The sequence below is a fragment of the Cryptomeria japonica genome, chromosome 5 (assembly GCF_030272615.1).
Source record: "Cryptomeria japonica chromosome 5, Sugi_1.0, whole genome shotgun sequence".
In the NCBI taxonomy this organism is placed as follows: domain Eukaryota; kingdom Viridiplantae; phylum Streptophyta; class Pinopsida; order Cupressales; family Cupressaceae; genus Cryptomeria; species Cryptomeria japonica.
In genome coordinates, this window is record NC_081409.1 from 424,852,714 (window position 1) to 424,924,802 (window position 72,089).

General features: G+C 37.1%; 1 protein-coding gene across 1 annotated transcript; it reads left to right on the top strand.

Moving 5' to 3' along the window:
* The first annotated feature begins 38,059 nt into the window (after positions 1-38,059).
* Positions 38,060-40,056, top strand: LOC131060403 (large ribosomal RNA subunit accumulation protein YCED homolog 1, chloroplastic). The gene is made up of 2 exons (XM_057993635.2): positions 38,060-38,714; positions 39,579-40,056. Exons 1-2 carry the CDS (start codon positions 38,191-38,193, stop codon positions 39,946-39,948), a joined length of 894 nt encoding a protein of 297 aa, XP_057849618.2. The 5' UTR covers positions 38,060-38,190; the 3' UTR covers positions 39,949-40,056.
* Positions 40,057-72,089: the final 32,033 nt, after the last annotated feature.

Sequence of the window (72,089 nt, forward strand, 5' to 3'; positions counted from 1 at the left end):
GGCCGTTAATGCCTTCAAAGTTAGCGGGGCTAAGAGTGAAGATGTGGTTATATTTGGGTATGTCAAGGTAATTATCGAGGTCATCGATGGCACTCTCCTCATCAGTCTCAATCACGAGCGAATCCAAATTATCCTCACTAGTAGCGCATTCTGGGATAGGTGTTCTCATCCTATGTGATTTCAACCTAGAACCTTGAGACAAGGACTGTGTAGACTCCTCATGGGTTGTTTCTTGACCAACTCTAAATTTGTTATAAAACTCCTCCTCTTCTGTGGGTTCACCTGGCTCTCTGAATGTTTCGATGAGCTCGTAGTCACTGGCATACTTGTCGGAACCCCATTCCCATTCGTTGGAATCTGTGGAATAGCAATTCTCTTGTTGAATTTTGGCAGCTTTGATTTGTAAGGCTTCTTCTGTCCTTTGGGTGTGGACCTTGGAAGTTAAGAAACCAAGTCCTTTCGAGCGTTCCTTCTTGAAAGTCAATTCAGGTTGTAAAGGTTCAATGATGCCTTCCTTTCGTAACCCTAGAGGGCTTTTTCCATCATACCCAATTTTTGTAGAATTTTGAAGCCTTTGCCATATTTCTCACATGGTAGATTGACATGATCTTGTGTTTCCTCTTCATTATCTCTTAAAAGCATTTGGTATAAACCTTCCTCTTCTAGTTCACCCCATCTTTGAAAGGTAGTAGGGTCCCATTTGAGCGTCATGATGGAGATTTTCTTGTTAGGATGTGGTCTTCCATATTCTTTTGGGGAACTCATGACTTGTCTTAAGTACATGGTCTGATTGAAAGTATATTCCCCCATGCCTTTGTCCTGAAACTTGCCTCTAAGCTCACCTTGTTTGGATGTCAAAGGTTTTAATGACTCAGGATCAATGTATGTCGATGAAGGAACAGCCTCCCAATTACTAGGAATGATGGTCTCAGTCTTTGATTTCAGGTTATTGCAATATATGAATGGATTAGGATCGCCATTAACTGTTACTTCCACTCCATTATGAGGAAACTTAATGCATTGGTGATATGTAGATGGGACTGCCCTCATTTCATGAATCCAAGGACGTCCTAGCAATATGTTATAAGTGAGATTTAAATCCAGGACTTGACAAACCACATCCTTTGTAACTGGCCCAACTCTGAGAGGTAAGATGACTGTACCCTTGGATGAACGCTCTTCATCATCATATGCCTTAATGGTGATCTTGTTTGTAGAATTCACAGCTTTATCAGAATATCCCAATTGTGTGATAGTGCTTAATGTGCAAATGTTTAGACCTGCTCCTCCATCTATCAGGACTCATTTTATTTGATGTTTGTGTATGAAGGCTTCAATGTGTAATGGTGCATTATGTGGCTGACTTACGGAGGCATCATCGGCTTCTGTGAATGTAAGGGAGTGTGGAATGGAAAGGTATCCCACCATGGCTTGAAATTGGTCCACGTTTAGATCAGTAGGAACAGCAGTATCTCTCAAGATTTTATCAAGAATGGCTTTATGTGTGGGAGATATGCGTAATAGTTCAAGGATTGAAATGAGTGCGGGTGTCTTCCCTAACTATTCTACAAGGTCATACTCAAGTTTGGTTGATGAAGAGGCGATGTTTTTAGCTGGAGCACCTTGCAAAGTAATTTTACCTTGATGGGTTGTAACATGACATTCAGAGGTAGGTTCGGAAGAAGATCCAACACCTTTTAGGACAATCTTGGGTCTCTGAGTAGAATTCTCAGATGCTTTGTCCTTGATGATAATAGTAGAGACATAATTGTCCATCGAGCTATTATTGATAGTTGAATCATAGTTGTAAGGTGCTCTAGTATAGTTTTCTTGGTCATCTGTGGCTTTAGCTTTTCCCTTGTCATGTTTTGGGAATGGTTCCTTAAACATCTCATGTTCTTGACTAGACGAATGTCCCTCAATCTCAATGTCACCTCTATCAATGAGATCTTGTATGATGTTCTTCAGTCGATGACAATTTCCTGTCTTATGACCCTTGCTCTTATGAAATTCACAATACTCATCATCATTCCACCAATTTGGTTTGACCTTTGGTTCATACGGAGGGAAATCTGGAACTGTGATTACTTTGTTTGCCACTAGCTTCTTGAAAACTGACTCAAGTGGTTCTCCCGATGGAGTGTACCTCCTTCGTGACCTGGAAGTTGTTTGAGTATTCACTTGATTGTTTGTAGAACTTGATCCTGAAAAGATGAATTTGGGTCACACTGTGTTGGCATCAACAACACCATCATTGACTGTGTTCTTGTTTTTATTCCAAAATCTTGGCTTGTCTTTTCCTTTAAAGTCATCTTTGTTTTCCTTAAATATCTTAATGATTCCTTGTTCAATTAGGACCTTTTCTGTTGCTAAGCCTTTTTTGATAACGTCCTTGAAGGTAGACAAACAAGCTTTCCTTAGATCATAGCCAATATCTTTGTTAACATTTTGGGTGAACATTTCTACCATTTGTTTTTGTGGAATTTCACAAGAGCATCTGCTGGCTAGATTTCTCCATCTTTGTAAAAATGATGCAAAAGATTCTCCCTCTTTTTGCTTAGTATTGCACAAAGTAGTGACTGATATGTCTGTCTCTATGTTGTAGGAGAAATATTGAATAAATGTCTCTGCTAAGTCACCCCATGACTTAATTCCAGGTTGAAGTTGGGAGAACCATTCCATAGCTTGATCGCCTAAGCTTTGTGGGAATAATCTCATCAAATATGTCTCTTCTGCTACTACCTCAATGCAAGCTATGAAAAACTATCTTATGTGTGCCTTAGGATCTCCTTTTCCTCTATACTTGTCAAATTTAGGCGTCACAAAGCATGTAGGAAAAGGAGGCATTGGAATGCTCTTGTCAAATGGATAAGGACATATGTCTCTCATTGTGTATGTTGGCTTCGGTGTATTTATGTCCTCCATTTTCTTTTGTAAGTCCCTGATTTGTTGCTCCAAATTGCTCTTAGGTGGAGATCGACTTCTTGGACCATACCCCATGCTTGAGGCACCAATTGGAGGAGGTGCATGTTGCATATATGGATGATATTGATCATACACATGTTCATATGGAGGAGGTCTATAGTGATGCTGCGTATATGGACCACTTGGTATAGATTCATGTTGAGGAACACCATATCTATTTTGTGCATGTATACCATACTCTACAGGCATGTCATGTTCTATTGTATTGCCCCCAAATTTGACATGAGGTTTCCTTGTGTCCAAATTTTGAGCATGCCTTGGAATATCCCATTGCTTTGGTGGTTGATCCTTAGCATTGATATGTGATTGAGCATATTTTTCTCCATAAGACTTCCATAATGGTCTGCGAAGGTGAGTATCATATGTTTGACCATGTGTATGTGGGACCTCTGGTTTTTGAGGCAAAGCTGATGGTGATTCAGGTACCATGTGTGGTCCTCTATTTCCTCCACTATTAGGTCTCCTTTGATCCATGTTGGAGTGAGGTTGTTGCAAAGGTCTATGTTCCATTATTTGAGACATGTCAAAATCATGAGGTATCTTGGCTCCACTTTGTGCCATCATGTGTAAGAAGTATTGTCTATCTCTCCTCATTATTTCTTCAACCAATCGATTGAAATGGGGATTCATAATGGATTCTTCCACATCTGTTGAATGTACTGAAAAGTTGTCCACATTGTCATTTTGTGTAGCATTGTTGTTCATAGTGTCCATGTTCTCAACATTTGGATTGTTTCTATAGGTATCCATGTCAGGTAATGTAGTATGATCAGAATTGAAAAAGATATCATTGTCATACTCATAAGAACTCATGTTTGCGGACTCTTGAGCCTCTTTAGTTTCTCTCCTAGATTTTTGAAGACGGGTTTCAACCATGAACTAGGTATTGACCAAGATGTGAGAGACTAGATGAAAATGTAAAAAGTATGGAAGACCAAGAATTGTATGGAGTGTAAATGAATCTGAGGTGTACTTGCAATACCCAAAGTGTAAGACCAAGTATGTATGTAGTAGAATAGGTGTGACTTCCAAAGAGAGGATAGTTTCTCTTGATGAGGTAAGCTGACCTTGACCCTAAGTAAGACCAAATGAGACCCAAAGGTAAGAAACCTTGATGAGGGACCACCTAGCAAAGTGTTGTTGTATGTAATGTGTTGACAAAGTATAGTGAGGACAAGCAAGTGACCTTTTGACTCAAGTTTAGACAATTGTGAATGTAATGAGAGATGTAAAGCAATGATGGACTTTGTGAGACCCAAGGACAGGTTGAATGCTAAATGAAACCTTAGAGAGATGACCTAGGAAGCTCAAGATTTCCGAAATTGACTGTATTTGCTTGCTGGACTGTAACAGTTTTTCAATTCCGGACACAGACGCGACTGTATACTTCACAGATGCGGTTTTCTGACACAGACGCTACTCTATTTAACACAGACGCGCTTCTGAGATTTTCTTGTTTATGTTTGCTAGACTGTAACAGTTTTTTCAATTTTGACACGCCTATATACTTCACAGACGCGGTTACCTGACACAGACGTGTTTATATTCAACACAAACGTTGTTATAAACACAGACGTTATTCTGCCCTTCACAGATGCGCCTAGATAACACAGACGCGGTTAAAACAGACACAGACGCATTTTTGTAAAATTTGTGCAATTTTTTCCAATCTGTGAAATCATTTTGTTGTGACTCAATCTGACTATTTGACTGATTTTCGTGACAAGAGGACACAGTGTTGATGAAGACCCAATGTTTGCAAGTGTCTAGACTCAAAATGACTCCAAGAAAAGTGTGTTGTTTGATGTAAAATTGTTTTGCATACACTTGAAGATACAAAAGACACAATGTTTTGTTGTTTGGTCTTGAATGTTTGAATGTTTAAAATAAGTCAAGCACAATTCTTATGGCTGGCCAAGACAATAGTTGTTGATCCCACATAGGGTTTTACCCCTGAGGCCTACGCTATTCAGAGCGGATACTTAGATGCTTGACCTCACTGGCTCCACCCTCGGCACTCACTTCTCGGGTCAGCCAAGCATCAGTCCCCATGAAAACTCCCCATGGCGAACTTTGTATCTCTGCTAAGAACCGTATGTGTGTGGGCCGCTACCAGAGGTCCGACCTCCTGCCCCAACAACTAGAAGGATTTGGGCTTCTAAAACAAAAGGTGCTAGTAAGGGCATCCGCTCGTGTGGCCATACATGCGACACTTTTAGCTCTGTAAATATAGAAGGCTCCCAGCCGGTAGGGATTACGCCCTACAACTGATCAAATAAATTTGATCAAACGGTTTTATGGGGAGACATAGTGTTGGTATGAACTAATCAGCACACGTTATTCATAGTTTTCACCATGAATACATTTATTTATAGTGGTTCCGAAGAAGATGGCTTTTCTTTTGCTACCGCTTGGGTCGTTCTCTTCTCACTAGTAGTCCTAATGACCACATGGGAAGACAGGCCCTCTAAAGAATTAAACAAAAAGAGCCTATTGCTCAAGACACAAAAGACAATGATTCAATTTTAGTGCACCAATGGAAGTGTTTGCTAGTCTATGAAAACAAGGCACATAATAAAAATAAAAATAAAAAACCTTGCCAAGGACCTGCAACAAAGAGTTGTTAGTAGTTTGGGTTGTTTGAAATGATCACCCCTTCTTGCAAGCACACAAGTTAGGTAAATTTTTAAAACCCAAAAGACTTTGTGAAAATAGGGGCCTTCAACCAAACAATTTTGCTTCCAAGACAAGATGCACCAATTTTGTTAGCTAGATCTAAAAATGTTAGCTCAAAATAAACCAAATCTGAAACCCGAAATGCAAAATCCGAAAACTGAATCAATAAAATTTCAAAATTTTGAAACAGGCCATACACAAACGCGATTACCCCCGACGCAGACGCGACTCTGCGACACAAACGCGGTTTTGTGAGACACAGACGTGAGTAAAAATCATAGATGCCCTTTCCAAACACAAACGCGGGTAAAAATGACACAGACGCGCTTCTGTAACACAAACGCGCTTCTGTAACACAGACGCGTCTCCCTGGAACCTGCAAAATGAAATATTGCCAAAACACAGACGCGGATCCAGTTGTCTCAGACGCGCCTGAAAATTAAAAACGCGATCCGAAAGTGCGCAGACGCGAAAATACCAAAAATGCTGCCGAAAATGTCCGATCTGCAACTTCAAAAACACAAGATCTGCAATAAGGAGGTTAAATGCAAAGGGACAAGAGTCCCACCGGGCGTGCCAAAATGTATATGGTGAAAATGGATAACAATAACAACAAGATTGAAAGGCTAAATGAATTCAACCACAAAACCCTAGCCTAACAACAACAAAGATCCACCATAACATATGAAGATTACCTAAGACAATGCAAATCACATGAAATCACAAAGATTATACCATCACATGTCCAATAGGGTTTTGATCTCCATTCTTCCTATCTCCATTGATCTTGCTTGATATATTTGCTCTCAGATTTTATATGCACAAGAGCTCAACAAACAACGAAATGTGGTTGCAAGTAGGATCGTAGTGTAGTCAATTGATCAAGTAGTTAGCTCATTAGGATGCTTGATTAGAATGCATAGAATGATTAGGGTTTGATAATGAAGGAAGCATCTTCTTATATAGAAGACACTATATGAAATGGAGGGATAAGATTGAGAGGTGTAAAAGGAGGTCGGCTATGATTAGAGGGTAGGTAAAAGAAATAATGAAAGGGGTAGGTAGTGTATGAATTAAGAGATGAATGACATGTGTCATTGGTAGAAAAGGCTAATGAATTAATTAAATAAATAAAGATTTATTTAATTAATAGAAGAAGTGGGATAATTAAATAAATAAATATTTATTTAATTTAGGAAAAGGATAATTTAAATAAATAAATGTATTTATTTAAATGAGAAATAAGGCTAGAAGAGGATAAATGAATTAATTAAATAAATAAAGATGTATTTAATTAATAGAAGAATTGGGCTAAAGTAATTAAATAAATAAAATACTTATTTAATTAGACATGACAATTTTGGGTGTCTACAAAAACAACCAGTCATTTTTCCTTTGTGTATATGTTGTGGATTACAACATCTTTCTGTAGGCAGTTGCTTGTGATATTATCTAAAAGGAGATAAGGTTACTTGTGTTCTTCCAATAAAACTCTATGTTTTATATTGTAGATTTGAATAAAAGATTTACTTGTGAATTGTAATTGTTCCTCATATTTCTTCCTTGGATGGTCTCTTAAGGTTAGAGTTAAATTCATTCAAGCGATTTACAACAAAGACATTGAAGTAGAGCTCATAAGAAACAGTAATTGATAGACTCATCGAGAGGGGGTGGGTTTAAAAACTGTCTCATAAGTTTACACAATAAGTCCTAAAGAAATATAAAGACTTTGTAGCCCAAACAACAAAGAAAGGCACTGGTCAGTTACAAAACACAACCCATCAATTCACATTTTCACTTTAAAATTAATAGGAGTAGCTGAGTAAGAAATATAGAGTAGACTAGCAATAGTGTATACATATAAATTTCAAACACAAAGATCGAATAGCTTCTACAACGACAATCTTGAACTCATCTGGTATATCTCCATCCTGGGAATTTATGCCATTCTGAGATAGGAGGAAATTAGATCGAGATACTTAATCTGCTATAAAAAGCATTAGTCATTAAAAACAACTAGTGAGTAGGTATACCCACCTAGGTTCTGTAGAGCCTAAAGTGAGAGAGTTAGTAACCAAATAGGTTCACTCTATAAGTTGGTCAAGTCAATTGGAAGGTTTGAGCATAGGAGTTGGCATTTCCTTAGAAAATATCCAATCAGTTGATTTGAGACCCAACAGATGGCTCACTACCAAAAATGGTCAATGTAGGAGGGCTTACTGCCCAGAAAGGCTCATTATCGGAGGGCTCACTTCCCAGAAAGGCTCACTATCAAAGAAAGAAAGATAGAAAAGAAAATCCACCACTGAAACACAGTCTGCACTATCAGAACTATTTCTAGTAACTATCCACAACGCTCTTCACAACAACAACTTGATTCTTTCAATCTCGCATATCTTCTACACAATTAGCCATTCACAAAAATGCCACACTAACTCATCCAGATCATAACACTAACTCATCCAGATCATACACATACATATATTGTCTATGAAAAAATATAATCTTCCAAGTTGGCCAAGATAGAGATCTAAAATAGGTTAATGCTAAACATTCTGGTGGTGGGAAGGACTGATAAGTAGACCAAATCGCAATGTTCCTCATTGAACATATCAACACGTTACATACATTGCCAATGTCAGACCCAGAACATTATCCACATGATACACAACAACCTCAACTTCTGGATCAATACCTCAACTTTTGGATCAAGACAAACCCAAAAATAGCACTGAGAAATATTAGCAACACATCTTTCGAGAAGCCAAATCTTCTGGGAAATCACCAAATGACTATCAACATCATATACATACCAAACTTCCACTTTTGCTCAATATATCACATCTGAAGCTACCCAGACCACAAGATTTGACATCATTGACAATATTTAACATAATGCTAACACAATTTGCAAGTGTGTGCATTCAGTGCAAATTGGACTTATAAGCCCGATTAGAACCTAAAACTAGTGAAAAAAGCAAAGAAGTGCATATCAGATTTATAAGTTTGATTTGCAGTTGAGGTAATTTTAAAAAAAATATTAAAGGAGTGCATATCGAGCTTATAAGTCCAATATGAACTTGAGGAAAACAAACAAAAATATAGGTGGATATCGGGGTTGTATCCCTAACTTGAACTTTGGAAGGTATCATGGTGTGAGTCAGGGATACAACCCCAACTAGCACCTGCCCAAAGCACTTAGCAAAGGCAACACATAGGAAAGGTTCAAGTTGGGACCATGGCCTGACATGCATCATGGAGCAAGGCTTCGGTGCATGGCGGGGTCATGATCCTGTCATACACCACTTGGGAAGGGCACTTAAAAACAAGTGATGTGAGTCGGGTGTAAACCTGACACACATCAAAGCTAGGCATCAATAGAAATAAAAACTAAGATGGATGGCGAGATGAAAATAATGATATACACCCAAAAATATTTTGGGTGTCGAGATATCATCCTAGCATCCACCGCTTGAGAAAACCATTGAAATTCAAACTAAAACACAAAAGCATGAAAGAAAGAGGAAAGAAATTGTTAGGACCCGGGAGACAACTGAGAGGGGGGGTGAATCAGTTGACTATAAATCTCAACCCAAATACAACTTAATCAAACTTGATGCATAATACCGGTAAACCAAACTTAATGCCAGTTAATAGATTAACAGTTAATATTAATACCGGTGAAACTTAATGCATAAAACAGAAAGAGAAACAACATCCACAACACATAACACATAGATTTGTACGTGGAAACCCTATAAGGGGAAAAACCATAGTGGGAAACCTTACCCACAATCAGATGATACTACTGCAGATAGTATGTGTATACAAATGGGGTATGCACATGCAGAAAGGCCAACCGCCTAGAGCTCACTGCTCAATCACAAAATAGGAGTCACACTGACTACAATTGGATGGTTAAATCCAATGATAATGTACTACTCAAAGTAGCATCTCCAATGTTGGATTCATTATCGGTTAAGCTTTGATAATCACCTTCAAACCTTCCTTGAACCTTCTCTATGGTCTGCTCATATGATCTTCAATATTCGCACATACCATGTGTAAAGCGGAAAAATCGAACCCTAGTCGTTCTCCCCTCCCCAACTCCAAGGAGATAGAAGGGAGATTCACTAGGGTTGATGGTTTTCACTTAGGAGGGACTTTACATTCAAAAGAGGGTTTGAAACCCACAAGATCCAATCCCATGCAATGCAAGATTGGATTCTATATGAGTTTCAAGGGTTGTGATAGCAAGGATACCCTCTTTTGTAAAGAATGTAGATAGAATGATTAAGCTAAGAAGGCATAGAAAAGTGAGAAAGATTCACTTATAAACTGAGATAGGGATATGATATGAAGCTGCGGACCTGGAATTAGCAGTAAAATGTTGAGACGGCGCTATCCTGCAAATTTGAGCAAAAGTTGACGGGACGATGGCGCCCGGCGTGCACACGGTCCTCCGAAAAATTCGCGAAACGAAGGGGGATCTGTTCGTCTCTGCATAGGGATTCCAGATCTTCAATTTCAGCTGCGTACCTGCAACCTACACATAGAAAAGCGAAGACGATTGGGGGGTTAGGGATTAGGGGTTTGCCCTTAGGTCAAACCCCAGTTTTGGAATTAACCAAGAAATGAGAAATGCTGTAAATGTAAATGATTGTAATGTAAAACAAGTACTAGTACCTTGTTGTAAGAATGTTTGTATTCTTACATGCGAAGGTGTAGATGTTTTTGAATGTTGTATGTTGTATGTTGTATGTGGTATGTGATATGTGATCTCCTCTTCAATGGTTGAATCCTTGTCTTGAATGCAACACTTAGCCTTGAATGGAGACTTAGAATGATCAATTGCTTGAAGGAATGCTTGAATGCTTGAATGCTTGAATATCGTTTCCACGTCTTGTACACATATGTCCTTCCTCCTTTTCATCTACCCCAAATGGGAGAGGAAAATGTAGTTTATATACTTGTCAATTAGGGCTGATAGACTGATTTTTCCGACCTTGGGCCGACCAGGAAGTGCTATTTTCCAAATTGCAAACATAAAGACCCGAAGCCCCATAGGAGACCGGGCCCAAAATAGGGCCAGGGACCAGGGCGCTGGGCGCCATGGTCCTGGGGGACCAGGGCACTGGGTGCTCTGGTCCCACCTCCCGGGACAGCAAGGTGTAAGGAGGGATCAGGCAGGGTGCTGAAAAATGCAGTTTTTGGTGTCATAAACAGGTTTCGGGGTCTCCATTCAGGTTCCGTGTTGCATCGCCATCGTGAAGACCCAAATGCAGTCAAAATTGCAAGTGTCGCAATTTTAAGACGCTACATTTAGCCCCCACTTTAGCGGGAGTATAAGCGTACGCTCATACTTCCGGTAAAGTACAAGGAAACAATATTGAAAGACTTTCACCACGTCAAGGAGGCAAGATACACCAAGCCCCAAGTGGACTAAGGATCTTACGACTTCAATTGACAAAGTAAAAGGGAAGATCACGAGGGAGAACCATGACTATCAGTAGTAAGGTTCCCTCACTATGAGTCATGCAAGAAAGATGTCAAAAATTTTCAAGACAAAGCTAAATTTGTCAAGAAATTTTCAAGTATCTTGAAAAGATATGAACGGGATGTATGCCCCCCTACGTTAAAGCGATCGCACATGCCTCACCGGGGGTGATTGCTTTAAGGTAGTGATACATATAAGAGATGAGAAAGGAGCACGTTATCGCAAGGATTTAGCCCCCAAGTGTGAGATAAGCCCAAGGATAATAGACACAAAACACAAAGCACAAGGTGACTTCGCTTTCCTCGGGGTCAGTATGCTGTATGATAATTCATGTATATCATATGTATGTATGCATAATTGTTCTTCATTCCCCAATCAAGGAAGGTCACCTAGAAGAAGGGAACACATGTGTCTTTTGAGTCAACATGAGAGAGACCAAAAGAGATCTCAATGTTTTGCATCGTCCTCAAGTAGACAACACTAAGGACAACAAATAGAAGAATGAGAATAACACATAGAAGAAGTAACAAAAGAGAGGAGGAGAGAATCTGCTATGCTAATGAAACTAGTCTAGCACGTCATCTACCCCCCGATCTTGCTGATCAATGTTTCGGGAAGGTAGGGAACACGCTAGAGGAGGAACATCCAACACAGCAGATGGAGCTATCACAAGATCCAAACAAGGACTATGTTCATGTTCCAAGCCACGTTGTTCTTGTCTAGGAGCTAGGATAAGTGCTTTAGAAAATTCGTTAGATAAATGGTTATCAACATCAACAAGTTCATATTCACTATCAAAAGCAAGAGAAGTAACATTTTCATCTATATCATCATCAAGATTTATAAAAATAGGATCTTTAACTCGCACGGGATCAAGACCATCATGCATCTTATGTTTAGGAGATTTCGGCTCAATCGTCGGCTGAGGAGAAAATGGAATAATATTAGTTGAAGGTGTTTTTGGGGATTACAAAGTTTGAGCTCTAAGACGATGCTTTCGCCGGCGTTCACGTGCAGAACGATTTCGTCTAGTCTTAGTAGGAAGTTGAGAAGATTGAGGAGGAGGAATGTTCTCATCCTTATCACTTGGGTGTTTAGGTTGTGGTCTCTTAGGCTGAAAAATAGGAGAAGAGGAAGGTCTCTTCTCTCCATAAGAGGAAGGAGGAGGAACTGCTCCATATAAAGGAGGAATATTTGGTTTAGGAAGGAGACCAAGTCCATCATGACGAGGAGGGATAGGTCTACTTTTAGGAAGTTTATTAGATATAGGCATAGTCACATCCATAGAGATGGGTTGGGAATCTTCTTGAGGAAAGACATTAGTTTTATCTTTCAAAGGAAGAACTTCCTTCTCAAGAATGATAGGAATGTCAAGTTTGGGTGTTCTAGGTTCACTTAGAGATAGGATCATATCTTTTTTCCACTTTTGATAAGATTTGAAAAGATGATCACTTCGCGGAGGAAGAGATTGGAATTGTTTAGGCCAAAAGTAATCAAGAGGAACGCTAGAGGTTCTTTCGGCTGGTTTAAAGAGACTATGATTGACAGTAACAACTTCACCATTATGGGGAAATTTCAAACACTTGTGAATAGGAGAAGCAATAGCTTTCATGGAAGATAGCCAAGGATAGCCTAGCTTCACACGAAATTGTTCAAATGAAGGAATAATGGCAAAGTCCACCTCAAGGGATTTGTTATGGACCTCAATAGGTAATGTAATAGAACCAATTGTAGAAGAAGAAAATGCATCAAATAATTTCACAATCACATCTGTTTTGTCATAGATCACTTGATTCAATTGCAAAGTAAAAAGAAATTCTTCAATAATGACATTAACCATGCAAGAAGGATCAATAAGCACTCCACGGCAAGGTGTATTTTTGAATTTTGCAACTATATATAAAGGACCATCAGGTGCCTTGATAGTTTCACTAGAATCAAAGGTGATGGAAGGTTCTTTAGGGATTTTCTGCTGCTCTACAAAGTTAATCACATTCGGAGTCATGGACACAAGATCATCAGGTGAGACAGAGGAATTATTAGTATCAATCGCATTAGAGGTATGAGAAGGCAATGGATCAGTAAAAATCTGAAGATTTTGGTTAGGAGGAGCTACAGATGTGTTGCCTTTATCATTCACTCCAAAAACAGAAATAGTATTATTATCAATCAAATCTTGAATTTTACCCTTTAAAGCAAAACATTTTTCAGTATCATGCCCAGGTTGACGATGAAATTGACAAAAAGATTTGTTATCAATATAGGGTTAATTAATCTTTGCGGGATCTATTTGCCTTATAGGAGGAAGAGTAAGCACATTTTGTTCCAATAACTTATTCATAATACTATGCAATGATTCATTCAAAGGAGTAAACTTTCTTTCCTTCTTAAAAAACTTAGAAATAGGAGGCACACCTGATGCTGCATTCACATTGTTGTTGATGATGTTTTCATTGAATTTAATGGACTCTCTATTCGGTTTAAACTTCTCAAATGGTTGTTGACTACTATCACCCTTATCACTCGGAGCCATAGGATGTGATTGTTCCATTTGACTCACAGTCAGTTGATAATGGTGAAGAGTTGCGCACAACTGTTGGAAAGAAGTAAACTCAGAAAATAGAAGTTTATCTCGAATATCTTTTTGTAAATTAGAAATAAAGATTCTTTGAATATCATTGTTAGGCACTGGAAAAGCAATTTGAGCATACAAATGCTTATATCTACCAATGAAATCAGTCACTTTTTCTTTAACACCTTGTTTACAATGCATTAAATCAATCAAAGTAACTTTAGGACTTATATTGTTTTGAAATTGTTGAATGAAAGCATTTGCAAGTTGTTCGAAAGAAGAAATAGAATAGGAAGGCAACGAGCAATACCATTGTAGGGCTTTGTCTCTTACTGTTCTAGTAAACAATTTTCCAAGCAACCTTTGGTCATAAGCAAAATCAGTACATATTGTTTGAAAGGTCTTAACATGTGTTAGAGGATCACCCTTACCATTATAAAGCTCCAAATGCGGAATTTCAACATGTTTAGGTGGAATAGCTCGAACAATGTCAAGAGAAAGTGGGCTCGCAACATCAAATGTGGGCACACCAAACTTAGATTGATTCATAGAGGCAATTTGTTGCTGTAAAGAAGAGACAATTTGTGCAAGATTGTTAATGGTCGCTTCAGTCGAAGAGTTCATATTAGATGTGTTAGATTGTGATGGAGGTGTTATGTTATTGAAAGAAGGTAGAGAGTAAGGTGGTGGGACACTATGATAGTTAGTCATAGGAGATGATTGGACAGGAGGAACACTACAAGGAGGAATGGAAAACGAATTGCCCCCTTGTGTCATGTTCATTTGTGGTGATATAATAGGAACACTTATTGAAGGAATGAATGAAGAAGTCGGATTGAATGAAGGAAGAGGGTTGATTGAAGAAGAGGGATTGCCCCCATGACTAGTGATCATAGGAGGAATGTCTTGTATTGAAGTAGTCATTATGTTTGATGTAAAAGTAGGTATACTAGCAATAGAAGTCGTCAAAGGAATAGAATGATTAACTTGAGTAGGAGGTTGTGTATAACCCAAAGTTTCAGCACAACTCTTCATAGGCATCACATTTGAATCCACAATGTGTGCAATACCACGCAAAATATCAATTCCATTCTTATCACTTTGAAGCATACGTTTTAGACCCTCAATTAAAGGAAGAGCTTGACTATCAGGGTATTCTTGAGACATCCATTGTCGAAAATCATCAAATTGGTTATCCAATTTTGAAAGTTGTTCTACAGAAACCTCATGGAGAGCTTCTTCATCATTAAGAGGATTAGAGGAATTACCCATGTCCTCATTAAAAAGGCCATTCAAATTAGGTTCCATCTCCTCGGTAATTACACCTTGGAAGGACTTAATTCTAAGGCTTCGTCTAACGGGAATAGTGTAAGTAGGGCTTATTGTTGTAAAACTCATGCACTAAAGAAAGAGAGAAGATTTTGAATTTTAGAGGTAGCAAATTTCAGTAAAATCAGCCAATCTTCTAGATTTAAGCTGTTAAATACAATCAGGACAATCTCCCGAAATTTCGGAAAAAATGTCCGGGACCGTGGCGCTCGGGGTGCACACGGTCCTCGCAACTTTTTTGAAATTTGCAGGGATAAAAGTTATGATGATTTTACAGCTAACCTGAAAAAATTGAGTGATTTTACGATCTGTAGATAGGCCAAATTAAAGTTGCAATCTCAAAATTGAACCCTACCCAGATTGTCGAAAAATGTAAAATTTGAATTTTGAAAAAGAGAGGGAAACTGAAACTTTGAATTTTATGATTTTAGAGGGAATGCTGAAAGCAATGCAAGTTTTGAAAATTAACAATTGACTCAATTTCACGCAATATTCAATTTTGAAAGGAGAAATCAAAGTTGTTGTAATTAAGCACTTAATTTCAAAAGTCACAAATTGCAAAAATTTGAATAAATCACTGAAATTTCGAATGAATGATAACACACTTTTCAGATTTAGGACTGTAAGAAACACAATTTTGACACAAATTTCAATTTCAACAATTTTTGAATGATTAGGAGCCTTAATCCAAGCAATCACAAGACCAACTTTGACTTCAATTTTGAAAGTGTTAGAATTGATGAAATCAGCCAAAATTCTGGATTTTAGCAGAAAAATATAGTAAGATCTAGCTCCCAAAATTTCGGAAAAAATGTCGGGGACGATGGCGCTCGGAGTGCACACGGTCCTTGCAACTTTTTTCCAAATTTTCAGGGATGAAAGATATTATGATTTTATTGCGGAATCCAAAGTTACAGCTGATTTGGAGATGTTTTGATCAGTGAAATTGTCGGACAAAGGTTGAATCAAGAGGGTTTCAAAAATTAGGGTTTTGACACTTAACCACTTAATTTTCAAAATTAAAGCACAAATATGAATTGATAATTTGTAATAGAAGGGCAGATCTGAAACAAGCATTAACAATTAAACATTTCACAAGTTTAATTACTTAAAAAGAAAATTTTAGGGTTTTTATGCAATCAACCTCTAAAATTTGCAAAAGATCAAACATGGAAATATAATTAGGAAAGCAAAATTTTCAGATCTAACCATGAATAATCAGAATGAGGATGTTCACGTCGGGTTCACCAAAATGTAAAGCGGAAAAATCGAACCCTAGTTGTTCTCCCCTCCCCAACTCCAAGGAGATAGAAGGGAGATTCACTAGGGTTGATGGTTTTCACTTAGGAGGGACTTTACATTCAAAAGAGAGGTTGAAACCCACAAGATCCAATCCCACGCAATGCAAGATTGGATTCTATATGAGTTTCAAGGGTTGTGATAGCAAGGATACCCTCTTTTGTAAAGAATGTAGATAGAATGATTAAGCTAAGAAGGCATAGAAAAGTGAGAAAGATTCACTTATAAACTGAGATAGGGATATGATATGAAGCTGCGGACCTGGAATTAGCAGTAAAATGTCGAGACGGCGCTGTCCTGCAAATTTGAGCAAAAGTTGATGGGACGATGGCGCCCAGCGTGCACACGGTCCTCCGAAAAATCCACGAAACGAAGGGGGATCTGTTCGTCTCTGCACAGGGATTCTAGATCTTCAATTTCAGCCGCGTACCTGCAACCTACACACAGAAAAGCGAAGACGATTGGGGGGTTAGGGATTAGGGGTTTGCCCTTAGGTCAAACCCCGGTTTTGGAATTAACCAAGAAATGAGAAATGTTGTAAATGTAAATGATTGTAATGTAAAACAAGTACTAGTACCTTGTTGTAAGAATGTTTGTATTCTTACATGCGAAGGTGTAGATGTTGTTGTATGTTGTATGTTGTATGTTGTATGTGGTATGTGATATGTGATCTCCTCTTCAATGGTTGAATCCTTGTCTTGAATGCAACACTTAGCCTTGAATGGAGACTTAGAATGATCAATTGCTTGAAGGAATGCTTGAATGCTTGAATGCTTGAATATCGTTTCCACGTCTTGTACACATATGTCCTTCCTCCTTTTCATCTACCCCAAATGGGAGAGGAAAATGTAGTTTATATACTTGTCAATTAGGGCTGATAGACTGATTTTTCCGACCTTGGGCCGACCAGGAAGTGCTATTTTCCAAATTGCAAACATAAAGACCCGAAGCCCCATAGGAGACCGGGCCCAAAATAGGGCCAGGGACCAGGGTGCTGGGCGCCATGGTCCTGGGGGACCAGGGCACTGGGCGCTCTGGTCCCACCTCCCGGGACAGCAAGGTGTAAGGAGGGATCAGGCAGGGTGCTGAAAAATGCAGTTTTTGGTGTCATAAACAGGTTTCGGGGTCTCCATTCAGGTTTCGTGTTGCATCGCCATCGTGAAGACCCAAATGCAGTCAAAATTGCAAGTGTCACAATTTTAGGACGCTACACCATGTTATAATACCATATACCATGTACCGTTACATTACCTCATATTATCTCTCAAATGAGATCTTACATATATACCAAAACCTAAGACCAAATGTGTAGGTCGCCTCATTAAGAATATTACAATTAAATCAATTACAAATAAGTCAAGATGTGATGCATCATGTCGGCTCAATACATTTACAACAATATCCAATCAATAAATCATCTCCATAATGTGTCATGCTGATCTGGAATAGATAATGCATACTGGTCCATAACCTAGACCAATTTGTCGGTAACAACAAATATGTCAACCCGATTAGACCAATAACCAAAACACCTAAACCAAGTATCCAAACCATATCTTTGACATAACCAAGTGATCTCTAGATGATAACAAGTCATCCTCAGTGTTGATGAATAATATAACCTGTCGGTGAACAATATACCGGTGACTGTGCATAAGTCACTGAACTTGTCAGTGAACATAATGTGCCTGTTCAACATAACCAAAGATCTCTAGAAGGATAAGTGTTGACATCAATGACAAAACTAATGCAACACATCCATAATACCAACAATCTCCCCCCTTGGCATTGATGGCAACACAAGATGGAAAAACATCTAAGTGCCAAAAATAGAATGCTAAAAACTAAAAACCAACAATCTCCGTAATAGATCAATACCAGAAAATAAAATACAAATGCAGAGAGTGTATATCTCTCCCCCAATGAATAATCTCTCCCTCTAAGATAATGTTTCCTGAATACAAAGATTTTCCAAAGATATCTCTCCCCCTTTGACATCAAATGCCAAAGCAATACAATTACCAGAACATACAACCAACTCATATAACCAATTATAATAACTAATTGTTATAACCAACTAGTCCCCCTGAGAAGTAGCTCTCTTCCATCAAAACTGGAAAAAGGTTTCTTTGTTAATTTATGTCGGTTTGATGCCATCCTCCAACTGTCTAAGTCTCTACCAGTGAGGGTATTACCCCAAGCTGCTCTCTGAGGTATTCAAAAGTTTTCTTAGGCAAAGGCTTAGTAAAGATATCTGCAATCTGCTCTTTAGTATTCACATAAACCAATCTCACTTCTTTTGCTTCAACATTCTCTTTCAGAAAATTATATCTGATAGAAATATATTTAGTCTTAGAGTGAAATACCAGATTATTTGATATGTCAATTGTTGTTGAAATACCACAATAAATGATTATAGGTTCTTTGCATTTTACCTTTGTGTCCTTCATCATTTGCTTAATCCATAATACCTGAGTACAATTAGTTGTTGCTACAACATATTCTGATTCTACTGTTGATAATGATGTACAACTCTATTTCTTGCTCAACCATGAAATCAGTCTACTACTAAGAAAGAATGCTCCGCCAATGGTGCTCTTTTTGTCATCTACATCTCCTGCCCAATTTGCATCGGTGTATGCACATAAATCAAAATTTTCATCTTTAGGATACCATAAACCAAGATTTGTTGTGCCTTGTAGATACCGAAAAATCCTTTTCACTGCTGATTCATGAGTTTCTTTAGGATTACTCTAAAATATTGAAACAATACATACTGCATTCATTATATTAGGTCTTGTTTGTGCAAATACAATAAACCTTCAATCATAGATTTTTATCTTGTCAGATTAACAAGAGCCGAATCATCCTTCAATGTTAATTTATCAATTGTAGTCATAGGAGTACTTACCAGTTTAGAGTTTTCCATACCAAATTTCTTTAGTAGTTCCTTCAAGTATTTTGTTTGACATATGAATATAACTTTATCGGTCTATGAAATCTGCAATCCTAAAAATAATTTCATCTCCCCAATCATAGACATTTCAAATTCTTCTGGCATCTTATTAGCAAAGTCTTTACACAATCCATCTTCTCCTCCAAAAATGATATCATCAACAAAAACTTCAATAACCAAGATGTCTTCATTAGTCACTTTGAAATATAAGTTGATGTCAGCATTACCTTTAGTGTAACCAAGTTTCAAAATATATTTGTCCAATCTAACATACCAAGCTCTAGGAGCTTGCTTCAATCCATACAAAGCTTTCCTTAATCTGCAAACCATATCTTCATTATTTGTCAATGAAAATCCATCAGGTTGGTCAATGTAAACTTCCTCTTCAAGATCACCATTCAGAAATGCACATTCTACATCCATTTGATATACTTTGTAGTTCTTATGTGCTACAAATGCAAGAAATAACCTGACTGTCTCAATTCTAGCTACTGGTGCAAAGGTTTCATTGTAATCAATTCCTTCTTTCTGTGAATATCCTTTACACACTAATCTTGCTTTGTTCTTGATTACCTTACCATATTCATTAAGTTTATTTATAAATACCCATTTAGTTCCAATTACATTTTTGTCTTTAGGTCGGGGAACTAATGTCCATGTATTATTCTTTTCAATTTGTTCTAATTCATATTCCATAGCTTTTATCCAAAATTTATCTTCACATGCCTCAATAACAGATGTTGGTTCAATTTGAGAAATTAAACATACCTCTTCATTTGCCAGTCTTCCTCTTGTCATAACTCCTTGATACTTATTCCCAATTATCTAACTTTCAGAGTGATTCAATCTTACATACCTAGGTGTGTTCACTTGTTGTTGTTCTTCAGTCACTGTGGAATTCTCTAATGATGCCGGTGTGACTGGATCCATATTTTGTACCGGTGCACTCTGTATTGGTTCATTTATGATCATCTCAACTGTCGGTTAAAACCTTGAATTTCCTCTAAATTGTTCATCTATCTTCACATTAGCAAACTCAATGATCTTCTGCAATCTTTTATTAAAACATCTATATGCCTTGCTCTTAGATGAATGACCAAGAAATATTACTTCATCACTTCTAGGATCAAATTTACCAACATACTCATATCTCCTAATATAACATTTGCTTCCAAATATTCTGAAATATTTAAGAGTAGGAGTATTACCAAACCATAGTTCATAAGGGGTCTTACCGGTTTCACCTTTGATGTGAACTCTGCTAAAAGTGTAAACCATTGTATTCACTGCTTCTCTCTAGTACACATGAGGTAGATTTGCTTCCAATATCATGCTTCTAGCTGCATCCAAAATAATTATGTTCTTCCTTTCCACAATTCCATTCTGTTGAGGTGTCTAAGGTGCTGATAGTTGTCTTTTGATTCCATTCACTTCACATAATGTATTAAACTCCTTAGATGTAAATTCACCTCCTTGATCTGATCTCAAACATTTGATTTTCTTACCGGTTTCATTCTCTACCATTGCCTTGAATAGCTTGAATTTTCCAAAAGCTTCTGATTTCTACCTGAGAAAAGTAACCCAACACATTCTAGAATAATCATCAATAATTAGCATAAAGTATTTATCTCCCTGTAGACTTCTTGTTCTTGCCGGACTACACAAGTCACTATGAATTAAATCAAGAACATTATTGGATTTCTCATAAATACTCTTAAAAGTTGTTCTAACTTGCTTTCCCATTTGACATTCCTTACATACCGGGTTATGAGGTTTCACAATCTTAGGTAAATCCCTTACTACCTTAGTTGAACTGATCTTTACAATGCAATCAAAATTCACATGACAAAGTCTCTTATGCCATAAACAAATTTCATCAATATGTGCAATCAAGCATGTATTTTCACTGTTATTCAAATGAAAGATATTACCTCTAGTCTAATTACCGATTGCAATCTCCAAACCAGTTCTATTCGTGATTTTGCATTTACCATTCTTGAACTGTAACTGAAATCCCTTTTCCACTAATTGACCAACACTCAAAAGATTATGCTTCAAACCTTCAACATAATAAACGTTATCAGTATTGTGCTTACCATCAAAAGATATAGTGCCTTTTCCTCTGATCAAACAAGCTGACCTCTATTGTATTCCTGAAAAGATAAGAATTTACTTTTATCACCAGTCATATGATGTGAACATACAGAATCTATAATCCATTCATCTTTTTCTTCAATTTTAGCTGTCAGGGCCTGCTCTACTGATGGAACAGTAGGTGTCGGTTGATCTTCTTTTATTGCAACAAAAGTCCATCCATTGTCTGTCGGTTCCTCATCAGAATCATCAGTAACTCCTTCATCAACATAGTAACATGATTTATCTCTATTCTTCTTAAATTTGTATCTCTGATATTCGGGGTTAGGCTTATATGTTCTTTTAGCTTCTTCTCTTAATCTTGCATGTCTATCAGGACATCTAGATGCCATATGACCAACTTTATTGTAGTTAAAACATTTAAATGGTGCTTTACCTTCATACGTACTTCTAATAGGACCTTTAGGCATTTTCCTTGCAAATAGTGCATCAAGTTCTTCCACTTCTTCATTTTCCCTCCTGATATCTTCAAGTTTTTTTGCATAAAGTGCTTTCCAATCAGATTTGTCAGATGATGATGATGATGCTCCAGATGATGATGCTTTGAAGGCTAAATCTGTCATAATCGTAGCAACATGACCAAATTCCTCGAGCTCAAATGCTGAAAGTTTTCCAACCAAGGTATCTCTAGATACTGATGTATTAGGCATTGTCCTCAACTCATTAATAGTAGATAACTTCATTTTTTATGTTGGTGGAAAAGCTCTTAAAAATCTAGAAACAATTTCATCTTCACTTAAGGATCCTCCACAACATTGTATTCCCAAAACAATTTCATCAACCCTTTCCATAAAAGCAAAAATTCTTTTATCTTCTTCCATTTTCAGATTTTCATACTTGACCCGGAAGCATTCCAGTTTTGCAATTTTGACAGTGGTATCTCCTTCATTCAATGTCTCCAATTTATCCCAAATAGCTTTATCAGTAGATTGGTCTGATAATCCCATGATTTGCTAATCTGACAATGCACTCAAAAGTGCTTCTCTTGCTTTGCAATCATTCTCTTGATCCCTACCCAATGTTGGTGGATTAGGTTGATTCGATGTAGGACCAACCAAGCCACTCTTTATAAATTCCCATATGTCTCTTCCAATGCAATTCAGATGAGTTTCCATTCTGATCTTCCATATACCATAGTTAGTTCCATCAAGTTTTAGACTGTCCTTCTTGAAAAAGTTTGTTGCCATAGAATCTCGTCAAGCTATTAGACTTCTGCAAAAAGAGGACTAGGCTCTGATACCAATTGTTAGGACCCAAGAGGCAACTAAGAGGGGGGGTGAATCAATTGACTATGAATTTCAACCCAAATACAACTTAATCAAACTTGATGCATAATACCGGTAAACCAAACTTAATGCCAATTAACAGATTAATAGTTAATATTAATACCGATGAAACTTAATGCATAAAACAAAAAGAGAAACTGTAGACACCTAAAAATGGTCAACGCTTGCGGAGTCATACTTTAACATTGGCGCATTGCCTCATCTTAGGTTTTTGCGTCGCACTAACATTTCTCCTATGTTACGCACTTGGATTTTATCATTTGCGAGCATCGAGTCATTCTTCTACACTCTTCATTTGTCTCACTTTTGAATTTGGTCTTGTCGACAACAATCTTCAGTCATGATTTTGGTCGATCTTTGTCCTTGTCAATCTTGTCATATTGCGATCGATTCGTCATCGATCCTTGTCCTTTTCAATCATGTCAATTTGGTCAATTTGTCATTGATTTTTGTCAACCAATCTCAATCAAATCATTTATCAATCCAAAATCATGATCGAATCGATATCAATTATCCTTTGTCAAGACCTAATTGTCGTCTTTGCATTTCTAATTCATCTTCCAAGGTTTTATGATTTATTCATTTAATCTTGTTTGGCATTTTTCCCTCTAGGTTAAATAATTTATTTATTTATCCTAAGTCTTCTCATTGCAATTAAATGTTCATTTAATTGGCTAATTATTCCTCTTTGTGAATTAATTAATAAATGACAAATTATTAATTAATTTACCTAATTTCCTATTTTCCTAATTCCTCATTTTCTAATTTCTTAATTTTCTAATTTCCTAATTTCAATTCTCTCCTATTTCTCTCCTAAATTCATGGAAATGACATGTCAATTTGTCATAAATTTGTCATAATTGACAATCAATCAATCCTTGCATAGAAATTTGTCATAAATTGTCATAAATTCTTGACATAGAAATCGTCATAAATTGTCATAAATCCTTGCATAGCAATTTGTCATAGACATGTCATAATTTTGCTATTCTTGATTTGAATTTCCATTCGAATCACTATCATGCTAATTTGATCTTTTTCTCCAATTTATCTATAAATTGGATGAATTTCTTCAATCAAATCCCTTGATTCTTGACCCCTAACCAGATTATCGAATTTCTAATCAATCACATTTCTAGTACTCTTGATCAAAAATCTTGTCTACTTGCTTTCAATTATGTGTATGCACTTGTAGGTGAGATCCACAACCAAACCATTTGAAGAGGAAAGAAGAACAATGGAGCCGCATGAAGGAGCATTCAAATCACATCTTTGGTTTGCATAATCTTTAGTTTTGAATGTTTTATTTCATGTCTCTATTGAGTGTTGTTTAGGATAGATCATTGCAATTTACTTTCGTGATTGGGCTATGATTAGTTTTTATAATGTTTGTGATGATTTCCTATTTCCTAACGTACATTAATTGGTGAACCTGATGTGAAAAACTAACCTTCTAACCTCTTTATGGTGTTTTGAGTGCTCTCAAGTTGATTTGCAGGCCAAAAAACCCAAAAACAGGGTCGTGTAGGGTTTTCTGGAGACTTCTGCGCCTGTGTCTTGCATCTTGCGCCTGTGTTGAGCATTCTGTGCCTGTGTAGAAGACATTCTGCGCTTGTGTCCTGCATTCTGCGCCTGTGTCATGGGTTCTGCGCCTGTGTAAAGTCCAGAACAGAGGTAAAAAAATGCAGTGTTTACTTGAAATTTGTTTTGTTTTTGCATTCTGTTTTCTGTGCTTTGGATTTTGGTACTAATTATCTGTGCAGAATCTTGGCATACGCATGGCAAAGACAATAAATCAAACTACTAACATGCTTTGTGCAGATTCAAAAGTTAAAGAATAAGCGTATCAAACTTCTAACTTGGGTTTTTTGCAGGTTGCCTTGGAGAAACAACCAAACTTTGTGTTTGTGATTTTTAATTAGGCACCTAGTAATTTCTAAATAGGTTGGAATGAATATTTGTTTGCTTTGATTGTTGAGTATGACATTGGAGTAGGAGAGTATGCTCTCATCCTTCTTAGGGTGATCAGAAATCCAGATCTTCGATACCATGCTTGTGTTGTTGATTGTGTGTCTCCTTTAGAGGGCCTGCCTTCCCGACCACTTTGCTTTTGCAAGCAAGTGATAATCGTGAGAAGGGAACAACCCAAAGTGAGTATGGCTAGAATTCCTTGGCATTCTAACTCACTATAAAAAAATACCTGATGAGCGAAAGCTTTGAAGGAAGTATTACGTGGGAATTGCAGTTACTTGGGAAGTGATGACCCTTGAACTCTTTCTCATATCAACATCTAAGTAGGGCCTCTTGGTCTAAATCGTGCTTGCGCGACTACATTTGTTTGGTATCTTGATGGGCTTAATGTCTCAATCACGCTTGCGTGACATCAAGGAGTAATGCTTAACAGAAATCCTTACTAAACACCTTGTTTTTAGAGGCCAAAAACCCTTCTAGTTGCTTGAGAAGGACAAATTCAGATACTTGGAAGAGATACTAAGTTTGCCATGGGGAGATTTCCATGGGGACTGATTCTTGGCTGCCCTGAGAAGTGAGTGCCATGGAGGGGAGTCTGTGGGGTCAAGCATCTATGTATTCTCCTTGAATCCCATAATGAGTCTACCTCTCAAGTACCTAATGTCCTTGCCTACCATAAGAAATGTGGAAATGAGCATGATTGTCTTGAGTCTAAGTTGCAATATCTTGTATTCTTTGCTTGTCAAAAGTTGAATTGCATCCCATTTCAAAGAGCAAAACAAATTGATCCAACATAAGATTAAACACAAGAGACATTCATCCAACAAAAGTTCAACAAAGTTCAAAAACTCATCTTCAAACATGGTTAGCAAACATTGTTCAAAATCTTGTCTCAACGTTCATGTCACTTAGATTTAGGTTCATCCTAGGTTTGCATTTTGCAAAGTCATTGTCAATATCCAAGGTTAGGTTTCACCTAAGTCATACTCCTTTGCATATCAATAAGGGTCATCCATTTGCATGTGTCCTCTTGCATTAAAGTCATACCATTGTCATACATTCATATTTGCATACCCAAGGTCTCTTCATTGAGATTAAGTCATTATCATATCATATTAGGGTCACTTGCAATAGTAATTGTCCCTTTGCATATAGTGTCAAAACTAGGTTTTGTCATACTTGAGTAATCCAAATCTTTGATAAACTCTAAGTCATTGTTAGGAGGTCTAGACCTTATCAAACCTTTTCTCTTTTTGTCATCAATGTCATTTGGTCAAACCTAGCTTAGTATCCAAGCATGTAGGGGAGACATTGTCATTTTGTCCTTTTGTCACTTGGTCCTTTTGTCCTTTGAGGTCTAGACGTCATTTCAATTTCCTAAGGGTCTCTTTTAGATTTGCATTCGAAAAAGTTTGTCAAAATCTTGAAAAACAACCAAAAACATAGATTGCATGCTCGTCTATCTAGTTTGCATTTAGTTTTATATCATACATTATCCTTGAAAAATTCCAAAAATATTGCATTGCATAGTGACATGTCTATTGAAACAAGGTTCCAAGCACCAATGATGCAACAAAGTTTGACATATCAACCGACAATGCAATCGAATTTTAATCCAAGGCAATCACAATTATATCGAAGCCAACAACAAGGCAATATCGATCAAACTCTTTATGATGAAATAAGTCTCCAAATACAAAAACTAGAGGAGAAACTAGCTCAAGAAGAGGAGATATTGGAACAAAGAGTGAAAAACATTGAGAAGAATAGATCGCAAATGTCCAAAATGTTTCAAAAATTTCCAGGTCAAAATCAAAAGATTGAGCCAATTGATGTAAGATCTCTTCTTGAACGATCAGACATACCAGCTCTCCTCTGCCAAATAGAGATGATGAAACAATTTCAAGAAAGGAGACAACATCAATTTCAACATTATGTGCCTTCACAACAAGAACAAGAAGGTGTTTACTATCAATCAGATTTTCAACCAATACAACCAATGGTTCAACCAATTGTTCAACATATACAACCAATACAATCAATGGTCCAATTTCAACAATATGTCCAACCAACTATACAATGTCAACAAATGGTTCAACCAATGGTGGAATATCAATGTCAACAACAATCACCAAACATTCAAAAACAAAGGTTGCAGCACACACCAAGCCAAGTTTCAAACATGTCAGAACAATTGAACCAAGTCCAATATCAAAACATGACATCAAACCAAGACCAACTCCTTTCCAAACAAGTTCAAATTCCAGATACAACCATGTCAAAACCTTGAAAGAAAGGTGGCTTTATTGCAATGCTCTTAAGGAAATTATCAAGTGAGTTCTTTGAGGAAGATCAAGATAATACACTTATGTCTAGCAATGCCTCATCCCCTCGCAAACAAATTGACTCTCCAGTGGCATCTATCCCTACACCTCTAGAAGTTTCACAAGAACCTTCCATATTGTCCTCATCAAACAATACACCCAAGGATGCAATTATCCAAGAGCTATCCATAATTGATTGCCAAGATAATCCAATTCATGATGCCCATCCTTGTCATGTTTCAGAAATACAAGACCCAATGCCACCATGCACTTTATTCCCATTACCTGTTTTAGAGGACCCCATTCGAAGTCCCTCTTCCTCATGTTCAAGCATTGATTCCTTGCCAAAATCCATCACAAATGTTCAAAGTGCATTTCCTTCATGCCAAAACATTGATCCCTTGTCAGAATCCCCCATGCATATCCAAAGTCCAACCTCATGTCAAGAGGATAATTTAGAGCATGAAGAAACTTGTCTTGAAATAGATCAAGATCAAGATCCTGAAACCTTATCATCCCATCCAATTGTTGACCAAAATCCCATGTTCCCAGACACTCACGACGATTCCCCTATTCTTGTCCATCCTATCCAAGATCCTATTGACACTCCATTCCCCAAGCAAGATCAAGATATCCTAGTCCATCCAATCCCAAATGATCCCCTTCCATTTCATGAACACAATGTCCTTTCAAATCCATTGACATTCCACTTCCTAAACAAGATCAAGATATTCCTCCCATCCTTTCCGATGATCCCATTAAAAGTCACGAGAAAAACACCTTTAAAGAGGATTCCAATGATCTTCCTCCTTGTCAAGATCAAATTATTCCTTCAGATCCTCCACAAGATCCACTTGTTCCTCCATCTCCTTGTCTTAATACTCCATATACACTCCAAGATCGTATTTCTTTTGATGATCCCATTATTTCTCCCATTCCATCTCTTGAAGAGCCTATCATTGAACTATGTCCACTACATGATCCTAATCGCCCTCATGATCCTAATCCCCTTCATGATTCTAACGTGTCAGTGCAAGATGTTCATGAACCCTCGACATGCATAATGGGTTCTTCCACTTTGGTGCAATCCGATCCACTTCAAGATCTCATTATTTCTCTCATATCATATCCACCTCATAATGGACTCATGTCTTCTTCTCAAAGAAAAGAGTATCCTACAAGTCAAGATATTCATAAAGGAAAAGGAGTAGACCTTCATGAGAAAGAACCCCTCCATATCAAAGAAAATATTAAGGGTCATGGCCTCAGTGAAATTCCTCAAGACGTTGGTATCCCTCCATCACAATCAAAACATACACCTTCCCCATCATCCCTTCCATCCATCTTAGGTCCTATATCCCTTCATCCTCTATGCAAGGTCAGCAAAGGCACACATCCTTGAGTAAATTTCATCCATCCAAAAGAAGTCCATTTCATTCATATCCATCCATGCATTCCTTTCCTCTTCCAAGCAATTTGGATGCCAAGCATAAAAGTCATAAGTCTAGAAATCCACATGTATTCAAGGATCAACATGTCCAATATAATCAACATGTCAAAACAAAGAACAATATGATCTATAAAGAAAAAGAAATATCTAAAAGGCCACAAAGGCCCACTGAGCAAAATAAATCAAAGTCAAAATATATATGGGTTCCTAAATCCCTTGTGCAAGCAATGCACTCCAAGGAACCACAAAAGCATGAAAAGTCAAAAACCATGTGGATCCCCAAGAAGCTCCTTGAAGCACAAAAAGAACAACCTAGATTGGCATCTAAAATTGTTATTCCTCCATCCAAACCTTCTAAGTCTATTCCTCCATCACCTTCTTCATCCATTTTGGGCCCTTATGTCCCAAAATCCCCAACTATTCCTCCATCCAAATCTCAATATCCAAAATACGTCTTTCCTCCATCAGTCCATCACCCCTCAAGGTGTGTGCCAATGTCGATCTTGCCTTCATTTCTATCCACTGAAGCCCAATTCTTCCAATACCCTATCCATTATCCAATGCATATTTTCCATCCTTCCATCCCTCTAGTCCAATCCTTTGCATAAATCCTTGCCTTAGTTTCATCTCATTTTCCATGTCCTTATCCTACCAACGTCTTTGAGCATACTTTTAAAGGTCATGGTCCATTTTTTTTTTCAAGGCTACTCTCCAAACAAAAAGACACTTGAGTCCTTCTTCCACCCCCTATCATGTGTCCATCTTCTATTGAAGAAGTCAAAAATACAAAAAAATCAAAAAACAAAGTGAAAAAAAAAAGACAAAAGAAAAGAAAAAAAAAAGTAAAGAAAAATAATTCGTCCACTGGTGAAAACCTGGCAAGCAGGCGCCTTGGGCAAGTACCGTGATGAAAACCTGGCAAACAGGCATCATGCGTAATTTATGAACCTCTTGCACACCACACTTGGGGGCAGGTTTCCTCCTTCATATCCTATTGCCCTTCATTATCCTATCGAACCCCTGTCATTACCCTTCATATCCTATTGTCCCTCATGTCCATTTCCCTTTCCACCTTTGATCTTGACAAGGCTGAGGATCTTCATGAGCATCATGTATCTTGTTTGCAGCTTTTAGTCTATCATAGCTTTTGGTCTTTATCCATTTGCTTATTATAACCTTTCATCCATATTCCCTGGCTTATTGCAACTTTCTACCACTATTCCTTAGCCAATCTCGACTTTCAGTCCATGTCCCTTATCCATTCTTGGTCTTGCTTATCCTATCCATATCTTATCACTATCCATACTCTTTTTCATTCCTTGATCTTGATCTGACATAAGGACGCAAAATTTAAACATGGTTTCAAAAGCCTCTCGACATGTCCCTCATGCCATGTCACTGATTTACATTGTCATATCTAGTCTCTTGTCCCATCGCGCAATAGCCCTTGAAAATTGCATCTGCATTGTCTCCATGATAAAAGGCCTTTGTCTTCCCTCTATCCACCATCATTTCAGAAAGCCTATTTATTCACTTGTCATATTCCTTGCCTTGCTAGACACTGGGGGCAAAAATAAATAAATAAAAGTTGAAAAATGTCCTTAAAAAAATCTCAAAAAAATTGAAAAATGTCTTGAAAAAATCTCTTAAAAATTGAAAATGTCCTGAAAAAATCTCAAAAACATTTAAAAATGTCCTGAAAAAATCTCAAAAAAATCGAATAATGTCCTGAAAAAAGTATCTAAAAATTAAAAAATGAAAATCCCTAAAAAAAATCATAAAACGTCCTGAAAAAATGCACACAAAAACATTTCAAAAACATTAAAATCCAAAAACACGCATTTTGAAATAAAGAATAACTCCTCTTGGTGCATAAGACAAATCACCGAGCATCCATCCAACGACACTCGCAATCATACATTGTGCTTTAATGAAATCATGCATGAACAGATGAACTTTTTCCATCAAACCAGACATTCAAACTGATCAAAATTGTCATATCAATCAACCTCAAAATTAATTCGTCCTTGTCTCTACTATCATGGGTCTTATACAGGGTGTGGTATACTCGAAACCAGACTGTGTCTTGTCTTAGACGGAGTACCGCATGTCCTGAAACCAGACAGCATGATCGTCCTATCATCACTTTCAACTTTTGACAATGAAGATCAAGATGTTTGTTTGATTTGTTGGAATTTGTGCATCTTATCTTTTTACTGATTTATTTTTTGTTTTGATCATGTTCCTATGTTGCTCAATGATGTCACTGAGTGATTTAGAGTGACCGGGATGGTTCATGGTCCCTTTCTTTTTTTGTTTTGATTGTTGTTTGTCTGTGATGTGTCTGTCTTTTGCAAAAAGGGTTGCATTTCAGCTCTGGCCTTCAATGCCATGATGCTACGCATCCCTTTTGCTACATTAAAATAAAGGTTCTCACCTACAAAGTGCATTACTGAAAGCAAGTTTTTCTTCGTCTCTAACTGTTTTCTATCTCATTTCTTCTTACTAACATTTCTTCCATCAGTCTTGGCAGTCCGTTTGATCCTATCATGTTCTATCATTCTTATCGATCAATTGGCCTCTTTTCTGGATGTTTTCGGCCAATTCCTCGAGGGGGCATGCATATGTCATTGTCATTGTCTGGGGCATTTTCATTATTGTTCTTTGAAACAACGCTTAAAATCGCATTGTCTCAAAGAGGGGCAAAATGTAGACACCTAAAAATGGTCAACGCTTGCGGAGTCATACTTTAACATTGGCGCATTGCCTCATCTTAGGTTTTTGCGTCGCATTAACATTTCTCCTATGTTACGCACTTGGATTTTATCATTTGCGAGCATCGAGTCATTCTTCTACACTCTTCATTTGTCTCACTTTCGAATTTGGTCTTGTCGACAACAATCTTCAGTCATGATTTTGGTCGATCTTTGTCCTTGTCAATCTTGTCATATTGCGATCGATTCGTCATCGATCCTTGTCCTTTTCAATCATGTCAATTTGGTCAATTTGTCATTGATTTTTGTCAACCAATCTCAATCAAATCATTGATCAATCCAAAATCATGATCAAATCGATATCAATTATCCTTTGTCAAGACCTAATTGTCGTCTTTGCATTTCTAATTCATCTTTCAAGGTTTTATGATTTATTCATTTAATCTTGTTTGACATTTTTCCCTCTAGGTTAAATAATTTATTTATTTATCCTAAGTCTTCTCATTGCAATTAAATGTTCATTTAATTGGCTAATTATTCCTCTTTGTGAATTAATTAATAAATGACAAATTATTAATTAATTTACCTAATTTCCTATTTTCCTAATTCCTCATTTTCTAATTTCTTAATTTTCTAATTTCCTAATTTCAATTCTCTCCTATTTCTCTCCTAAATTCATGGAAATGACATGTCAATTTGTCATAAATTTGTCATAATTGACAATCAATCAATCCTTGCATAGAAATTTGTCATAAATTGTCATAAATTCTTGACATAGAAATCGTCATAAATTGTCATAAATCCTTGTATAGCAATTTGTCATAGACATGTCATAATTTTTCTATTCTTGATTTGAATTTCCATTCGAATCACTATCATGCTAATTTGATCTTTTTCTCCAATTTATCTATAAATTGGATGAATTTCTTCAATCAAATCCCTTGATTCTTGACCCCTAATCAGATTATCGAATTTCTAATCAATCACATTTCTAGTACTCTTGATAAAAAATCTTGTCTACTTGCTTTCAATTATGTGTATGCACTTTTAGGTGAGATCCACAACCAAACCATTTGAAGAGGAAAGAAGAACAATGGAGCCGCATGAAGGAGCATTCAAATCACATCTTTGGTTTGCATAATCTTTAGTTTTGAATGTTTTATTTCATGTCTCTATTGAGTGTTGTTTAGGATAGATCATTGCAATTTGCTTTTGTGATTGGGCTATGATTAGTTTTTATAATGTTTGTGATGATTTCCTATTTCCTAACGTACAGAAACAACATCCACAACACATAACACAAAGATTTGTACATGGAAACCTTGTAAGGGGAAAAACCACGGTGAGAAATCTTACCCACAATCAGATGATACTACTGCAAATAGTATGTATATACAAATGGGGTCTGCACATGCATAAAGGACAACCGCCTAGAGCTCACTGCTCAATCACAAAATAGGAGACACGCTGACTACAATTGGATGGTTAAATCCAATGATAATGTACTGCTCAAAGTAGCATCTCCAATGCTGGATTCAGTACCGGTTAAGCTCTGATAATCACCTTCAAACCTTCCTTGAACCTTCTCTATGGTCTGCTCATATGATCTTCAATATTCACACATACCATGTTATAATACCATATACCATGTACTGTTACATCACCTCATATTATCTCTCAAATGAGATCTTACATATATACCAAAACCTAAGACCAAATGTGTAGGTCGGCTCACTAAGAATATTACAATTAAATCAATTAAAAATAAGTCAAGATGAGATGCATCATGTCGGCTCAATACATTACAACAATATCCAATCAATAAATCATCTCCATAACGTGTCATGCTGATCTGGAATAGATAATGCATACTGGTCCATAACCTAGATCAATTTGTCGATAACAACAAATATTTCAACCTGGTTAGACCAATAACCAAAACACCAAAACCAAGTATCCAAACCATGTCTTCGACATAACCAAGTGATATCAAGATGATAACAAGTCATCCTCAGTGTTGGTGAACAATATAACTTGCCGGTGGACAATATAACTTGTCGGTGAACAATATACCGGTGACTGTGCATAAGTCACTAAACTTGTCGGTGAACATAATGTGCATGTTCAACATAACCAAAGATCTCCAGAAGGATAAGTGTTGACATCAATGACAAAACTAAAGCAACACATCTATAATACCAATATAATCCATACCGAGTTGAAGATAATCTCGATTTCAACAAAATGAACTTCATACCTTGTGAATCACTCCAAGAAAGAAATGAAAGGAAAGAATGGACAAAATGAAAAAAAGAAGGGAAAGAACTTGAAAAAAAACCAAATACTTACAAACATTAAATGCAAATCGTGCTCCATTATGGTGTAATCCGGACTTGTAAGTGCGATTTGTACCATAAGACAAAAGAGGTGTAAGTCAGACTAACAAGTCCGAATTACACCAAGCATAGACAACCAAATGCACCATCAGGTTTTAGGTCTGACTTCACACCTAGAAAGCTTGAAATGGTGTCGAATTGGGTTTACAATTCAATTTTGCACCAAAAACACAAAAAACTTATTTTTAAGTTAATTTTTTTGAATTTTAACTAACAAAACAAGGTTTAAAATTGAATACTAAGTATTCAAAGACCAATGAGGTGACCAAAATACCTCAAAAAACTAACTCTCAGAGAAACAAGGATGAATTTAACAAAAATTCATAGGAGGTTACCTTGTTTTCACCTGAAATAAAAACAAGGATAATAGTTGGCTCTGACTAGGGAACATCTTCAAATCATTCATAAATAATAATTAGAAGGTGTAGAACCTCAGATCTCCAAGTGCCTTCCTCTGTTTCATTGGGCCATATAGTCAAGCGACTAAAATGCAAAATAAAAACAAGAAAGAAAAATAAATAAAAGCAAAATTGTACAAGGATTTACAATAGCTTAAAACTTCACTGAGTGAGAAATTCGAGATGTTTTCTACTATGAGGTAGTGAAAACAGAGTGTCATCCTAGTACACCAGTAGATAACTTGACTCTCCACACACTTGATGTATTGTAAAAGGACCAGTCCATAGGGAATCAAAATTTCCATGCATTCCTTTCGGCTCACATCTCTTATCCCAGAGAAGTATAAGATAACCAACTTTGAAATCACTTTTCCTTGTTTTCTTATCAATGAGAGTTTTAACTTGCTTTTCATATTCTACAAGACAATCCACTACCTATGCACGTTGTTCTTCCAATTGAGTAAGTCTCATCTTAAACAAACCTTGCCAATTTTAGACTAAGTCTAAAGTAATGGGGATTTCAACATCGAGCCCATATAGTAATTGAAAAGGAGACATACCAATTGCTCTCTTTGGAGTAATATGATCAACCCACAAATCATCAAACAAATCCCTATGACACAACCTTTGATTGTCATCAAGAAGCTTCTTGATGATATTCATTGGGTTCTTGTTACTGGATTCAGCCTGACCATTACATTAAGGATAGTAATTAGATGAATGTGCAAGAGTGATTCCATATTCAAAACAAAATTGAGTTACTTCATATGAAGAAAATAAAACCACATTGTCTACCACAATCTTGTGAGGAACACCAAACCTACAAATTATATTCTCCCTCAAGAACGAACATACCACTTCCAAAGTAGCATGCCTCACTAGAATGGCTTCAACCCACTTCAAAGAAATTATCTCACTCTGAGGACATAAGTATGTCCTACACTAGAAGATGGGTTAATAATGCCAATGAAATCAATTCCCCATTGCTTGAAAGGTTCATCAATTACAACTCACTTAAGAGGAAGAGCTGCTATCTTTTGTTTTCCAACAAACTATTGGCAAAGATCACATTTGTGTACCCATTTGTATGCATCTTGGAAAAGTGTAGGCCAATAGTATCTAGCCCTTGGAATATTACAGGTTGTCACAGGTGCAAAGATATGCCCACCACAAGCTAAGTTATGGAAAGATTCCAGTAACTTCACTTGTTGTTCTTTACCAACACACCTCAAAAAGGTGCCATCAATATTTTTCTTGTATAAACAGTTATCCCAAATGACAAATTTTTCAAATTTGAGTTTAAAATTTCTCTTTTCTTTGTAACTCAAATAAGAAGGACATTCACCACATGTAATAAAATGAGCAATATTAGAATACCACTCCTCCGTAGTGTTGACAAACAACACAATAGGCAAATTTTCTAGAATTTCATTAGTCTCCTTACCCGAATGAGTTAAATTATTTTCAGCCATTAGCTGACACAAACTTTTTCCACGAACAAGCTTCGTGGGTTTGATCTCAAGATCATATTCCTAAATCCCGACGATCCAATTTCCTCACTTGGTGCCAAACTCTTGCTAGTAAGAATTGACTGAACTACTGTATTAGGAACCAAGACAAGTGTGTGAGAATTCACAATGTATCATTAAACTTATTAAAGTTTTAAAAAATAAATTATTGACACTCTTTTCTAGTATTTTAGTTTCATTCCTTCGGGGTTTCCATCTCTATAAATGTATTTCGAACTTAACAAGGTTGTCCTTTCGTAAACTATTAGCCTATCTTTTAATGTATTTAAGCGTTCTTTAAGGTATCCTTGAATACATATGCTTCAAGGTGAACTCATGAGTTAAATTTCACCTCTTCATTGCCATCTTGCTTACATGACAAGCTATGCATATAAATTTTTCTATCTTTAGTAATATAAGTTTAGACAAATTTTTTTAATCGTTAAACTACAAAATTATGGGGCTGCTCCTTGATAGTAATTTAAAATGTGTTACATCTATATCAAGTTGATGCTGATATATCCACATAGTATTCAAAATGTACTCTCTACTTCCCTAATATCTAATTTATATCTATAGTCTACATGTTACCTGCCAAATCAAATACATATTATCTACATTCTTCTTGCCCTATGTTATACTGCATTTGTCCTATTGCATCAATCAAAATGTAGCATTGTCCAAAATTGGAGCAACCGTAGACTATATACCCTAATTCTAATTACAAAAAATCAAATTGTACTCGATCAACCAAAACAGACTATACCCGACCATAGGTTGCCTTCATTGGACATTTAGGTCCACATGTGCTATAGTCTGCCATTTCCACCTCCTTCGACAACGTCTCCCTAGGGATTGTGTCCATAACAACCATCGCAACTGATTCCTCATCCTCTTCTTAACTCACCAACCCCTCTGAAACTAGGTATTCATGCAATCACCCCTATGCCATTTTCCTTCATTAGGTCCACCATCTTCTTGAGAAATATAACATTTCTCGTCATCATCACCCTCTATTGTGCTGCCTTTGTTTCATCCACAGGAACCAAGTTTGGGTATTTCCTCCTCTTTCCCACGCCGACGAACCACAAAACAATTTCTTTCCCATGTTGACGAACCACAAAACAATCTTTGGGCATGGGAATCATCTTCCTTTCATCCAAATTTTTCAAGACTTCATTGAGCTCACCTAGATAACATTTCCTAACCAACTTCTTACACAGAGCACCCACGATCTCCTTCTCCTCATCCGCATCCAACAAGCTCACCATAAAACATCACAAAGTTATCTATGTTTACCATGTAGTGATGCTCCTATGTCAAGAAATTATCCCCCAATATCCTTTGAATAGAATGAATCACCATCTCATGCTCAAAATTGAAGACTTGCTTCAATCATTTCTTAAAAATATCACTTGGAAATAAATTTGCTATTTTCTGCACCTCAGTCTCGTTGGTGTATCCATGGTAGAAGTCCTAAATTTTCTCAAATGGTTGTGGAAAGAAATCCTTTTGGCCTCTATAAATCTCCTGTCCACATCTGATAATAATGTGGCCCATCATTCAATGAAAATGACACCACAATCCTTGTACCTTCCCATCCTTGATCAAAGATATGTAGTACTGTCATTGCACCATCACATAAGTGATGCTAGGAATATTCGCCTCCTTGCCTAATTGCCATAATCTCCAATCACCACCTCATCGCCCATCCTACCAGCATTGTTGTCATATTTTCTTTGCATGGTTCACCAAATTTTCTAAATAATGCCCCACTCATCACACCGAGCCCCAATCGAATAAAGTACCAAGCCAGCCTATGAATGAGATATAATTGCTCACCATTTGATGTCATCTATTTAACCTGGTTCGCCCCATCCTCTACCACATCAAACTATCCGAGCCCATCGTCCACCTCAATGGCAAGCTTTGCAAGCTTGTCCACATCTTGATTGCCCTCCCTATAAATGTGGGTAATTTTGAAGTCCTCAAACATATTTATGATTTCTTTGATCGGTCTCAACTATCTATCCAATTTCTAATTTGGAATGAAATTTTGTTTGATCACATTAACCATAAATAAGGAATCCTTTCTAAATGAATCTTCAATGCTCCTATTTCTCTCCCACATTTCAGGCCCATTAGTGTTGCTTTGAATTCTGCTTCATTGTTTGTTATCACCCCAAGTGTTCAGATCTCTCGCTAAAGAGACTGCTTTCATAATCCCCATCAACGCATCTTGCTCCACTAAGCCTTGGATTTTTTCTTGAAGCCTCATCAAAAATCATCTTAATCCATCCTCCTTCTGAGTTTTCCCATGTAACACTATCTTGAAAATTGGTAGAAAGATTAGCCTTCCTAACCCCATTAATGAAAAACAAGTTCAAACAATTTTACTTTTTATAATTCAAATTTAAATATTTACACTAACTATTCCCAACACAAATTAATAAGAAAATAGATATGAAAATTATTAAATAAAAATATTAATTATTAGTTATAGGTTTATTATTCAATTTTTGAGATACCATGCAGTCGTCTTCTTTTTTTTTTCTTAACTTCCCATCAATGCTGAATCTGCACCGGGTCGGGTTTTAGCGAAGATCAACATGAATTGTTGTTGTAAACTATACCGAACCATATCGGATTAAATCAGCACTAGAGAGGCAGGCAAAATGCAGGTTTCCAGAAGTAGGCAGTTGATTTGTGTTTCATCCGGAGCTTCTATGCCTTTTCTTCGCTCGGGGAAGTACAGCAGCCTTTCCCTTCATTGTGTGTCTGCAAATGGAAACGCTGCAAGTGAGCTGAGGCGAAAAAGAGGCACATTTGTTAGCTTTGCCACCAAATATAGAAGCGAGACTTATTATGTAGAGAAATGGGGGGGTAGAAAAGAGGAGGAGGAGGAGGAGGAGGAGGAGGTTGAGGAGGCATGGAAGGGCGCCATAATTGTGAAGAGGAGCGTGGGGCATATGGAATACAGCACCACTCTCGAGAGAGTGGGCCTGTCCAATTTATCCTCACACGTATCGAAGTCGACGGCAGAGTCAATGGGCCTGGCCATGGCCACCAGAGTATCCACAGATTATTCCCCTCCCACGGGAACGCCCCTCCTCGTCTCGCTTGATACCACTCGAAAAAAAACGGGAGATTTGCTCCTCCATGGACTTATTCGCACATTCATATCTTTACCCTGCAACAGGTACTTAAAACACGTTAATACATTACTATTTTGTACCGAGTTTTTATTTCTTTTTTATTCAATAAACAACCCGTTGCTGGGGGCAGAGTAATCGGACTTCATTTACGAAGCTTAAGGATTGAGGGTATTCACTTTGTCAAATTTGCTAAAACAAGATCCTGGCCTTACCTTTTATGCTAAGCATGCTGAAGGACAGTCACAGATAACACTAATGTTGGGATAGGATGGAAGGTTGGGGGAGCATTGTATTAGCCTTAAAAAAAATTCTTCATGTTTGTAGGACTGCATTTGCGCCTCTGAACTCTCAAAGCCGTAGCCTTTAGGTTGGGTACTGGTAACAAGTTTTCCCCGTCCCGATCCTATACACTTTTGAAATTTCCCGTAGAAGGGCCAAAAAGCTTTCAGGAGTGTTAACACCCAAAATATGCAAACATTTCTGGTGAATTTTAGCCGCGTAGCAGATTTCATTGGTGGAACTTAGCTTTTAGAAATGTACCAGATTTTCTAATACCCATTCCAAATATTTTGTGAGGTTTATTGACATTGATACCTGCCAAGTTTTTTGAGAAGCCTCAATCTTCTTTGTTTCTTAACTTGGCTGCCCCTGCTTCCTATTTCCAATGATTCAAGGTACAAATTTCCAATCCTTGAGGCAATATAGACTAGAGTTTCACACGTGTTGCAAGTCAGGCATGCTGTAGCTGGAATGGAAGTATGATGGACTGTTTGAAATTCCTTCTCTCTGTTGGCTAATGCTTTTACATATATCATAGATTCTGCAGTTTAATAGTTTGTCTTCTACGTACATATTCCTCCACTTTGCAATTTTTATTTCTCTTTGTTTTTCCAATGTTAATGTGCCAGGTGCGCAGAGCAAGCTGCCCACCGTGTATTCTCAAATTTCTGTTTGCTACTTCATGAAAAGCCTTTGAAAGAACCAGACCAAATGACAAAGGTAAATTCGGGTGATTTAGACAATGATGAGGACGAGGAAGAAGAGTTGGACCAAATGTATTTTCCATTAGAAGAGAAAGAAATAGATATCTCGAAATATATTCGTGATATTGTGCACCTTGAGGTTACTGTCGATTCTGTCTGTGATCATAATTGCAAAGGATTGTGTCTCAAGTGCGGAACTAATTTTAACAAGAGCACCTGCAAATGTAGAGCCCAAAAGAAAGCCATACTATATGAACCATCACAAATATTGAAGAAACAAATGCAGCAAAGGTGATGGTATACGGTATACCAATGTACAAAGAAGGTATATTTACGAAGAATATGTATTTCAAAGGATATTAAATAATAGATACCATAATATCATCATAAAAGTTGCATGATTTGGGCCGCTTTTCTCATGAGATATATCTTTTTGGTTGATTGTTTAGTCTATAACATTGCAGCTTCTTTTCTCTGTTTCATTACATCATATGCAAAGTGGAAAGATTATAAATTATTGGGAAACGAGACTCAAAGGTTATTGGAAATGCTTCAAATACTAATAATCGTAAAACACAGCTAATTAGAAACCTCTGAGATTCAACAGTTATCTGGAGATCCTTATCTAGTTTGTTCACAAATAAGATCTTAATGTAGTGGAATGCTTATGAGGATCTTTGGACTAAGGGCATAGAGGTGCCTTCTCTGCAGCTTGAGAGGTTCTAGTGGAACCATGAGGGAAAAGCAAAAGGGTGAGACTTCCTGTTGCCTTGGATTTCATTTGATATGTAGGTAAGTTCTCCAAGCTATGCGAGAGAGTGAACAGAATACTCCTTGAAGAGCTCAGATTGCTTAAAGAGTGCGATACAAACTGTGAGAAAGGTAACGTGACAATCTTTGTATCTAAAACCACCTGAATGCCTTTTTCAATAGACAGCGCAAGTAAATCAGATGCATCTTGTTGATTTGCAATGATCCAAATGTGTCCTTTGGAATTGGTGAACTGCTCTTGCAACATGGGATGATGGCAAATTCCAGCACTTTCCTGTTGAAAATTAGTTTCAAGAGACTTTGATATTGGCTACGGTGGCTGTAGCTGTAGCGTATTACCATGTCATTATGAAACATGGAGGAAAGTTGAGTACATCATTTTGAAGTTCATTATAGCCATTTGGGAGTTTTGTGAATAAGGGTAAGTAATGTTACAATGTGGGATGCTTCTATGCTACCTTCATTGACTTTTAAATCTTCAAAAACCAAAATTAAGAACTACAGGGAATAATGCTGTAAGCAGGAAGGGACAGTATAAAAATATCTAAAGAACAGATAAAAGCTAAAAAGATCGATAAGCAGGTAATTTTAAATTTTTTTTTGTACTTTGATCTCAATCTGATATCAATAGATGATATCAATTTAAATCTGAAGATCGATCTCTGCTTTAGTTTAATGTTTTAGATTTTTCTTCTTAATATGATCGATCTGCAGATGTTCTTAATTCTGATATCCTTAGTCACCACGTTCGAATTCGAATTCGAAGTTCGACAACTTTGAAATTTGAATGAAGTTCAATGAGGGAAAAATTTGAAATGTATAAAATTTGAATTAAATTTGCCATATGTAATATTTAAATTGTTTTAATAAATATATGTAATATATCTATAAAATTGCCTAAATAGTTTAACATTGATAAATAGATTTGAAATCGTTACAAAAAGATGACATATTAATAAAATATAAACCATAGGAAACATATGCTAGGGCACGAACGACAGGCAAAAATTGCAGGCGAACTACTCTTGCAGGCTGCGACTATCACGGGTCCGCGACTACTTCTCCTGCAGGCCGCGACTCACGACAGACTAAAGATGTGTTTAAATTAACAAAAGAAGAAAGCCAAAAATTTATTTAAAAAAAAATTAATTTTTTTTTTGAAGTTTGGCGAATTTCAACGAATTTTTTTTTTTTTTGAAGTTCGGCGAATTTCGAACTTCAAGGATGAAATTCGGCTGAACCTGGTGACTTAGCTGATATCAATACTGAATATATATTGTTTCGATTTTATCTTGATACTTTATTCAGCATCGATCTTATAACTCAAAATATACGTCTGAATAAATATCACTTGTGATGTTGATATTATTGTAGAGTATGCGTTTTATCTTGAAGTCTATCTAGATTGATAATGGTCTAAGTATATAGATCGAATATAGTATTATAACCGATCAGATCTAATGAATATGTATCACTTAATATATAATAATAAATGTAAGGTATTTCTTATCACCTTCCAAAGCCCGATCGATCTCTTAAGTAGAGATCGAAGTTCCTCAAGGGCTGCGACAATTCACCCGATCAATGTCTCTCCATGTGTGGACGCAATTTTTCATGATGATTATTGATCTTTAAGAAGGGCAAACTTAATGTTAATTAGTTTGAATACTAGTTGATCATAGATAAGCAAATGCAACAATTGTTTGATTAGTTAAGACTTTATCTTAACTTTAATGCATTTATTTCATGACCGATTCATGACCATAAATTATAATTATGAGGATCCGTTTTCATGGTGTTTTCATGGTGTATGCAGAGGAGTGAGTCCTCCCGACGCTTATCAACACTCCCTCTTAGCTAGGGAGGAATCCTTCTCAATCTCTACAAGTCACATCATCTCATCGCGATGACTAACACAATGACTACACTCATGTGAATGAAGGAAGCTTATCACCTCATCGTGTTGTTTGACCACTATGGCTACTCCCATATGTGGAAAGGAAAGATATCACCTCAAAGTGATGATAACCATCATGGCTTCTCCCATGGATGGTGAAAGAATAGATATCACCTCACCATGATATCAACCATTATTGTGAGATCGTCACCTCACAATGATGGTAAAATGCACGAGTGTTCATCATTGTGAGATCGTCACCTCACAATGAGATTCACCGTGGCTCACCCCAGAGGGTGAACACACAAGTACAAGAAAATCATCACGGACTCTCTCACGTGATGTTGTCATGGCGTCACACACAGGACATCCACCATGACTCATCCCAGAGGGTGGATCCACCATGGCTCATCCCAGAGGATGGAAATAAGGCTTTCACCTTAAATCTCTCTCAAAGAGAAATGCATTAGCAAGAGCTTACACTTTAAACTTCTCTCTCAAAGAGAAGAATGCATTGGTATAAAATATAAATATATCAATGATGCTGAGACTTAATCTCAGCTAGGGCTTCATTCTCCACCATACCAAGCTTATCTCAAAAGTATACAAACTTTATCTTGGAGAGAGGCTTGGTGAGAATGTCTGCCGTCTGCTCATCAGTACTAATGTATCTCAACTGAATAGCATTCCTTTCCACCATGTCTCTAACATAGTGATTCTTGATCTCCACATGCTTTGTTCTGTCATGAAACACAGGATTGACAAAAAGCTTTACACACCTTTGATTATCACAATGGATAATAGTAGGCTCTAAGGATTGCCCAAACAATCCTGCAAGAAGCTTCCGAAGCCACATTGCTTCTCGTGCTCCCACACATGCTGCAATATACTCGACCTTTGTAGAGCTTAGTGCCACTGAAGACTGTTTCCTGCTGCACCAAGAAATCATGGCAGAACCCAAACTAAAACAACAACCAGAGGTGCTCTTCCGATCAGTGACACACAGTGCCCAATTGGAATCAGTATATCCATGCAGCGTCAAGTCCACATCAGAAAAATATCTCAAGCCGTATCCAACTGTGCCGCACAAGTATCTCAGAATATGTTTTGCTGCAACTAGATGTATTTTCTTTGGTTCACACATGAATTGGCTAAGTGCACTTACTGCATAGCAAATATCTGGTCTAGTATTGACTAGGTACATCAAAGACCCAATCATCTGCCTGTGTAGTGTAGAATCCACCAAATCTGAAATAGTTGCAACCTCTCTTAACTTATGCAAGTTGGTCTCCATAGGTGTGGACATGGATTTACAATCCCTCGTACCGATCTCTTTAGAATGTCAATGGTGTACTTCCCTTGACTCAGAATGATCCCATCAGATTTCTGCCAAACTTCTAACCCAAGGAAGTAGTGCAATAAACCAAGATCCTTTATCTCAAATTCAGAAGCTAACTCCTTCTTGCATTTGATTATAAGATGATCTTCTCCAGTGATAAGTAAGTCATCAACATAAAGAATTAGGATTAATGCTTCCCCATTAATTACCTTGAAGTACAAGTTTGAATCTGCATCATTCTTGGAGAAGCCCAAGCCTATTAGATAACGATCAATCCTTTCGTACCAAGCACGTGGAGCCTACTTAAGGCCATACAATGCCTTCTTCAGCTTGCAAACATGAGACTCCTTCCCATGTACCACAAATCCTTTAGGTTGCTCAATATATACTTCTTCCTTGATTACACCATTTAGAAAAGCCGTCTTTATATCCATTGAATCTTCCATCCTTTAGATGTTGCAATAGCAATGATGGTCTTGACTGAAGTATATCGGGCAATTGGAGCAAAGGTTTCCTCATAGTCAATCCCCTCCTTTTGAGAGAATCCTCTAGCCACAAACCTAGCCTTGTATTTCTCAATAGTACCATCAGCAACATGTTTGATCTTAAAGATCCACTTAGAAGAAATAACAGATTTACCTTCCGGTTTAGGTACAATGTCCCATACATCATTCTTTAGAATTGATTGATACTTTTCTATCATGGCATCTTTCCAAACCTATTGACTAGTAGCTTCCTCAACATTGGTAGGTTTTGATTCAATGATTTGACTCATCAATGCAACATAGCTAGAGAACTTATGAGGTCTCTTACTTTCTCTAAATGTTCCTCTTGGGGCTGCAAAACTTTCAGCCTCTTACATTATTTTCCTCGCCCAAAGAGGTCTTTTCTTACCAATCACAATGTCAGTAGGCCCATTAGTAGGTTTCAAGGGCTCGTTTGGATCATCATCTTCTTTAGGTTCATGAGTTTCCCTCTGAATCTCAGGAGTATGGTCATCTTCCATATTTTGAGGAGGCTCTTGATCTTCACTGTCCATCTTATGGATGCGCTTGGATTTTTTGAATGTAGCATCCTCCTCAAATGTCACATCCCTACTTAACTCAATCAATTTCTGACCTGGAATATAGATTCTGTAGGCTTTTGATGTTTCACTATAGCCTACAAATATTCCCTTCTTGCCAGAAGGTTCCAACTTTGTCCTTTTGTCTTTGGGTATATGTATATACACTGGACAACCAAAGATCCTCAAATGACTTACATCCGGCTTCACCCCTGTGAATGCTTCTTCGGGTGTCTTATTCTCCAAAATACGGTGAGGGCATCTATTTTGAACATAGATACCAATTCTAGAAGCCTTAGCCCAAAAAGAAGTTTGAAGATTTTGATCATGGATCATGGCTTTGGCTGCTTCCACAATAGTTCTATTTTTCCTTTTAGCTACACCATTCTGTTGAGGATTATAAGGAACACAAAACTCCCTCTTAATCCCAGATTCAATGCAAAAATTACGGAAGTTATCGGAGGTGTACTCTCCTGCATTATCGGATCTCAAGACTTTGATCCTCTTCCCAGATATGTTATCTACTTGAGCTTTGAATTCCTTAAATCTCATAAGTACCTCTTTACATTCTTTGCTCTTCAAGAAATAGATCCAAGTCTTTCTCGAGTGGTCATCAATAAAAATAACATAATACAAGAAACCACTCAAGGACGCAACAGACATAGGACCACATAAATCTGAATGAATGAGCTTTAAAATACATTTGGATCTACTTTCACTACTATGAAATGTACCTTTAGTATTCTTACCCAATGCGCAACCTTTGCCAGTTCCCTCATGCTCTTGGTTGAGTTTTGGAAGGCCTATAACCATTTTCTCCATTGTAAGTAGTGCATGAAAGTGAAGGTGACCCAATCTTCTATGCCAAATCTCACAAGTACTTGATGAGTCATGAAGTAAGGCTTGAGGAGGATGAGTGCAAAGTCTGTAAAGACATCCATGAAGAACTCCAATGACTTGACCTGTCTTGATGTTTGATTTCTTTGGCCATGCAAGGACTTTGCCATCTACGGATGCAATTTGATATCCTTTGTCTTCCAAGGCTGATATGGAGACAAGATTTCTCTTCGTTCCCGGAACGAATAGTACATCATTCAATTGCAAGGAAATGCCTAAATTTAAGTGAAGAGAGGAGGTCCCAACTCCTTTCACGGAGTAACTATTATCATCTCCAATGATCGCTTGTTCATTTGAATTTCTCTTCACCAAATCATTTAGATGTCCTCTAAATTCGGTAATGTGGCGAGATGCACCATTGTCAATTAACCAAGTATTGTGGTCGGTAGGCACATTACTTGAAAGGGCTGAATAGAATATGAATTCATCTGAATCCTTTTGTGGAAGAGTCTCACCAACATCCGCAATGGAAGCTTGAGGCATAGGCCTAGTTGGACATTCCTTTGCATAGTGACCATATTTGTCACATCTAAAGCATTGGACTTTTGAAAGATTCTTCCTTCTTTTGAATGTAGGAGCACCATTGGATTCCTTATCTTTCTTCCTTTTGGAATTTCTTTCTTACCCTTCTTCTTTGAGGAGTGAGAGACAAGAATTTGGATATCTTCATTTGTAGAGCTTTGGTCAATGCCTCTCGTAGCCAATCTTGAATCTTCTTGAATTCAGTCTGTCTTCAATCGATCAAACTTAGGGAGTTTTGATCTTGCGCTTATCCCTTGTATAAATGACTCCCATGATGAAGGAAGACCATTAAGTGCCAACATGGTTAATTCTTTGTTATCTATAGTGTGTCCAATGGTAGAGAGTTGATCTCTCAATTCGGTAATCCTCATGAAGTATGAGATGATGGATTCTCCTTTCGTCATCTTGATATGGTGAAGTTGTTGCTTCAATGCAAGAGCTTGACTCGTGTTGTTGATCTCATACATCTCCTCTAATTTCTTGAACATGTCATATGCTGTTGTCAACTTGGAGATAATTGGCACAATGTGATCTTTCACAGAGTCAACTGGCATTTTCTTTGTTTTGGTATTCTTTCTCTTCCATTGAAGCTTCTCATCCTCTTCGGTTGGTTCCAGTACCGCTTTCTCCACGAATTCGTCCAATTCATTTTCCTCCAAGGCAAGCATAACTCTAAACTTCCAAGAGACGAAGTTTGATGCACCCTCAAGTCTGTCTTCAACTTTAAGTCCGTTCACCATCCTGATGTTGATAGATATAATCAAACTTGAAGGCAATAATGGAGGATAATCCTGCTTCTATGAATCTGATCTGATCTTTTCTTTAGCCTGCTCTGATACCATGCTAAATTTCGATCAGATTTGAATAAGCAGGTAATTTTAAAATTTTATTTGAACTTTGATCACAATCTGATATCAATAAATGATATCAATTTAAATCTGAAGATCAATCTCTGCTTTAGTTTAATGTTTTAGATTTTTCTTCTTAATATGATCGATCTGCAGATGTTCTTAAATATGATACCTTACATTTATTATTATATATTAAGCGATACATATTCATTAGATCTGATCGATTATAATACTATATTCGATCTATATACTCAGACCATTATCAATCTAGATAGACTTCAAGATAAAATGCATACTCTGCAATAATATCAACATCACAAGTGATATTTGTTCAGACATATATTCTGAGTTATAAGATCGATGCTGAATTTCCTATCACCTTCCAAAGCCCGATCGATCTCTTAAGTAGAGATCGAAGTTCCTCAAGGGCTGCGACAATTCACTCGATCAATGTCTCTCCATGTGCATACGCAATGTTTCATGATGATTATTGATCTTTAATAAGGGCGAACTTAATGTTAATTAGTTTGAATACTAATTGATCATAGATAAGCAAATGCAATAATCGTTTGACTAGTTAAGACTTTATCTTAACTTTAATGCATTTATTTCATGACCGATTCATGACCTTAAATTATAATTATGAGGATCCGTTTTCATGGCGTATGCAGAGGAGTGAGTCCTCCCGACGCTACATCTATTATCAACGCTGTGCTTGATCCAGATTTTGTAAGATCCATAAACTGTTTTGAACATTCTATGTAGTAAACTGAAGAAGCTCATAACATAGAAAATATAATCAAGTAACAATGCCCATCCCAAAAATCCTCACAGAAAGCAATTTGACAAAAATGCAAAAACCCGAAATTGAAGACAACAATTCAACAATCATCATTAAAATTATTGAAGAAAGTGACATTGTACATATTGCTCGTAATTGTAAGTTACCACAAATTTGAGGATGCTTATAGGAAGTAAAAAATTCTAATCACATTTCAATTATGTTATTGTGGGGGCACCATTAGCCAGTTGTGTACATTCCAATCAGTTCTTGTGTAGTGAAAGAGCACATGTCTCCAAAATCCAAACTATTTTCAAAAGATGACTGCAACAGAACACTAAAAGACAATGCTAGGGTTAAAAACTGGTTTGAGCAAGCAAAGAAATGGTCACAACGATTGAAGCTAGTGGGCACTTGTGTTTCTAAGAAACTCTTAGGTAGATGCCTTTACAAACTTTGTAGCAAGCGCCATTACTGTTGCTTCAGTCATAGCAAATGAAGCTAGAGGGCTCTTGTGTACCTATGAAACTCCTTAAGTAGATACTCCCACAAACTTTGTAGCAATGGCTATGATTGTTGCTTCGGTCACAACAAATGAAAGTAGAGGGTTCTTGTGTTCCTAAGAAACTCTTTGGGTAGATGCGTCCACAAATTCTGAAGCAATGGCCATGATTGGTACTTCTGGGAAGCCCCTAGTCAAGCACACAGGCTCACAAAAAGCATTTCCCCACCCTAAGAATGCTTTGATTTGTGATTGGTTAATTACCCCCACCAAACCTAGGTACAACTATGAAAACAAATGCTTTGAGGAGATAGTTTTACAATACATATTATAGCATTAATCATAATAATTAAACAACTATGAAAACAAAGAAAAGTTCAAACTTAATGTAAATACACATGAAAGGACTCCATATCATAGCAGCAAAATTTTTTTTGAGGAATAAATTGGCAAATAAAAGATATTTTTCAAAAAATTGCTATTTAATTGGGAACAATTGGGTTATGGATATGGTTTTTGAAAAACATCATGTAGTTAAAAAAAAGGGAATAAATCAGCAATCAAGTGGCAGATGTGATTTTCAGCAATAAAATCACTCCGCAGTAAAATCACAAGAACTCAGGGAAAAACAAGGAAAATCATAGCCCTATATTGTGGCAGGCTTTTATGATGAAATTGTGATCTTTAAGTCAATAAATGGTGAGAAATTGTGATTTTCACATGATTTTTACTGCTATGCTCCACGTTACATAGCAAAAATAATGAAACGTTTAGAGACTCTATAAAATCTATGGATTACTGAGTGCAATGTGGTACACATGATTTCCAAATGACTCTTATATATAGGGGAGGGCATACCTTCCATTGTCATAGTCACACTGGCTTAACACTCAACAAATTAATTTACTCATGCTTGATCTCAAGTGGTTAGCCTAGAGTTATGTTTAACCTTAATTTAGCTACTACATAATTGCAAATAAGCATAGCTCAAAATATCACGCGTTATCTCATCTTATGGGAAAGCTTCTTTTAAGAAGCCAATGCATTTAGAAATTTTTTCGCCACCTACTAACTATTCCTTGGCCAAAAAATTTAACAAAGACAGGCAAAGATAGTCTTTTTGATTGCTGGCCCAACAAGACCTCAAATGCAGATTATTTGGGTTGAAGAAGGCTTCACTCCCACCATAGTTATCACTTATCAGATTCAAAAAATTTGATTCATATGAGGATCCAAAAAGTTAAGAAATCTGAAATTTAGAAGAAAAAAAGGTAAAGTTTATATAGGAATTGAAACGTCCAGACCAAATTGAACAAATCTGCCTCATAAAAGAAAGTCTAGATCTTGCGAGATTTGAACCAGATTTAATCAGATCTGGTAACTACAACTTCCACCATATGCTAAGAATTGCTCCTATCTTTAGCTAGAATGCAGGTTGAAAATTCAGAGACCTGATAGCTTGAATGTGTGGGAAACTGATTGCTGGAAAGAAAATGGATAATAATGATTGAAAGCATATTGCTTTTTAAGATCGTCCTTCAATCTTTGCCCTTATGATTGTTTTTTTTAATAGATGTCAGAAGGGCCTTTAAATCCACCATGAAATACATGCTTTGTAATGTTCCCATTTTCAGGTTCTCTTGCAATGCAATTGGTGCTGACTTTTTGGGTTTGTGCCAGCCTAGTCAAAGGGGTAATTTGATGTTATTAGTGAGCTTAGATGGTTTAGTGGAGTTGTACGACTTTCTGATGTTATTTTGGATTTTCAGTCTGGCCTCCAAGATTTTTGGAGGGAGTGTCTATTTTTAGTAAGTCACCTTCTTGGGTTTGTTTACCATCTTGCATCATTGTGATCACTTCTATGCAATTAGTTTTCGATTCTGATGCATTGATTCTGATGCATTTTGACCATTGTTGCTACTTGGGTGTAATTTAGAGTTATTAAGGGCACCTCAATGTTATAGCTTGTTGGAGAGAAAATGGAATGTTATAAATGATGGGATGTTGGAAAGTGGCATCGGGATCACTCCTACGCAATTAGTTTTCGATTCTGATGCATTTTGACCATTGTTGCTACTTGGGAGTAATTTAGAGTTATTAATAAATTTCACTAAGGTTGTCATTTTAATTATATAATTTATTGGGCACCTCAATGTTATAGCTTGTTGGAAAGAGAATGGAAAGTTATAAATGATATGAGATGTTGGAAAGTGACTTTAAGTGCCGGAAATGTTTTAAAAATAAAATAAATCACTTTTTGGAGTTTAAAGGCTTTTTAAATTAATAAAGTGATTTTATAATGAAGTTTTTAGAGAGTTCCCTAAATAAGAGGTTTAAGAGCTCATTTGGTATGTTGAAGATTTAGGATATTTCTCTTTGGTGAAACCCTTGGGGTTTTGGGATTGAACTTGGTTCAATTCAGCCTTCATGAGGACGAAAGCCCTCTTAGAGAAGATTGTCTTTAGTGGTGAAAGATTTACCCTGACTATTGGTTTGGCGGAGTCACTCAGATTTCGCATTCTGCACTTTAATGGTTTTGGTATGAAATTAATGAAGTCTTTGTGAAAGATTAATTTTAGTGGTCTGAATATTATTCCTTTGATTGTTGGAGGATATTGGTATTTTACTTGTTGCTGGATGTGGCCTTGGCAAAGTGTAAGTTTGACATATTATTATATTTGTTCTATCTTTGCTTGGCGTGGGATTAGCTATTCCTTGGCGTGTGTGTTTTGGAATTTTTTTTTCATGGAAAATTAATGAAAGATTTTCCTTCCTGTTATGGACGCCTTTATTTGCTAAGATGTTGAAGCATATGCTCCTATTCTGGCGTGAGCATTTAGACAGTTGGTTTGAGTTGGGAAGTTGGGCAAATAAGCTTCTTGGACAGGCACGAGTTTGCAAAGGATTGAGGATGTGTGAAGGTGTGTTGTAGGGTTTTCAAACCTTTCTTGCTGGTCGTTCCTCCTGCCTTGGCTGCCTTATATTCACAACACAGTTTGAATTTGTGAGCTATAATATTTGGATGGGATTATTATGTTTGCTGGGCAACTTTGATGGTCTTGCTTCCACTGATAGCTTCAATGCTTGCCGTGGGATTATTATGTTTGCTGAAGTTGTGATTCTTATTGGTCTTCAATGCTTGCCGTGGTTCCCTCAGCATTAGTGTTCTTTGAAGGTTTAATATGAACACTTCCTTGGTTGCCTAAGAGAAACATTGCTGGTTGCGAGTCATTTACTGCATCAAATCGAAGGGAGGATCGATGTGTGAACAACAGGCAATTTATCTCCGCCATACTGCTGCCTAGCCATAGGATTTCTGAATATCTTCACCAGCAATTTGAGACAGTCATTCCTCATGCTTTGTCACTTGGTAGGGGAGTTGTCACTTCTGAAATATTGATGTATAAAAATACAAGGACACTGCTGAATGCTGCAACTATAATTACAATCTGATTAGCACTGAAAGGGCAGCTTATGTCATGTTTGCTGTTGTCAAAAACCTGGGACTAGTATATGAGGATGCAAACCTGATTTTGGAGGTTATTGCTGTTGATATCTGTGCATGAAAATTCTCATATTCTGCTGCAATAAAGGTTAGCACTGGATGAATTTTTCTGCTACTTAATGATCTAATGCAGATTTAATGTTAAGAATCAAAAACTCAGATCAATCTGTATTTCATTTGCATATTAAATGCATGATTATGAATGCTGATAAACTACCTTGCAAAATACTTGAATCACAAACCTGCAAACTGAAAACTACAGCAGAAACATCATATTTCCTTAATGCGAGCAAACTGTTTGACAATTTGCCTGATTGCTAACACATTGAGAAGTGAAGGAAGTCCAAAAAATTTGGTGAAAACAGGGTAGCATTTTACATGCTTTTCTGTAAGTTATGGGGTATTACCATCTTTAGATGCCATCATGAGGCCGTTAGATTTTGTGAGAAGCGAGAACCAAGCCAGGATTTGATGTGGGTTGTAGATCACATGCAACTCTATTCAACAGATGATCAAAGATCAAAATAGCAAAATAAAGAGAAATCTGAAATGAAAAAAAATATAGACAATACAAGAGAAGAGAATACTCTCGATACTCTCACCGAGCTATCATTGAACTAACCGAACTAGTGAAGGTGAGAGGAGAGTGCTGTATATATAGCAAAAATAGGGCATATACATCCAAGAGGTGCATTAACTCCTACCTTCCATAAAAGGTGGGAGGTTTTACCTACTTGGTAAATGCCAAAACATGTGGCATAACCTCCTTAGGTGAAGACAAAAAAGGAGTTATGAAAGGTGGCACATAAAGCCAAAAGAGGGTGAGAAACCCATATAGGTTATGACAAAATAGTGGTTATGATAGGTGGCACAAGTAGTCAAAAAAGGGTGTGTAACTCAACTACCCATGTGTGGGAGAGAGTGACACATGTAGTTGAAGTATTTTGACACGTGTCCTCATATTAAGCACTCCTAATAACCTAATCAAGCTTAAATAATATGTGTAGGAAAAATAAATAACCCCTAACATAAGGAAAATAAAAACCTACACTGTTAGAGGCTATATGAGATGTTTATTGGTCAATTTTGGACTTCCAATGGTTTGTTTGACTTTGTGAGAGTATCATCAGAGTCGAGAAAGGTTACCCCTCAAGCAAATTCTTTCTAGTAAATAAATAGATGAGTTTGAGGACTTATTCCAACAATATATTCATGTTGATGACAGTTGCATATTATGCCATATTTCAATTGCTATACGACTTTTTTTGGATAATGTCCTCTTCTTTATAGAGGCATTTTGATGACCTTGCCCGTGAGCTTTTCTAGCTTGTCACGAATCTTAGTAAATTTCAAGTCATGATATTAAATATTTCCGTAGAGAAGTTTTCGAAGTTTCAATTCATCCATAAAGGGAATTTGTGGAAATCACAACCTACACCTAGTTGGGAGTTTATTTCCTAGGACCTGCCTTTTGTCTCAAGTTGCTTTTGTAGTCACATCTTTGCAAGGGTTATACCTCACTAGTGTTTTAGGTACATTTTAACAGATATCCCTTTCAAGGTATGCCTTTTCAATGCCATCTTGAGGATATGACTCTTTATACTTTTGAGGTTTGGGACCCTAGTTTATGATCTATTGATTACACTTATATTGGTGGATCTTGGTTGTCATGCTTCAATGTAATTAGCTGAAAAGGAACATTTTTATAGTGGGTTGTCAAAGCCGAGTTTGCCTCTCAATCTCTTCTCTTCACGATAATATTCATGCTTACTTTCCATATTCATAGGTTCAAATCCTTAATGACTTTGCCTTAGTTGGGGGAAAGTATTTTATGGTCTTTTTTTTGAGACAATTACCTTGTTGGGTTTCGTTAGGCATTGATGTTATTGGTATCTTGAGATGTTGCTCTTTCAATTTTTTTCATTTGTATTGGTTTGCTTCTTCCATATAAGCATTCCTTTAGCACTCCTCATCTTCTTCCTTTAGAGATGGCCATTAATAACATTGTTAGAGTACGCATATTGACAACACAGTAATTTTCACTTGTATGTGCCTTTTGCTGTCACTCAACCATGTTTGGATTCCTATGTCAAGATCATTTTTTATAAATTATTAATAGCATCACCTTTCAACTTGAGTATTTTTAGCATCATTGGTCACACAATTTGTGCATTCCCTTTTGCCTGGTGAAGTGGGTTCTCACCATTACAAAATATTCACTTTGTTTTCTCTACGTTATTGAAACCAAGGAGCACTTCACCCTTCAGGTTTCCAATGAGATTTAGGATAGAGGCCATTGTTTCGATAGAGATTTAGGTATTTCCTCTGTCATTTGGTAATTTGATAGAAAAAAGATTGGTTCTATTTTTGGGAGTTTTTCTTTCTCAAATGTAGATTCTTACATGGGAAACTTAAGAGACGTTAGACGTTGAAGCCCCAAAGTGCATGAGAGTAAACAACATAAAGCAATAACACAAAATCAATGGTTGGTGACAAGGTGATCAATTCAAGTCCATAGGACAAATTCCAAACATTGTGGGGAAAGGCAGAATCAAATTGTGGTAATAGGATTTGCAATTGCTGTATTATTAGTGTGAATCATAGTAGATCATAATTAGCTGAAAAAAATATACATAACATGCAATGTAGAACAAGAACATGGAGGAATGGAAGTGAGCAATCTATAGGATTCTAGAATATTGCAATATATATAATCGTCTTAAAATAATTGACTTGGTGACTAGTGGGAGGGATTACTTGCCTTATAATACTTATTACATAGATATGAGTTACACAAAGCCGATTACAATTCTTATGCACTTCCATTACTTAGGGAATACACACATAGGTACTCTAAGAGAGGTTTACATCCACTCTCCTCCCTAAATCATTGCTTATAGTGCCATGAGGAAGATGGTCCTACTTGAAGGAGGGAATTGAAAGGATAATTCGATGTTGTATTAACAAAGGAGACAAAGGCTCCTTAAATAAGCAATTACAAGCGAAGTTTCTAAAGCAGAAACAAAAGACCGAAAATAAACATTCTAAATAAGAACACACTACAAAAAGGAAATATCCTAAACTAACTAATCAATTAACCATTATAGAAACATTACATAATTACTTTAATACCCTCTTGTTGTGACCTAATCACGCATCACTCCATTCCAAATGGGGACCTGTTGATGTGTATTTTGTACACGACCAAACACAGAATAAAATACCTAAAGGGTACCTTATCCTCTCTTGAATAAAGTCTCCGAATGCTGAAGATATCGCGAAAAGGATCAATCGGGATGACTTCAAGGTTCTTTGTATGTAGGATCTCTACGTGTGGATAAGCTCTCTGTGGTATGATGTGATTTTGCTTGAATCACAAGGGGACTTACACTTGATGACCTAAACGTCTGTTTTGTTGGAATCACAGGATTTCACTGGCTTAGATTTTGAAAAAAGGAAAAAGGACAAAGGCGAGGAAAGGATCTAATTCTGATACTAAGGAATGTAAGAGCAATGATTGATCTTTGATGAAATTCTAACTAAGTCTTGTTTTGACATCCCAGGACCATCTCCACAAGGTTAGTGCGATCTTCGGAGGAAAGCTTTATGATGTTCAGATCATCACTACAGGCATAGACACCATCAGGTTGATGCATATCAATGAAGAAGTGACAATTGAAGTTAAGCTTAAGCTGAATGATTCCAGTTGACTACACAAGGCAAGTCTGCAATCAACAAATTGCTAGTAGTATGGATATACGAATTTCACCATCAATCAAACACACTTCTTCCACTCATCTAATAACATGAAATCAAAACTGAGAAGTATAGAGACCATGCAAATTGTTGAATCGACCCATAGATTTCACCATTTCTTCAATGAAGTTTTACAAGTCTTTTACAACATCTTGGCAACAATCTTTGCCTTCTCTCTCCACTCTACTCTAATTGCTATACTATTAACTGACTATTCACTAACTATTTACCCACTATTTTTCCACTATTCACTAACTATCTTCTATTAGCCTTTACAAATGAAGAGCCGGGGCTTATATAGTGCCCTTAATACAATTCAATGGCTAAGATCAATTTGAGATCAATGGCCAAGATTCTACAATGAAAACCCTAATTAGGGTTTGTTACAACAAACTCAATTCTGACCAATGAAATAATTGTATTAATTGGACACGTCTTCTTTGGAATATTCGACCAATGGATAGTTGGGGTAGGTACATCGAAGTTTGTGCCACCTTTAATGAGTCAGGTACATTGAATCTGGACATGCTGAGGTGGACCAACCCGACTGGAGGAGTGATGACTAGGATGCCACCTTTAATGATACTTGCAACTTGGTAGATATCCAATTCGATGATGCTGAGAAGCTAGCTTTAATTAAATCATCTGAAACTATCTGCTTCTTCAACGAACCCTTGCTCTGACTTATTTTGTCTTTGATGTGCAGGATGACGATGTACCTTGCCTTGGAATGATGGATCGAAAGAGGTTATTCCTGATGATGCTTGACCGAAGAAGGCCGTCCTTGTCGATGTTAGACTGGAGGAGGTCGCCCTTATCCTTGCCTGATCGTCTTTGTTGAGAATTTGCTAAGTAATAGATCCTTCGGCTTTGGGTGGTTATTTGAAGCCTACACAAAAACTTAAAATTAGTCTTTGAGTATCATACCTTAAAGCATAGAATTTAAGACCTTTCAAGGGTATTAATTTGAAAAAGACAGGATAAGTCAAGAATTACACATTTTCAAATTAATTATGAATGGAAATTGGATTTTCAAGACTTAGACTTTACAAAATTGCTATGAAATCACAATAAGTCTTGAATAAGAGCTCCAAACAATTTGATTCTTCATACCTTCCCATGAATGCTTAACTATAAAACCTTGGAAAATGAAGAAAGAAGATCGGACTTTGTTGGATGAGGATTGAATTGCTTGGCCTTCTTGGATGAATTATGTCTTGATTATCCTCCAAAAGAGCTTCTCCTTCTTTAGCCTCCAACACTTAGCAAAATCTGGAAATTATCCTCCAATCCAGCAAGAAATTCGCCTCAAATTGCTCCTCAATTTCGCACTTAGAAGGGATGAATGAATGATTTGAAACTTGAAGCAATACTCCCCCATTACATAGAGCGCTCACCCTACTTAACCATGAGGCCGACCTAGGTTTTTAATAATAACATAAGATAAAATCCCACCTAAAAAGGAGGCCGACTTGCTTGTAAAAGCAAATAAATGCTCTTGAGCGCTCACCTTTTATTTTTTAAAATTTTAAAATTAATTTCAAGGCCAAAAGGTAGATTTTTCATTTATTTCAAGGCCTAAAAAAATTAATTTATTAAATTAAAAATGCCTTAATTAATGCGCATTTAATTCAACCCACCAAATGTCTTGAATCTGGCAAATTTGGCGAAATTTGGGAATATCAAGGTTTGATTGAGGCTTAGTGAAGTTTCTTCAAGATTTCGCCCTAGATCCTCTGGAAGGATCAGGAGCGATTTTTTCAATTTAGGCCAAAATTCACCTTAGCTTGATCATTGAACTGCTTCAAGGCGATCTCCAGGGTTCATTCACCTCCATCACTGGGCTAGCTCATCAAAACTTTGAAGGAAACATTGCATTTTTGGGAATTTCGCTTTGGGCCCTCTGGAAGGGTCAGGAGCGAAATTCATAATTGGGCTCAAAATTTTCATTTTCTAAAGTTCACAACCCCTTCAAGGCATCCCAAATAGGCTTTTTCATTGCGTTCTAGACTTAGCTTCATTCAACCTAGGAGGAAAGAGGTGGATTTAGGTTTTTTCGCCCTAGACCCTTTGGAAGGGTCAGGAGCGACTTTTCCTCCTTGGGCTTACTATTTCATCATCTCAACTTCAATCCACTTTACAAAGCTAGGCAAAGGTCTTCTTCTTTCACTCCATCCAAGCTTGGTTCGCTCCTGCAGGGCAAAATAGGGGATTTTCAAATTTTCGCCTTGGACCCTCTGGAAGGGTCAGGAGCAATTTTTAGGTTTTAGGCCTATTTTCCAATCCTTTCATCTTCAAATCACTTCCATGGCATAAAACATCTTGCCTTACCCTCCTTCAATTCATAAAAACCAAAATCTCATCTTGAAATGCAAGGAAAATAGGAGGATTTGGAAATTTCGTCCTAGACCCTCTGGAAGGGTCAGGAGCGAATTTTCCTCTTGGCATCAAAACTTGCATCCTTAGCAATCCAACCCAACTTCAAGGCAATCCAAATGTCATTTTAAACTCATGCCTAGGCTTAGCTTTGCTCGAACTTTGGAGGAAAAGATAAGTTTTTAGAATTTTCGCCCTGGATCCTCTGGAAGGGTCAGGAGCGATTTTCAAGTTTTGAGCATGTTCCTCTATCCTTTCAACTTCAATTCACCTTCAAGGCTAAAAACACACTTCTCCTTGCATGTTCAACCCAAGTTTTACTTGATTTCGCCAGGGAAAATAGGTGTTTGAAGAATTTTCGCCCTGGACCCTCTGGAAGGGTCAGGAGCGAATTTTCTCATTTGGGCTCAATTCCTTCTATTTTCACTTTGTCCCATACTTGCCTTAGCAAAACTTGATAGCAAAGAGTGATTTTGAGAAAATTTGCTCTGGACCCTTTGGAAGGGTTAGGAGTGAAATTTTCATTCTTGACCAAAAATCATCATTTTTCCAACTTGAAACTTCTTTGCAAGGTAGGTTTTCATCTTTCATCATGCTAGGAATAAAGTCTCATGTCCAAGGAAGGCCAAAAATGTGTTTATGAGGAATTTCGCTCTAGACCCTCTGGAAGGGTCAGGAGCGAAATTGCCTTCCTTGTCCAAAATTCATCATTTTGCATGCTTCCAAATCTTTAAATGACGTCCAATCTTCACTCCGAGAGACCCTGCATATCACAATTTAGCCAAAATTAGTGAAAAATGAGCATCAAATAAGATTTTCGCTCTGGACCCTCTGGAAGGGTCAGGAGCGAAATTGCCTTCCTTGTCCAAAATTCATCATTTTGCATGCTTCCAAATCTTTAAATGACGTCCAATCTTCACTCCGAGAGACCCTGCATATCACAATTTAGCCAAAATTAGTGAAAAATGAGCATCAAATAAGATTTTCGCTCTGGACCCTCTGGAAGGGTCAGGAGCGAAATCTTCATTCCAAGCTAAACTACTCAATCTTTTAGTTTCAAACCATTCCACAAGACAAGGTTAGATCATTTTCAAGGTCGGGAACAAGGTTTCAAGCTCAAACAAGGTGGCAAATGAAGTTTATGATGAATTTCGCTCTGGACCCTCTGGAAGCGTCAGGAGCAAAATTCCTCTTCCAGGCTAGAATTCATCATTTTTTCAAGGTTTTCAAACATCTCCAATTTTCCCTTCAAAATGCCTTGAAAGTCAAAATTTGGTCAAATAAGGCAAGAAATGAGTCCTAGGTTGATTTTCGCTCTGAACCCTCTGGAAGGGTCAGGAGCGAAATTCGCTTTTCTTATACTTTAAGTTATATTCCATATATAATTTCAGGATGTTTGAGAGTGCTTTCAGACCTCTAGGAGCTATATTGCAAAATCTAGTTTTTGGAGGATTTTTAGTTTTCCAGACTTAGTCAAATTTCAGGATCAGGACATTCCAGACTTAGCCAAATTTCAGTATCAGGACATTCTGGACTTCATCACTCACCAACTTGACCTAACTTAAGCAGAACCTGCTATCCAGGTGATCCCCTTGGCGACACTCGAAAGTTAAAGGCTAACAGACAAAACCCTAAAAGACCTAGAAAACAAACCCTAGAAAGCAAAAAGCAGGGGTCCCCATTTGCAATGGGGCGATGTGTGAAATGGTCACAACAAGACCCCCTACATTTTTGGTCAACTTGGTCTTTTGGTTGTAGTCTTTTGGGTCTTTTCGTAGCAAATCCCTTTGGTCTCCTCGGGTTTGCAAGTGTTTTGACAAATTTTGATAAAGTTTGCAAGTGTTTTGAGCTAATTTGGCAAGTCTGGAGCTTGTTTTGTCTATTTTAGAGGTTTTGCCCTTCAAACTTAGATTTGAGGTCATTTTCTTAGGGTTTTGGAAAATTTGAACATAGCAATGAAGTCAGGACTCTTCAAGGAAGCTACTAGTGAAATTTGAGCAAATTCTGAGCACTTATTATTTTTAGTAAGTTTCACTGCGTCCTGGATTGGCCTAATTTTGTGTTTGAACAAACTATTTTTAGTAGTTTCTATTTTTAGTAAGTCTATTTTTGGTAAGTGTCACCTGTCCCGGTTTGCCCTAATTTGATGTTTGGAAGTACTTACTATTTTTAGTAAGTCTATTTTTGGCAGGTCTATCTTAGTTAGTTGATAGGGCACTGATGGCAAAGCATTCCTAAAAATCCCGTTCCAAATCTGGAAAGTTGAGGCAGTTGATTAGAATAATGGCTAAGTCTGGAATTCTTTCTTGAAGTTGAAAAAGCATGAAAAATCCTTCTAAGGCAAGAGAAATCTTCCTCATTCCTAAAATGGCATCCAAATCTGGAAAGATGGAAAGTTGAGAAAGAATTGCTAAGTTCCAAAATTTCCTACTCCATGGCCAAAGTGATCTCCAAAAGAGGTAGGGTGCCGAATCATAGTCAAGGAGTAAAATTCAAACTTCATGAAATTCCTTCATCTTTGCCAAAATCCACCCAAGCAAGGAGATGGGCGCCAAAATGGGGTAAGGGAGGAAAATTCTCCCAAGACAAGATTTCCTCCAAGTGAAATTTCCGCCCAAGGCATGAAGTGGGTGCTAAAATGTTGTCAAGGAGGAATTTCCTCCAACACTAGAATTCTTGCATCAAGGTGAAATAGTGCCCAAGCAAGGAGATGAGTGCCTAAAGGGTGTTAGGGATGAATTTTCCTCCAAGTCCAAGTTTCCTTATCTATAGTGAAATTTTGCCCAAGGTTGAGCTAGAGCATCAAAATGGGGTCAGGGAGGAATTTCTCCTCCAATTCAAAATTCCTTCACCATAGGAGAAATCCGCTCAAGGAGTGTTGGGTGCCAAATAGAGGCCAAGGAGGAATTTCCAAGTTTTTAAAAAAATCCTCCTTAGTGAAATAGTGCCCAAGCAAGAAGGATAACGCTAGGATGGCATCAAGGAGGAAATTCTCACGATTTCAAAAAATTCCTCTTTCCAAGATTAAAATACGACCAAGGAAGAAATTGGATAGATAAAAAACGTGAAATTTGGCTAAGGCATGAAGAATTTCCTTCCTTCGGGGCAAAGTAGAATCAAGGTCAAGGTTGGGTGGTAAAATTAGGTTAAGGAGGAATTTTCCTCGACATCAAAAATTCCTTCACCATGGAGAAAATGTGCTCCAAGCTAGGTATGGACACCAAAATGACACCAAGGAGAAAAATTCAAAGTTCAGAAAATTCCTCTTCGTTACTCAAATTGCACCCAAGGATAGAATAAAGCATGGAAATCAAGGCTAAGGGGAAAATTTCAAAATTTCAAAAATTCCTTAGCGTTATCAAAATTATGCACTCAAGGTTGACAACAGTTGAGAAGATTGAAAAATTGGTAGTGTGAAAATTTTCTCTCTCCAGCACTCCAGACAGATTGAAAATTGGCAGTGTGAAAATTTTCTCTCTCCAGCACTCCGGATAGGATAAAATTCCTTAAGACATGGAAAAGATGCTCAGTGGTTAGAAAAGTCTTCCTTTAGGGTGAGGTGTGCACGAGAGTGCATAAATTTTCCTTCAAGGTAAAAATCTCTCTAGAAAAGACTTTTTCTCTCCTAGAATTCCAGATGTACATGATTCCCTCAGTGGTGGACAAAATTGTTAAAATTCTCCCAAGGCGAGAAAATCTTTCAAAAAATATCTTTATGTGCAGGACTCAAGAAACGACATCAAGATGGGAGAAGTTTTTCTTCAAGTGTGAAGAGGACATTTCATTACTAGATTTCAAAATGGAGATTGTGCTAAGTGTCTTCGTAGGTGAGCTAGAAACCATCATCACCAGATTCGTTGCATTCGCCATAAATGAACGGGATAATGGTCGTCCATTTCTGGACGAGAATCTATCAATTGCATGATGGCATGGTGGTGCATTCATTGTTGGGGAATATTTGACCAAGTAGTGGCTGACTAATTGCATGGCGGATGGCATATTTAAGGAGATAGTAGTGCATTTCATGCTTGTTGGGTGATTTTGTATGTAGTGATGCATTTAATGCATAATGTATGCCATTTTTAGGAGTAGGAAGCAATTAATACATAGTGGGGGTGATTCTTCATTAATGTTGATTCCCACCACTTGGCGTCATACTTGGAATCTTTGGTCAAACCCTAGTTAGGGTTTTGCATGTTCAATCTTAGCTTTGATTGGTTTGTAATTTGGGCCGTCCATTTTCCTCCTGGAGGCCTATGAAAGGGGTTCACCCCTTCATTTTTAAAGGGGGGAGATTGTATGAAATTGTTGCAATAAGTTTCTAAGATAATAATAGTGAAGCATTGGCTTTTGGCGTTCACTTTAGTTATTTTCAAAACTTGCATGGTTTCACCTTCCTCACTTTAGATTTGTTTTAAGCATTTAGATGAACGAAGTTGATTGCATTGTTTTATGGTGAGATTGCTTACTCATACCTTTTGTTGATAAATGATTTCTATCCACAGTGCAAGGTTGGATTGAGCTCTTATATGTGTGTGCTTAATTTGAATTGTTGGATGAACATTGTTCTCTGATGGTGTTCATTAATGGTTTAAAATCTTGCAAACATAACCTTTGAAGATTGCACCCTCTTTATGTAGTTGTCTACTAGTGGCAAAGTAAAGTGTGGTTGATCTCATCTGAATCGTTGTTATCTATTGAGTTCTTAGATTTAGAGTAGCTTTCCTAAACCCTTTCCCATTTTATTTTCCGCATCATCTTACTGAAAAATCCTAAAAAGAGAGCTATACATTGCCAAATCATTCGTGAGAATCTCCTTGAAGTCACAAAATTGTCTTGAGTCTTCTTCAAGTGTGCGTAAGTCCCCTTGGATTACCAACAATATCAACCAAACGAGTCTATATCCATCTCAAAGTCGCTAGTACACAGTTGGAATCTTGGAGTCAATGTATGATCTTCCTGCAATCTTAGCATACATTTGATTTTGATCAAGAGGATAAAGTGACTGTTGAAAAACTTTATTTTGTGTTGGTGTGGTCACAAAATACCCGTCAACACCTCCCTTAATGGTCATTCTACTAACTACCCTACAGAAAAGAACATAGAAGGCTGCCCCCTTCTCTTCAGAACGCTCTGTGACATGAGCCTGCTGTTGAGACCCTCCCTGGTTTTGTAGAACTTTTGGATATGACCAAGAATACCGCAATCCTTCTACCACAATCCTTCCAACATGATGTTGGGTAACAAAGCCATCCCTCCCTTTATCTAGAGGCACCGAGAGATCGGCTTCTCAAAACTCATGCGAAAAACCCATCATGTTTTTTTTGGAAAAAAAATCAGAAAACCCAAAAAACAACAACACCCTTCATGATTTTTTGTGGAAAAAATCAGAAAACCCTCCAATAGAGAAATAATCCATGATTTTTGTGTGAAAAAATAATGCAAAAAACAAACAGAGAAACCATGATGTTTGAAGAGAAAATCATGCAAAACCCTCCATAATTTTTTGTGCAGAAAAATCAGAAAACCCATCCACGATTTTTGAGGAGAAAATCATACAAAACAGTGACAAAGGAGACAAAGGCTCCTTAAATAAGCAATTACAAGCAAAGTTTTTAATGCAGAAATGAAAGACCGAAAACAAACATTTTAAATAAGATCAAACTATGAAAAGGAAATATTCTAAACTAACTAACCAAATGACCATTATAGAAACATTACATAATTACTTTAATAGGAATCACTCATTTCCTCCCTTAATATCATCTTTGAAAAGCACGAATAGCTTTAGCTTGTACATGTCATATGTTTTTCCCCAAAAATTCCCAAATCTTCTCAATGTTTGGCAAAATTCTCAAGTGGAATATTGTTGTTTATATATGCACTTTGCAAACCAAAAATTTATAGATATGACCAGCACATAAGGGACAGACTAATGAAAATAGTAAGTCATTCATTCATATATAATAATTTTTGGTATTCCCTTTTACAAGACATAGTTCTTAGATGCAAAATTAGATAAATGAGAACTAAAATTATTCTGACTTTATCAAGTAGTTGCTTCTAGATTAGATTGTGTCTTTTTCTTAGAGATTGAAATGATGGTTTGTATGCATTTGTGCCTTTACAATTGATAGACAACACCACTTAGAAGTCAGCTACAGCCTCATATGTGATTAATAATACCCTGTAGACTACAAATAAGGTCTTTGCTGGTTGACCTGGAGCTTAACTATGAGTTCACTGGCTGGGGTGACCTCCTTGCATACTTATGGCATTAGCTGTAACCTTTTATAGGTGGTGGCAAAGTCGTATATTTTTCAATGAACCATGGGGGCATATTCGCTCCCCTCCACCCCCAAATCTTAGTGTTTTTGGGATGTAGGGACTTGGGGGAAACATCCCTCCACTGCAACGCCACCTCCGTTGGGATGTTGTTGAGATGTTGAGGACATCCTTGAGATGTCTCAAGGATTCCCAAGAGTCCCTTGACCGTCCTGGGGATGTAATGTCCCCTTTCATAAATGCCCTATTTTTTGCCCTAAATCACAATTTCCAAGTAAAACAAGAAATATAATAGAATTAGTGATATCATTTACTTGGTTGAGATCATGCAAACATGTTAGGAAATCTTTGAAACATAATCCATAAAATAGATCTTCCTTATTAGAAACATTTTAATCAAAAGCATAGATCTTTCCTACTAGGGTTAGGGACATTAACTTTATCATAAGATATATCTAACTTATTGATGGAATTCAACCATAGGAGAGTTAGAATAAGGGGCATACTATGGTGCCTTACACGATCCTCTACCCTAGGCCCAAGAGCGGATATACCGTCCCTCTTGGCCATCTTGTGGCCCTTTGCCATCCATATGAGGGGGTGTACCTAGTAAGGAATCCTATAGCCATTCCCCTCTTCTTGTCACCCTTATACTCTTGCCTATGATTGGAGTTCCTTAATCTAATGGTCAACCATGGTAGAGGTTTAGGGAACTACAATAGGGTGTCTAAGCCCAAGTGCGGGTACTCCTTGCACCCCCTTGGCCTCGTGGGACTATCCCTCATCACCATGAGGTGGTGTACTTAGAAGAGGATCTTATAATTGTTTCCCCTCCTTGTGTTCCCTCTTTATCACTATCATTGTTGCTTGCAACATTTAAACAAATATCCCTTGAAGCCATTCCAATAATCAACCCTTGTTGAGGTTGGTGGGGAAGTCACAATAGGGTTTCCGAAGCATCCTTCTCCTATAAGTCCAAGGGTGGGGTACACGTTGCCCCCCGCCCTTGGCCTCATGGGACCATTGATCATCCACCATGAGGTGGTGTGCTTAGAGGAGGACCTCATAACACTAACCATACGTGAGAAAAGCATGCATATAAAATACATATGGTATAAGCATACTCAACCCACATTACACACATATAGAAATGCATTATTGGCCCTAAGATTATTATTGTCAAAGTAGGTTTGCCCCACACGTTGGTAGAACCATGCTTTGATACCACTGTAATGCCCCCTAATTAGTTAGACTTTTAAATTAACCTATATTTGCCCAAATTTAAAATAGGTAATTAAGTTTATGGGAATGCCTTTGTATACTGTTTTTCTGCAACACAAAATTAGAGAACACATATGAAGTAATACTTATAAATTAAAACATATACTAATGAATTAGATTGGGTGATACAAGTCTTTGATGTATTAATTACCATTAGTATTATGTTTGCTAGATAAAATCAGATTGTAGGTTAGTTACTTTCCTTAATTATCAAATTCCTTAGTACGCTAGGGTAGGCTAGTTGGATAGGGTGTCCAAGAGATCCTCCATCCTAGGCCCAAGAGCAGATACCACATCCCTCTTGGCTCCATATGGCAGGTGTTAAGCATCCATCATGGAGTGGCGTACCCAGTGAGGTATCCTATCGCCATTCCCCCTCATCACAACCACCTTCCCTCTTAAGCCCAAGAGCAGATGCTTCACCCCTCTTGGCTCCATGTGGCAGGTGTTTGGCATCCATCATGGAGTGGCGTACTTAAGAGAGTCTCCCTCATATTCAATGAACCTTTTGTGATATTCCAATGAAGTTATATTTATTCGATTTGTCTCATAATGATAATCAACTATATCTAACATAATTATCATATTGTGGTGGCAGGAAAAGCGAGATCGGGTGACTAGGACCTAATCCTACTTTAGCCAACACATTGGGAATACAAAAGAGCCTAGGGAGATAGATCACTTTGGCTACTTCTTGTGGGAAAGAGAGAGACAAGGATTACCTCTTAGGGTTTCTATTCCTCTTGTTGCAAATGATGAGAAAAACTAGGGTTTGAATGATCAACTAGGCTAGGAGATAAAGAATGAAGCATAAATGAACAAACCTACAGATTTGAAACGGAGATACCAAAAGCATGAAAGGGAGAGGATTCTAGATGAGTACCTGATGTTGCAAATTGAACAAAACTGATCTAGACCAGGGTGCCACGCCACTGTCCTGTTTCTGCAGATATGAGGCTGCAACTGAAAGACTGCAAATCTGATGACCTGAAGCTGCAACCTGCTAAAAATCACTGAAAAGTAGAGGGACCATGGTGCCACGCCACTTTCTTGGGCAGGACCAGGGCACCACGCCCCTGTCCCAGGCAGATTAGGGCAGATCTGATGATTCTGGGTGGTTCCTGTGGCTTTTGCTAAGCTGAAAGTGCCTCCGAGTACCTATTTCTACACCTGCAACTGAAAAGGGAAGGTTTCGGTGGCTATATGGGGTTTTGCCTTAGTCAAACCCTTGTGTTGGTGATTTCCACCCCCACAAATAGCCGATAATGTACTAAAAATGTGCGTGCTAGAACCTTGTGTGTATGCAAGATCCTAAAATGAAAGTAAACAATCTAGAGCAACCCTAAAGAGTAAACCCTAATTGCTTGTAATTGACAAAGTAAATGCTCTAAATCAATGATGCAAAGTGATCTAAAGCATGAATGTAAATATGCAAGTTGATGTAAAGAAGCTCATACAAAGACATGAAAATAACATGAAATCATACCAATCCCCAAGGGAGAGATATTGCCACTAGATCTCTTATTATTCTTCAATGTCTTCAAGGCTCCTAATTAATGATGAATGCTTGACAAATGCTTGATGAATGTTGTTGAATGTTGTTGAAGACTCTACATAGGCTTCTCTTTCACTACATATAAGGCTCCTTATGCTCCAAAAACCCGCTCTTAGATTCTTAGGAAGATCCATCCATCCCTTCAAATGAAGAAAGAGAGCTCTTATGTATGAAATCCTAGATCTTAATTTCGACTTAATTTTGCCTTTAGGCCGACCTAGGAATTGAATTTCCCACAGGTCTTTTGGGGTTAAGCATTATAATATCATAGAATTGTGCTCCCGAAATTTCGGGAAAAAAGTCGAGGACCGTGGTGGGAACGCACATGGTCCGACCAACTTTTCACTAAATTTTTAGGGCCGTTAGATATGATTAGAGCGAATCCCAAAGTTACAGCTGATTTCAAGGTGTTTTGATATGCGAAATCAAGCCTTAAAGGTCGAAATAGGACATAATTAGGGTTTATGATTAAATGATTTATTGGAGGAATAAAATAAAAAAGGGCACACTTAGGGTAAAGGGCCCAATTTTATGATGTATGAAGTGATGAAATATGACTTTAGATTTAATTAAATTAATTAATTAAATTCTTAAAGGAAAAGAAGAAATGTAAGATGCAAGACACACCAAGGCGGGTGCTAACCTAAGTGTGAAACTGTACCACCCTAGCAAGGGTGTACAATTTATGACACTACACATATTACGTTATATTACATTAGTGCCTTGTATTGGATTATCATCAACGTTTCCTGTTAGTATTACTTTGTATCAGTGTTAATCATTTATTGTCATTATTCCATTACAATCAGTTTGTTATTTCTTATATTATTAGCATTATAAGAGTTTACAGCATTACCATAATTTGTGTGACCTGAATTTGATTGTATTATGCATTCTTGAGTTTATGTGCAGATATATATTTATATGTTATGTTTGACAGTACTGTTCTTTTAATGCTGTTTGAATAAATAGATATAATTTGTCTTTTTAACTTAATATTATATTAACTGTCATTAACTTGATTAAGAACATCCACTTTAATTTATATTTGTTGGTGCACATATCTGGATTTAAATATGTATAACATACTGGCTGATATATACTTTAATTTTAACTCAGAAAATTCATGCATCCACTTTAATTTATATTCATTGGTGCACATATCTGGATTTAAATATGTATAACATACTGGCTGATATATACTTTAAATTTAACTCAGAAAATTCATGCTTATATGTACCTGTCACTGGTTCTAACCGCCCCTTTTTATCCTCACTGGCAGACTTAGGCAATCACTCTCTTGCTTTTTTCCTTTTTCCCCTATTCCTTTATATCTTTCAATGTGAGGGAGAGGTCACACCTCTTCATCATATATTCCCTTTGGCAAGGGACATACCCTTTGAAAGAGTGCAACTCTTCATCATTTCTGTCCTTTGAAAGGGACACGACCTTTCACAATCAGATTTGCTCTTATTTAAATCAGATCTGCCCCTTCATTTTCAAATTCTCCCCCCTTCGAATGAGTTCTCTTCTCCCTTTTATGCCTCATATTTGGGAGAGTCACAACTTATCATTTCATGCCTTTTGACCATTCATTAATTTAATTAAACTTCAATTATATTTAGTTATATTCTTTTATATTTTAATTTTGATTTTATTTTTAATCTTTTGTATTTTAATTTTATTACTATTATCTATTATTAAATTCTATTATCAGAGTTGGGGTATCACAGTCCGCCCCACTCAAAATTGCTTGTCCTCAAGCAATGCAGGTTACTATTCCTGGATCTTGATGTTGTGGGTGCGTTATACTTCTACAACTTTGTTGTGCCCATATTTATGCTATGTGATGAGTTGTGACCTCAAGCCTACTATTGAGTTGTGACTGTATTGCACCCCTATACCCATGTGATGTGGTGAAGATTCTCTCTTACTAATTATAATCATGCCACTACCATATCGCAATGATGCTCTAAGATCTTGACCAAAGCATCTCCAAGTCACCGTGATTACCTGAGTTCAATGTCTCATAGTTCTATTGTAGGTGTTTCTACTATGTGTTCTCATCCTATCTCTGCTCTGCTCTGCTCATAGAGGATAGAGTCATATTAGCACTAATGATGTGCACGTTAGCCCCATAACGGGATATTATACCAGATGGATTGGAGTGGAACAGGCGGAGAAGAATTTCTTGTCTTGTTTTTATTCTTGTGGACTGCATCCAACCTGAACTGCACCATTTGTACCAAAAGCTATAATGACAGCATTGAAAATTTATATCTTGCTGTAATGGGTTATGGTTAAGAGACTTTATTATGACAAGAGGGATAAGATGGGGATGATGAGACGCATATCCTTAATTTAATACAGTGGTACAAAATTCAGTATACCCTTATGGATCACCATCGATTTGAGAGTAGTGTGTCATGACTAATGGTTTATGGACTTCTGATATTTCATATCCCTTGATGATACTTTGTAGAGTTCTCTAGTAGAGGGTTCTATAAACAGTTTAATTAAGAATCATACCCATATAACTTGATCACCAGATCTAGATTCCTTCCATATCAAAAGTCACTAGAACATGGTACTAGTCTTGCAAAGCATACACATAAGGTATGAAGTTTTGACAGGAATAGTAAGACATGAAGCAATAAGGCATGGACCATATATAGCATACATGTAATACAAATAAGTACACGGGAGCATGAAGTCATGTAAATTGACACCAAGAACCATGTCAGGCATAGATTAACTATGTGAAGCATGAAGTATACGTGTGAATACACATAAGGTGTAAAGTCTGAAGTGTATACATGAATACACTTATATATGTAAGACATGAATCAATGCATGAATACATATAAATACATGTAAGGCATGGATCATATACATTCGATGCATAAAATGTGAAGTGCACACATGAATACACTCAAGGCATGACACATATACATAAATATTTGTAGCCCGTAAGCATCAATATACTTAAGTCATGTAGCATACACACGAATATACGCAATATACATGTAAATACACGCAGTGGATGAAAGCATGCACATAACATATATAAGTAATGTAGACACACTTGCTGTAGGTACATTGAACAGGAAGCAATCGCTCGTAAGTCAGAAAGCGTATATGATAAAGGCACTTAGAAAATGCACATGGAGTAACACTCTGAAAAACACATCAGTCATGAAGTAATATGTTTAAGATATGAAGCATTCGAGAAAGACATACATAAAATGTACTTGGATACATCAATCATGTTGCGAAGCGTAAAGCATACACTAGTATGGTACATGTAATCATGCTAAAAACATGACAAACATGGAGCGATCACATATACAATACAAGTATATATGAGAAAAGTACTCGTATAAAACATACAATGGAGCAATCGTGCAGAAGGCACAGCAAACACATAAATACCTACAAATTATAAATATGAATCATACATTTAAGAGAAATATAAGGTACGTGAATACACTTAAAGCATGAAGTATACACTTCAGTCTAGCACGCACATAAAACATAAAGTATACACATAGGGCATAGAGCATACACATGAATATACTTAAGACAAGAAACACCCATACACATGAAGTATGTTTAAGGCACACAAATACGATCGAGGTATTAAGCATGTATGTAAGCATTCATAAATAGACCTTAAGGCAGGAAGCATGTACACGTAGAAAATGAAACATATATATTGCAGGGCATGAACTTGTATGTAAGGAATTAATATACGTATGATATGAGATATATACATGAATACACATAAAGCATGCAGCATACATGCATAAAGCATAATGTATACGTTTGAAAGGACATGCTGAAGACATATCAATTGCAGGGCAAACATATAAGTCACAAGGCATACATATAAAACACGTATGCTGAAAACATATTAGATCTGATGCAACACTAATCATACGTGAGAAAAGCATGCATATAAAATACACATGGCATAAGCATACTCAACCCACATTACACACATATAGAAATGCATTATTGGCCCTAAGATTATTATTGTCAAAGTAGGTTTGCCCCACAGGCTGGCAGAACCATGCTTTGATACCACTATAATGTCCTCTAATTAGTTAGACTTTTAAATTAATCTATATTTGCCCAAATCTAAAATAGGTAATTAAGTTTATGGGAATGCCTTTGTATATTGTTTTCCTGGAACGCAAAATTAGAGAATGCATATGAAGTAATACTTATAAATTAAAACATATACTAATGAACTAGATTGGGTGAAGTAATACTTATAAATTAAAACATATACTAATGAACTAGATTGGGTGATACAAGTCTTTGATGTATTAATTACCATTTAGTATTATGTTTGCTAGATAAAATCAGATTGTAGGTTAGTTACTTTCCTTAATTATCCAATTCCTTAGTACACTAGGGTAGGCTAGCTGGATAGGGTGTCCAAGAGATCCTCCATCCTAGGCCCAAGAACAGATACCACATCCCTCTTGGCTCCTGTTGATGTGTGTTTTAGGCACATAACATTACAGAATAAATTACCAAGATAATTTACCCTCTCTTGAACAGAATCACCTCAGATGCTAAGAATGAGATCAACTAAAATGATTCCAAGGTTTCTACATGTCAGGTCTTGACGAGTGGGTAACTCAATGGTCAATGTGAATTGCTATGTTCACTTGGGGACTTACGCAAATGTTTGGATTATCATGAATGATACGGAATAGGTGTGCTGACAACTTAAGATTTATCAATATAGCTTTGGATTTTACTTCTGGCTAAAAAATGGGCAAAAGGAATAGGGTTCAGGAAATCTATTCTAAGCCTAGGAATGTAGGAAATGATGAATGGATCTAGTGGAATCAAACCAGGCAAGGTCTCACAATCAGGTATTGACACAAGCTTAGTGCAATCGTCTAAGGTATATTTAAAAGATTTTCAGGCTACCACCATCAAACGTTGACACCATCCAAGTTGATGCTTGTCAAGGGACGCGTAATAGTTGAAGTTAAGCTTACTTAAATTCCAGTTGACCACACAAGGCGCACTTACCAG

Excerpts from the sequence above, each read along its gene's own strand:
- LOC131060403 (XM_057993635.2), top strand. The coding sequence starts at position 38,191 with ATGCAGGTTTCCAGAAGTAGGCAGTTGATTTGTGTTTCATCCGGAGCT. Across the intron at positions 38,715-39,578 it reads ATATCTTTACCCTGCAACAG|GTGCGCAGAGCAAGCTGCCC; the intron begins GTACTTAAAACA and ends TTAATGTGCCAG.